The sequence below is a fragment of the Myotis myotis genome, unplaced genomic scaffold, assembly GCF_014108235.1.
Source record: "Myotis myotis isolate mMyoMyo1 unplaced genomic scaffold, mMyoMyo1.p scaffold_m19_p_32, whole genome shotgun sequence".
Lineage (NCBI taxonomy): Eukaryota > Metazoa > Chordata > Mammalia > Chiroptera > Vespertilionidae > Myotis > Myotis myotis.
Window position 1 is genome coordinate 1,180,101 of NW_023416338.1, and position 65,862 is coordinate 1,245,962.

Here is a 65,862-nt window from a genome sequence, read left to right on the forward strand (position 1 = left end):
TTTTCTTGTAAATCTAAAATTATTCTAAGGAATTGTGTCTGTTGATTAAAACAATCATGTACAGTACAAGGAATACAGTCAATAATGTAATAACTTTGCATGGTGATATGATATGGTGGTCAATCACATCATAAGGTTTATAAATGTTGAATCACTATGTTGTGCACCTGAAACTAATATAACATTATATGCCAACTAGACTTTAATTAAAAAATGTTCATAAAATAATAAGATCCTGGAGGACTCCAAAGAATATGCATCCATCTGAGTTATACCAATTAATCATTACTGTATTAGAAATTAAAGCAGAGGGTTTAAACTATGTATTTATTCATTTTCACATAAAAAGCATATTTTATGAAAAATAATATTTTCCAAAACAAGAAAAAATTAGTGAGAAGAGAGGCAATGTTTCACACTTTTGCAGATGGCTTTGATGTCCAGCTTAACAAAAAGACAGGGGGGTGTGCATACAGTTGCTCAGGATTATGTGCAGACTCCATAGTAGCAAATTCACCCACTCGCATAAACGTATCTGTGACCCAAAATCAATGCTGGTGGCACTTTTGTGGTCATTAGCGAGCTTGCCCAGAGCAGCCAACAGGCCAACAGGTGTGTTCCCAGCTGCGGTTGAACGAGGCGATGCGTGCTCTGCCTTCTTGGACCAGCTGTCGTACTATGAAAGATGATGGCCTTCCCGTGGTCTAGTTGGTGCCATGTTTTCCTCATTTTTGTAGATTTTAAAGTGGCTCCCAGGGATAGTGCCGAAGTGCTGTCTACTGTTGGTCAGCATAAGAAGGCTGTGATGTGCGCCACGGAGAAAATATGTGTTAGCTAAGCTTCATTCTGGCAAGAGTTACGATGTTGTTGGCTGTGAATTCAATGTCAGTGAATTACATATAGATACGTACATGTCATCATAGATGACATCCAACTGATGTCTTTAAACAGAAGCGCCCATAAAACAGTCAGGTATTGATTGGTTGATGACTGATTGACAAAAATGTGAGCAGAGGCTCGCTGCAACCTCACCCAGTCTATCTCCCTGGGAGCAACGGTTTATCCGCTAATTCAGTGTTTGCACAACTTTCTAGAACAAAATTACCATGAATCACGAGAATTAAATGTATTTTGTGCATTGAATCTGCGGGGATATGTTGTTTTGCTTGAAGTATTTGAAGAAAATTCAATCTTACATGAACAAGTAATTTTAAAAGGAAAGAGTATTTTGCTCGGTTTTTCAGGTCATTGTGACTATTCTGCACCAAAACGCAACACATTTTAGTTCCTTAAAGGATAGTTGCAAAGTGGGATCTGAATTGTCAGTGAAGTTTTGTACTTTTTAAATTAACATTAAAGTCCATGGAGTGCATCTTTATCCATGCATGAGTTTGAAACATGCAAGAGTCATTTGAAAAATATTAGTTCACTGAATTACAAAGATCTCCCAAATATTAACACATTTCATTATTCAATATCCAAAATGAATGCGAAATATCCACAATTAACAAAATGTCAACATTTCCCCAAAAGGACAGGATCAGAATTCCTGATTTTTCTTTTGCTTCGGTCTGCCATATGGCTTGGCTCAACACTCACTGATTCTGTCTTTAAATTTTTACATTTACCTCACCACTGATTTTTTTTTTTTCAAGGATGTACGTAATACCTTTATCCACTATATTAAAAAACTGGAGCCGAACCGGTTTGGCTCAGTGGATAGAGCGTCGGCCTGCGGACTCAAGGGTCCCGGGTTCGATTCCGGTCAAGGGCATGTACCGTGGTTGCGGGCACGTCCCCACTGGGGGGCGTGCAGGAGGCAGCTGATCGATCTCTCTCATCGATGTTTCTGACTTTCTGTCCCTCTCCCTTCTTCTCTGTAAAAAATCAATAAAATATATTAAAAAAAAAAAAAAAAAAAAAACTGGAAACAACCCCAAACCCAAGGACAAACAACAGGACTAAGCAGAGCCTGCTCTGTCAATGCACTGAATAGTCTGTACCTACTTGACTATTTTTTTAAAGTAGTTTTTGAAGATCATCATTGATTTTTGCATTAGTTTTATGGGAGGCGGGGAGGGTTCAACTGACATTGAAATATGATTTATCTTTTTTTAAGAGAATATCTTTATTACCTCCAAGTGGAGAAAAGATAGTGTAACTAATCTCCAAAAAATGCCTCATAAAGAAAAAAGAATCTGAACTATAATTGAAAATAGTTTTTCAAAAGAGAAAAATAAATAAATAAGTAAATGAACAAATAAATAAATGCTAGAAAGAATCTGACATATTTCACTCTTTGGAAATTACAGATACACCCAAAGGGAGTGCCCACCCCACCCCCCTCACCCTGGCTCTGGGAGTGTCTCGTTCTCTCAATAAGGGAAAGGATGCTGACTCCGTTTACAGGTGTAAAAGGGGCTCACAGCCCACATTGTTGAGCCGGAGCTGGCGCCCGCCTCAGGTCCACTCTGACCAGTGGCTCCAGCTCTGGCCCAGCATTAGGATGGAGCATCCCCAGGCTGTCCCAGATGACTGCCCTGTCCGAGGGGTGGGGCCTGAACAGGGGCTGAGCCACGAGGAGCCTGAGACAGGAGGAATCGAGGCTAATCCTCTGTGGGAAGTGCTCCCTATTAATTAATTAGGGCAGAGTTGGCCTGAGGCATCCCCGCAGCCCCCGGAGTCATTAAGGGAGAGGGAGTCTCATTATCAGCTGTCAGGTTCCCCATCATTCCCAGGGCCCCAAAGGGAGCAGAGGAGCAGGGAGAGAAAGGCCAGGTTCCCCCTCCTCTGAGCCCGCCCCCCCCCCACCCTCCTTATTACCAGAGTGGCCCCATATGCAAGTGAAGTGACTGAAACCACAGGCAGGATTTCAGGGGAAAAAAGGAGATTCAAAGATGAGGGGCTAAGTTCATTTTCCCCAAATTCAGCCTGGGTTTATACTGATATAAGATATTCAGGATAAATAAATCCATAGCAACAGAACACAGCTGAGTGGTTGTCAGGGGCTGAAGGGGGAAAGGAAAGGAGAGTGACTGCTAATGGATGTGGGGTTTCCTTTTGGGGCGATGAAAGAGTTCTGGAACTCGATGTTGATTGCACAACATCATGAATGTACTTAATACCACTGACCTGTGACTTCGAAGTGGTTATCATGGCTATGGTGGGACTCATTTGCCATACATCAATGTAGCAAATCATCACATACTTAAACTTACACAGTGCTCTGTGTCAGCTGTATCTCAATAAAGCTGGGGAAATGGTTACAATGGTAAGTTTCGTTATGTGTACTTTACAATGAAAAAATCAGTCTCCTTCTAGTCCCTGATTGTTTCTTTAACATTTCTGAGCCTCTGCTTTGTGCCCAGCAGTGCTCTGAGCAGGGAAGCACAGCGCTGTCTCAATGAGACATAGCCCTGGAGACCTTCCCATGGCCTCCCAGGACACCCTTCTTCCTCCCTTGCTTCTGTGTCCTAGGACTTTGACCCTCGTGGGTTGTCCCATCAGGCTCCCTCACTGTCCGGGTCTGGCTGGGTTCAGGTAAAGGAAGACACTTGCGGGAGGTCCGCAGGATGGAGGAGAGTGAGGCCAGGGCATGTTGCCCTCAGGCCCCTCCTTCCAGTCTCACTGCGGATGGCTGTGGCCCTGGACTGTAGACCACAGGTCCTAGCAGATTCTGGCAGTAACTGCTCCCTCCTCCTCCTGCTCCTGCTCAGAGACGGTAACAGCTCCCAGGTGCTGCTAGCTCCAGGTGACTGTACCATCCTATACTGTTTCCTTATGCCACCACCATATCTTCACCAACTCTCCTTTTTGAGTCTGTTTGTTGCTGAGACTTCCCTCTAGACAGGCACTCAGAAGCGGCAGTAGAAAAACGAACAGACATGGGTAAGACGTCCTGGAGGCCTAATGCACAGCATGGTGATCACAGACAACAATACACTGTATTATAAACTTCAACGTTGCTAAAAGACCAGATCTTAATGGATCCCATCACACACACACACAAAAAAAGACAATTATGTGATATGATAGAGGTGTGAACGAACATTACCATTTAATCATATTGCAATGGATAAATGTAACAAATTGACACACTGTACACTTGAAACTTACACCGTGTTGTATGTCGATTATATTTCAATACAAATAAATTTGAAAAATAAACACAGGAGTCACGCCCTTACCCGTGGAGGTTACATTCCCAGATTGCTAGTGATGTCCTTTGTTTATTATTTTCCTATACATACACACCTGTGATAAAGTTTAACTTACAAATTAGACCCAATAAGAGATTAACAATAATACTAAAATACAACAGTTATGGCAATGTACTGTAATAAAAGCTATGGGAATGGTTTGGGAGCCATTGTTCAGTAAAATGAGCGTACTTGAACACAAGCAGTGTGACACCATGACCGTCAACCTGATAACCCGGACAGCTGCTAAGGGACTCATGGGCAGGGAGTACATACAGCACACATGGCGGACAGAGGGATGAGTCACACTGGGGCACAGCGGGATGGCTCGGTTTCATCATGCTACTCAGAATGGTGCACAGTGTAAAACGTATGAATTATTTGTTTCTGGAATTTTCCATTTACTATTTTCAGACCACAGTTGGCCATGGGTAACTGAAACTGCAGAAAACAAAACCATGGACAAAGGGGGACTACTGTAAAGAAAATTTGCCATCACAACTTAAAAAGAAACAAAATTCCAATAAACAGGCAATGAGAAACACCCTGGGGGATCTCCGTGTGTCCCTGGTGGCAGCTGCAGGAGCTGGGGAGCCTGAGCGAGAAACACTAGAAAGCAACATCATGGCAGGGAAGAGAGGGAAAAGGAACGGAGGACAGACATTTTAAAGATTTTTTTATGACCAAGGTAATGCCTGTTTATTGTAGAAAATTTGGAAAATGCATGAAGCGTAGAAGGAAACAAAAGTCACACAAATCCATTTTTATACAGCAATAATGAACTATCAGAAAGTGAAAGTAAGAAAACAAGCCCATTTATAACTTCATCAAATATAAAATAAAATATCTAGGAATAAATTTAACCAAAGAGGTAAAACACCTCTACTCAGAAAATTGTAAGACATTGAAGATGACACTAATAAATGAAAACATATACAATGCTCATAGATAAGAAGAATTAACATCATTAAAATGTCCATACAACCCAAAGCAATCCATAAATTCAACACAATTCCTATCAAAATACCAATGGTGTTTTTCACAGAACTGGAACAAATGATCCAAAAATGTGTATGGAAACATAAAAGACACGGAACAGCAACAGCAATCTTGAGAAAGAAGAACAAATGGAAGGTATCACGCTACATGATAGCAATCTATATTACAAGGGTATGGTAATCAAAACAGCATGGTACTGGCATAAAAACACACATAGATCAATGGAATGGAATAGAGAGCCCAGAAATAAACCCACATGTAGATGGTCAATTAATCTATGACAAAGGAGGCAAGAATATACAATGGGGTAAAGACAGTCTATTCAATAAAATGGTGTTGGGTTAATTGGACAGATACATGCAAAAAAAGAAAAAAAGAAACTAGGCCAGCTTCTTACACCATATACAAGAATAAATTCAAAATGGATTAAAAACTTGTACAACACCCTAACCGATTTGGCTCAGTGGATAGAGCGTCAGCCTGCGGACTCAAAGGTCCCAGGTTCGATTCTGGTCAAGGGCATGTACCTGTGTTGCAGGCACATCCCCAGTAGGGGGTGCGCAGGAGGCAGCTGATCAATGTTTCTCTCTCATCGATGTTTCTAACTCTCTATCCCTCTCCCTTCCTCTCTGTGAAAAATCAATAAAATATATTAAAAAAAAAAAACTTGTATGACTCGAAACCATAAAAATCCTAGAAGAAAACATAGGTAGTAAAATCTCGGACATTTCTCATAGCAATATTTTTTCTGATGGATCTCCTCGGGCAAGGGGAACAAAAGAAAAAATAAACAAATGGGACTGCATCAAACTATAAAGTTTTTGCACAGCAAAGGAAACCATCAAGAAAATAAAAAGACAACCTACTGAATGGGAGAACATATTAGCCAGTGATATATCTAATAAAGGGTTAACATCCAAAATGTATAAAGAACTCATACAACTAAATACCAGAAAAGAAACAACCCAGTAAGAGACATCTGTAATACTTTAAACAATAAAGAATCTTTAAAAGAAAAAGAAACAGCACAGTTAAAAAGTGGACAGAAGAGCCCTGGCTGGTGTGGCTCAGTTGGTTGGACACCAGCCTGTGCACCAAAGGTTGCTGGCTCGATTCTAGGTCAGGGTACATGCCTGGGTTTCCAGCTTGATTCCCAGTGGGAGGGCCTACAGGAGGCAGCCAATTGATCTTCTCAAATGGATGTTTTCTCTTTCTCTTTCTTCCTCTTCCTCTCCTTCTCTCTCTCCCTCTCCCTTTCTCTCTCTAAAAAACAAAAAAACAAAAATTTTTTTAAACGTGGGCAGAAGACCTGAATAGATAGTTCTCCAAAGAGGACATACAGATGGCCAATAGACATATGGAAAGTTGCTCAACATCACTAATCATCAGAGAAATGCAAATTAAAACCACAATGAGATATTCCTCACACCTGTCAGAATGGCTATCATCAATAAATCAACAAACAACAAGTGTTGGTAAGAATGTGGAGAAAAGGGAACCCTTATGCACTGTTGGTGACAATGCAGATTGGTGTAACCACTATGGAAAACAGTGCAGAGGTGTCTCAAAAATTTTTAAATGGAACTGCCTTATGACCCAGCGATTCCACTTCTGGGTATATACTAGTATAAAGAAACCTAAAACACTAATTCAAAAGAATATGTGCACCCCTATGTTCATTGAAGCATTATTTACAATAACCAAGATATGGGAGCAATCCAAGTGTCCATCAATAGACAAGTGGATAAAAAAGTTGTGATACATATACACAATGGAATAGTACCTGGCCATAAAAAAGAATGAAATCTTACCTTTTGTGACAGCATGGGTAGACTAGAGGATATTATGCTAAATGAAATGTCAGAGAAAGATAAATGTCATATGATTTCACTTACGTATGGAACCTAAAGAACAAAATAAATAAGCAAGTAATAGAAACAGATTCATAATTACAGAGAACAGATTGCCAGAGGGGAGGGGAGCTGGGGGCTAGGTGAAAAAGGTGAAGGGATTAAGTGGAAATTGGTATTTACAGAATAGCTACAGAGATGTAAATTACAGCATAGGAAATCTAGTCAATAATAGTGTAATAACTATATATGGGGCCAGGTGGGTACTTGAAATATTGGGGGGTTAGGGGACCACTCCATAAAGTACATGATTGTCATCTAATCACTATACTGTACATCTGAAATGAATACAGAATAATATTGAATGTAAACTGAAATTGAAAAATAAAGAAAAATTCAAACAAATCCCATTCATAACCTTCACTAACAAGTTGGATTACTTTTAGGTAAGGATAGTTTTCCTATCGAAATTAGAATCATGCCTATACGCTACAGCATGGATAAACCATGAGGCCATTATGCTGAGTGAATGAAATAAGCCAGAAACAAAGGGACAAATACTGAGTGATTCCACTTATATGAGGCACTTAGAACAATCAGATTCAGAGAGAGAAAGTGGAATGGCCAGGGTCCGGGGGAGGGATATGGGGAGTTAGTGTTTAATGGGGCAGAGTTTCAGTCTGGGAAGATGAAAAAGTTCTGGAGATGGATGGTGGTGAGGGCTATACAACAATGTGAATGTACTTAATGCCACTGAACTGTACATTTAACATGGTTAAGATGGTAAGTTTGATGCTATGTATATTTTACCATGTTTTTTAAAAATAGAATCATGTCATTTTGGCAGTTTGTTGTCCTGCTTATGATGGTATTTATTTGATGATGATAATGAGGAGGAGGAGGATGATGAGGAGGAGGAGGAGGAGGAGGAGGAGGATTTATTGCACCTTAAGCAATTACTTCTATCAGACATGATCTCAGTGGTTTATTTTATTTTATTTTTTAACAGGAAACAAAGGTCACGGTAATGTTAGTATTATACATTGGAACATAAATCACAGTCAAGCACAAATATCAAAACAGTAGACTCATTTTTCATCTTTAACTTGTTTGTTTTCACTGATTTCTTCCATATAAAAGTGAATGGTTTGTCATAGCCCATTAGATGGTCATAGTCTTCAGGGTTTGGAAAGAGACCTGGATTAACTAACAGTGGTTTTGCTTTAGCATAAAATGTAGTGAACACATATTAGTGTGTGCTGTTTGGAATCTTCATGTCATTCTGGTGAAACACTGTACTCATTTCTGAAAGCACAACAATATAAGAAATGGCTTTATAAGTGTCTGTTGTGGCCTCGTGGCACAACCAATGGCCTACCCTTTTAATAACAAAGAGAAGCAGTGCTGGGGTGGCCACTATAAAGCGTCCTATGATGCCATAAAATAAGATTTGCAAAGGCAGGCTTCCAAATCTGATATTATTCTGTGCCAGCATGTATGACAGAAAGGCAAGGCTGATCACACTTGTAGAATAAGAGAAACATTTCACACCAGATGTTGTCTGGGCCAGAATCCCAGTATAAATCAGCCTGTCTGATTTTTCACCCTCTGTAGGTAAGCATCAAATGCATCTTTCCCAACAGATAGGTTGGCACAGGATGCCAGAAAAGTGGTATGGCTCCTTGCAGCCCTGTATTCCCACCAACGTCCACCCTAAGGAGCTGCTGTGGAGTGGGGTGGCCTTCACAGGGCTGCCCTCTTCCCGCCCAGCCATGATTGGGCTACCGATGGGCCAGCCAACACCGGAAACAGCATTCTGCACCTGAGAAGTGGCCACGGACAGGCTGCAGTGGCCTGCTCTTCACCCAATTACTTGGTGGCTTATTTTAGTTTCTCATTTTCCATCTCCCCCACTGGATGAGAAGCTCCATAAGGGAAGGGACTTTGTCTCTCATCACTCTTGGCTCCTGGTTCTAAGTCCAGTGATGACACAGAGCAGGAGCTCAGTAATGTTTGTCAAATAACTCAATCAATCAACCATTAGAAAAGAGATTTTATGGTGGATCCCCAAGGCCACCCTCCACCCATCTCCAACCTGCTCTGCACCCCAGGTAATGGATGGATCTGTGTGGACCATATCAATGGGCTCCCTGTTTCCAGGAATCTGGCAGGTGGATTTGACTTAAAGGAGGGTCCAGCAGGAAATGACAGGAGCGTTAAGATTAAGGTGGGAAACTAACATATAGAAGATGAGGTCAGCCCGGTCATTGTGGCTCAGCGGTTGAACATTGACCTATGAACCAGGAGAACCCGGTTCGATTACCAGTCAGGGCACAGGCACGGGTTTCGGGCTCAATCCCCAGTGGAGGCTGGGAGTGGGGGACGTGCAGGGGGAAACCAATCAATGATTCTCTCTCATCATGAATGTTTCTATCTCTCTCTCCCTCTTCCTTTCTCTCTGAAATCAATAAAAATATTTTTTTTAAGAAGAAAATGATAATGAGCTCAGAACACCAGGAGAGAACACAGCTGCCTCTCTCTGGTTCTGCTCTTTGCGCACTGAAGAGGTGCTTTCAGTGTGCACAGGTGATGGTGAATGCCCCATAGAGAGACAGGCCAGGGAAGGCAAGGGACCTCCGACTAAAGAGACAGATGTCATTATATTAGTTTCCTAGGACTTCCATAACAAATTACCACAAACTGGGTGGCTTAAAACAATAGAAATTTATTCTCTCACAAACCTGGAGGCCAGAAGTCTGAAATGGAGGTGTTGGCAGACTCCTGCTCCCTCCAAAGGCTCTAAGGAGGGGGATCCTTTCTTTGCATCTCCCAGTTTCTAGTGGTTGCCGGCAATCCTTGGTGTTCCTCAGCTTATACATGCATCACTCTAGTCTCTGCCTCTTTCTTCATGTGGCCATCTTCCCTGTATGTCTCCGTGTCTTCATGTAGCCTTCTTATGAGAACAAGAATCATTGGATTAAGGTTCCACTCTGCTGCAATATAACCTGGTGTAATAACTAATTACATCTGCAAAGACCACAAATGTCCATGGCAGAAGCAGCAGAGTCTTGGTTAGTCCACTCATGGACTATGTCCAAGTATGGCAGAGCCACCATCACTCAGTCATTCAAAAAATAAGTATGAAGGGCCTGCTTTACGCCAGGAATTAGGCTAGGCAGCATAGATTCAGTGAGGACTAAGGGCGATAAGAGTCCCATTAATAAAAAAAAACTGTGATACATCTACACAATGGAATACTACACTGCTGTAAAAAGGAAGGAACTCCTACCATTTGCAATAGCCTGGATGGACCTGGAGAGCATTATGCTAAGCGAAATAAGTCAGTTGGAGAAAGATAAATATCACATGATCTCACTCATTTGTGGAATATAATGAACAACATAAACTGATGAAGAAAAAACAGATCCAGAGACAGAGAAGCATCGATCAGACCGTCAAACCTCCGAGGGAAGGTGGGGCGGGGGGGCGGTAAGGGGGAAAGATCAACCAAAGGACTTGTATGCATGCATATAAGCCTAACCAATGGACACAGACAACAGGGGGGCGGCAATGGGGGGGGGGGGCAATGGGGGTATATGGACACATATATAACACCTTAATCAACAAAGAAAAACACACACACCAAAAAAAACCCTAAAGGATGAAAGGGAGTAAGCCATATGAAAATTCAGAACATCTGACGGGGTGGGGGGAAGCAAGCACAAAGCCCATGAGATTAAATAAACTTGGTGCGTCTGAGCACCAGCATGGATGATACTTAATGATCTAAGGACACAGTGTTTGGATATGGGGGAGGAAAGGTGGGCAGGAGCCAGGTGGTAAGGAACTGATATTCTGCAGATTATGGTAGGAACTTGGATCCTATTCTAAACTGGGCACTTGCCTACCCACTGGTCTTAAAGCCACAGTTGCCCTAATCTAATAAGTCACATCTAAATCCACTAATATGGATGAGCTTTTCCAGGGAAAGGTGAGGAATGAGAAGTGACTAGAACATGGGAACCTAATACATTAGTTAGCTATTGGTGCATAACAATCACAAAACTTAACAGCGTAAAACAACAAATATTGATTTTATGGGTTCCTGTGAGTCAGGAATCTGGTCATGGCCTACTTGGGTCCTCTGGCTCAGGGTCTCTCACCAAGTTGCAGACAAGGCATCAGCTGGGGCTGTTATCTCATCTGAAGGCTGGACTGGGAAAAGGTATACTTCAACGCTCACTCACGTGGTTTTTGGCAGGCTCCAGTTTCTCACAGGATATTGGACGGAGGACCTCAGGTCCTTGCTGGCTGATGGCCAGAGGCTCCCTCAATTCTTTGCCACAAGGTCTTTCCATTTCTGAAAGAGCGAGGTAGAAACCATGATCTCTTAGAGCAGTGGTTCTCAACCTTCTGGCTCTTTAAATACAGTTCTTCATGTGGTGACCCAACCATAAAATTATTTTCGTTTGCTACTTCATCACTGTCATGCTGCTACTGTTATGAATCGTAATATAAATACCTGATATGCAGGATGGTCTTGGGCGACCCCTGGGAAAGGGTCGTTCGACCGCCAAAGGGGTCGCGACCCACAGGTTGAGAACCACTGTCTTATCGCCTAATCCTAGAAGGAGCATCCTTTAATGTTTGTCACACTCTATTGGTTAGAACTAGATCCAACCTACATGCCAAGGGAGGGAGGGGATTACACAGGGCATGAAGGCCGGAGGATGGGGGCCCTGGGAGCCATCTTTAAGACTGAAGAGCACTATACTTGAGGGGGTGGCTGGCAGACAACCAGCCAGTGAAGAAGCAAGATCAGAGGCAAAAGGGAAAAGTGTGAAAGAGTACAGGGGAGGAGATTCAAGTTTCAGCTAGTAAACAATTTCAAATTCTACCTACAGGTCAAGTTGAATGGGATAGAAAAGAAACTGTGGAATTTGTGAATTGCAGGAGGACATGACTAACTTTTGCCTGAACCATTTTAGGGGACAGATGGGGACAAGAGCCATACAGACCAGTCCTTATTCCTCACCAACTAGCAGGGTTACCATCTTTGCAAGAGGGACTGGTAAAAGCCAGGAAGAACCTCCCCTCCCAGCCTGGGGCTTCCCACTCTCTCCTGACACCTCCCCCAGGAAAGCGACCTCATTTCTCAAAGACAAAACGGATTCTAGGTCATATCCCCCTGGAATGAGAGACCAACTGGTGTGATTATCTCCAAGAGAAAGGGGGCACCTACTAAAAGTAGGACCTGGTGCCCCAGAAGGGAAGACATCAGGGAACCGGAAAAGGGGTCTCTGATAATTACCTGCCAAGATTTCAGAATGAAGGACATCAACGTGCAATAACAAAGGAAAAAAGGAAAGAAAAGCTAGAAGTTTTAGAAGGTTTTTTCTTCCTCATACATCCTGCAGTTTCATTCTATTTAATCCAAGGACAGAATTCTGCTCCCCGTTTTGTAATACTCATAACATAGAATAGGTGGTCCCAGCAAAGATGGCCTCACAAAGGAATTTCTGTAAAACGACCTTCATTATAAAAATCAGAGAGCTGCCCTAACCGGTTTGGCTCAGCGGATAGAGCGTCGGCCTGCGGTCTCAAGGGTCCCAGGTTCGACTCTGGTCCAGGGCATGTACCTTGGTTGCGGGCACATCCACAGTGGGGAGTGTGCAGAAGCCAGCTGATCGATGTTTCTCTCTCATCGATGTTTCTAACTCTCTATCCCTCTCCCTTCCTCTCTGTACAAAATCAATAAAATATATTTTTTAAAAAAAATCAGAGAGCTAATTTCACAAATATTATTCCCCATTGGTCTGAGTTAGACATATTTGAGCATTAGTATATTGGGAGGAGGGAGATGTGTATAAATACATACACACACACACACACACACACACACACACACAGGGGTGGGCAAAAATAGGTTTATGGTTGTGAGTATGTGAAACACAGAGTTTGTTCTTGTGTTATTACTTATTATTTGTTGTATTATTTTCTATACAAACAACTGTAAACCTACTTTTGCCCACCCCTGTATATGGGGAAAGAGTTTCAGGGAATAGCTAGAGTGAAATCAAAACATGTTCAGAATAGATATCTCTGGGTGATGAGATTGCAGATGATTTTTCTTTTCCTCACTATATTTTTCTGGGTTTATGCCAGAAACTAGGCTAGGCAGCATAGATTCAGTGCATACATTACTTTCACAGCATGAAAACAGGCGTATTTGTTAGCTTAAGAGAGGCATTTGAGTTTTTGTAATAGTAAAAAATTTTCCCAGGTTTGGCATATATATATATATTCCTGTAGCATTTTTTTTTTTTTTGAGTGTCATTTCTGTTCAGCCACATGCAGTTAAATGTCTTGGAGAGACTGAGAGCTAATCCCAGCCCGACTATGGTTCCGTCCAGGCACCTGCTGTTTTAGTCTGTTTGGGCTGCTATAAAGAATACCACAGACGGGTGGCTTGGAAACAACAGAAACTTAATTCTCAAAGATCTGGAAGCTGCGAAGTCCAAGATCAAGGTGCCAGCAGACTTAGTGTCTGGTGAGGGCCCACTCACTTCCTGGTTCACAGACAGCTGTCTTCTCACTGTCTTCACATGGCTGAAGGGGCAGGGGAGCTCTCTGAGGTCTCTTTTATAAGAGTGTTAATCCCATCCATGAGGTCTCCACTCTCATGACCTAATTGCCTCTCAAAGGCCCCACCTCCTAAAACCCTCACATTGGGCATTAGAACTTAACATATGAATTTGGGGGGCACACAAGCTTTCAGTCTATAGAATCTGCCAACCCAAGCTGTGATCAGCAGGCTTTGAAAGCAGAAGGTGGTTTGCCTTGTCCACAAACACAGGCTTAGAGTCAAACTAGAGAAAAATGTCCAAAACGGACCATCGAAACCAGGAACCAGAGGAGAGTTTTAGAAGTTGATACAAACTGGGGTTGGAAGATGGAAGTGAGAAGTTGGTGGACTGACAATGGGCAGGGCATATACTGATTTCAATGCTCGGACAATGGTGGTATACACTGGGGTTTGTTGGCATGAATACATTGAACCAATTAAAAGCCAGACTAGGACAGACTACACCTCCACCCATAGCCATAATGAAGTTCACCTCAGACCTATGTTGAAGCCAAAATCATCTTTGTGTAGATCTGACACAAGAGCACAAGGTAGTTTGGCACAACACTACCCAACAGAAATACTCCATACGCCAGGCAGCGAACCAAGACAGCGAAATGCTCCAGTTGGGAAAACGGAAGCACTAAATGAATAAAGCCAAGATGGACGGTTGAGTGCTGAATGTTGTCCCAAGTAAGCCATCTCCCTGGTTCTTTGTGAAACCCTCTGTGCATCTCCTGGTATTAGAAAAGCTCATTCATCTACTCATTCAGTGAATAAAAATGAAAAGTAAGCACTTAGCAGCAGTTCTCAACCTGTGGGTCACGACCCCTTTGGCGGTCGAATGACCCTTTCACAGGGGTCGCCTAAGACCATCCTGCATATCAGATATTTACATTACGATTCATAACAGTAGCAACATTACAGTTATGAGGTAGCAACGAAAATAATTTTATGGTTGGGTCACCACATGAGGAACTGTATTTAAAGGGCCAGAAGGATGAGAACCACTGACTTACAGGGTGCTTACTCTCCGTCAGCCGCTGTTTAAGCACTTCACTCTTATTAACTCATTTAACCCATGCCACAATCCCATTATCCTAGTTGACGGGTAAGGAGACAAGGGACACAGAGAAGTCAAGTGACTTTCCCAAGGTCACACAGATGGCAAATGTCAGAATTATAATTTGAACCCAAGTTGTCTGGCTCTAGGATCTTGACCATGGTTTGAGGCACCTACCAAATACCCAAGAAAGAAGCCACTGCTGAGAGGAAAGGAGGTGGAGAATTAGGGGGGCGGGACAGAGTGGGGAATAAGAGAGAGTAGTTGTCCCTTTTTTCTTCCCCAGACTCTAGCCTGCTCCCTATGGTGGAGGGATTCCCCATATGAGTCTCAGTGGGAAACTGTTTTTCTTCCTCCATGGAAACAGGAAGTTCAGACAGGACTCTGTATTTCTTTGAATTTTTTACTGTGATTCTGATGGTGAGATCATCTTTTCTGTTTCTGGCGCTGGAAATCTTGAGTGATGGGAGAGAGCGAGGCTTAGATATACTGCTAAGGGAAGACCCCTTGAAGATGGCGATGTTTGCGCTGGGTTCTGAAGATTGAGCACGAGCCAGCCATGGGAGGAACAGGGAAAGGAGTATGCCAGGCAGAGGGAACAGCAAATCCAAAGCTTTGAAGGGAGGAAGAGCTTAGCGTGTCCTAAGAGCAGGACAAAGGCCCGTGTTGCTGCAGGGTACGAAATAAAGGGAAAAATTTAAAAAAAAAAAAAAAGTAACAGGGAGAGGCGGGTAAAATGAGGCCCTCTTTCTCCAGGAGCTAGGATTCCAAGCCACCTCTGCAGAGCTCCAAAGGCTCCATCTAGCGCCTCCCTGCCGCCTTCCCCCTCCTCCACCTCTGGAACTCCGACGCGCTCTCCTGTCACCGCGGTCATTGTGATGAGGACTCTGCTTCACTCACGCTTCAGGACTGGAAAGAAGTGCGTGTAGTTGAGTGTCCCTGCCTCTCCCCGTGTAGGACGCGGCCCAGGCAGGGCACCAAGCAGGGGGCCATGCCCGTGCTGATACCCCCGATTGAGCAAAGCCAGAGCTCGCGCGTCGGGGCCCGGGAATGGCGCGAGGAGGCCCAGGCCAAGATGTTGGAGGCGCAGCAGCTGACCGACCGCTGCGGGCAGGAGGCCGTGGCCATGTGGCAACCCAAGGACAGCGTGTGGGACCCGAACGTGGCGCGCCACCTCTGCAAGGCCGCCTACATCCAGCCCTGGCGCTTCCACGTGCAGTTGCTCCAAGATGGGGGCACCTTGGAGACGCCGCCGCCGGGCGAGGGCGTCACGCTGTGGAAGAGCAAGATGAAGCCGCCGGCCTGGCACGCGCGCCTGCCGCTGCCCCTGAACCGCGACGCGCGCGCCCTGCAGACCGTGGATCTGGTGCAGGCGCACGTGCGCGGGGCGCGCCTCACCGCCGCGCGCCTGGGCCGCGCGCAGCAGCAGATCAATGGGCAGCTGCAGCTGCTGCAGCGCCAGCGCCAGGCCACCGACCACAGGCTCAGCGAGGTGCGCAAGGGCCTGCTCATTAACCAGCAGAGCGTCAAGCTGCGGGGCTACCGGCCCGAGTCGGAGAAGGTGGGAGACCCCTCCCCCACCCGAGCCCAGTCGCCAAGACCGAAGCCTTGTTTAGCTCGCCCTGGGAAAAACCCGCCCCGCAGAGAGAGCACCCATCCCGGGCCCCAGTTCCAGTGAGCAAGGGCCCGAGAAGATGAGGACACCCCCAAGATGAGGTGCCTTGGTCCCCAGCCCAGGGAAGGAGATCACCCCCTCCTCCCCTGTGGGGGGATGAGAGCCTCAGTCCCCTTATCCCAGATGGGATGTCTCCCAGTCCGTGTCCCCCCCCCCCCCCCCCCCCCGTGAGGGAGAGAAGATGGAAGATGAGAAACTCACAACCCCCAACCCAGGCATGCAGTCACCCACCCAGCCCCCAGGCCCGGGTGAGACCTGCCTGTGGCCCTGAGACCCTCAATGCCACGCCCAGTGAAAGGTGCAGCTGAGAAGAGTGGGTGATGTCCTGGTCCCAACCCATGAAACTGTCCTCAAAATGTTTATAAAAACAAAAACAAAACAAACAAAAACTGTCCCCAGCCCCAGTGAGTGAGAAACCCTCCCCAGGCCTCATGGGAAAATAAAGGAGCAGGTCCTGCCTACAGGTTGAGACCCTCAGACTCCCAGCCCCCACACCCAAGAGCTAATCCCCGCCAGGGAGAGAGAGCTCCTACCTAGTCCCAGTCCTATGAAACCTCCCTCCCAGTGAACCCCTAGACTTGAACCCCAAAGCGGGAACATTATAGCCTCCCTGGGGAGGGACCCCACGCACAGGGTGGTCTTCCTAGTTCCAGCCCTGAAATTCAGAGAGTAAGACCCCAAAAAGGCAAGCTCTCATCATCCCTATAATGAAATTCCTCACTACTGGCCAGGGAGGTGCGTGGGGGGGGGGGGTACCGCAAGGAAGGGGCACCCCCAGCCCTAGCTCACTGACTCCTACCTGTAAAAGGGAGATACCCAGCCCCACTCTCTAGCCCCCCTGAAAGGATAAAGTCTTCTCAGAGAGACCCCTGACGCCATCCCCGAAACCCAGAGTTTATGAGGTTGGCAAACCTCTCCCACCCTGGAAGGAGAGCTCTCCTGTGGACCCTCCTGGGCGTGAGAGAGTCTCTCCTCGCTTTCCAGATCCCTGACAAAGCCGACAGTATGCTTACCCTGGAGAGAGAGAAGTTAAAGAGCATGAAGAGGAAAATGGAGGAAGACATGGAAAAATCAGAGGTCATGCTCAAGGTCGGGAATACCTGGGACCCAGGGAAGAGGGCTGGAGGGGTACCCCTGGCTGCCTAAGGAGCGAACCGCTCTGACCTTAGGGACCAACAACAACAAACCTCTCAGCCCACCCACCACTCACTCTGACTTGACACTCACTGGGTTTCCGCTTTGCTCTGCGGGATGGAGTTGGGCCTCAGAATAACAGTGGACACCCTCTCTGTGCCAAGCCCTGTGCAGTCCTTGAGTCAGCTCCTGTAAGCACTCCTGTGAAGCAGAAACTGCGGTCTCTTATTGGAGGTGGGGAAACTGAGGCTCAGAGAGAGATGCCCCCCACCACCACCACCACCACCCAGGCACAGGACTAGCCAGGGGCAGGATTGGGGTTTTAGGTCAAGTATCCTTTTCTCCCCAGCTTTAGTGAGGTATAATTAACAATTTTAAATTGTACATATAGCCTGGCTGGCATGGCTCAGTGGTTGAGCATCGACCTATGAACCAGCAGGTCACAATCACCACAATTAAGGTGTACAGCACCTTACATAGTTACTATGCTGTGTGGTGAGAACACTTACCATCCACCCTTTAAGCAAATGTCAATTATAAAATACAGTATTGTTAACTATAGGCACATTGCTATACACTAGCCCTTCAGAACTTACTCATCTTGCATAACTGAAACTTTGTACCACTTGACCAACCTCTCCCCATTTCCCCCTCCCCTCAGCCCCTGGCAACCACCCTTCTACTCTTGTCTTCTGTAAGTTTGATTATGTGCTGGGGTCCAACCCCAGCAGGTCCAGGGGTCCCCAAAGGTGTGGACGGAGTCGGCGAAGAAGGAACGACACAGAGGCAGCGTTCAGTTGATCAGCATAGTTGGGTTCTCCAGCCAGGTTCTGTTGATCAGCATAGAGAGGTTCTCCTGCCAGGTTCTATCCAGGATCTCCGGCCAAGTTCTGTCCAGGATCTCCAGCCAAGTTCTGGTTAGGATCTCTAGCCAGGTTCTGTGTCCACGTTCTCTTGCTAGGTTCTCCAGCCAGGTTCCCCAGCCAGGTTCGGTCACCAGATTCTGTAGCCAGGTTCTTCAGCCAGGTTCTGGCTAGGTTCTCCAACCAAGTTCTGTAGCCAGGTCCTGTCCAGGATCTTTTGCCAGGTTCAGTCACCAGGTTCTAGTCAGGTTCTCTTGCCATGTTCTATCCAGGTTCTATAGCCAGGTTCTGTCTCTAGGTTCTTCAGCCAGGTTCTCTTGCTAGGTTCTGTCTCTAGGTTCTGTGGCCAGTTTCTGTCCAGGATCTTTTGCCATGTTCTCTCCAGCGAAGTTCTTCTGTCTCTAGGTTCTGTGTAGGTTCTGTGTCTAGGTTCTGTGTCCTGTTGTCTTGTTACATCTGTATTTATACCAGTTGATTCCAATCCTATCAATCTCTATTCCAAAGGTTAGGGCGTTTCTTATCTCCATTCCAGGGAGTAAAGATTATGTAGCTTTAAGCATGATTGTTCATAGTTAAAGTGATTAATTACCCACCTGGCACTTAGTTAAGGGGTTTTATTCCCTCCCTAACTTCAGGGGAAAATCCCTACCTGGGGAAACAACCTTTCTCAAAGAGGTGACCTTGGTTAAAACACATAGTGCCAAGAAGGTGAGCAAACATATTAAGAACAGTATGCCATATATGCCAGGTCCCTTGAAACAGCAAGGATGGACCAGCTCCCGGCAATTATGTTAGATTCCATATATACCAGTAAGTGAGATCATGTAGCATCGGTCTTTAAGCATCTGACTTATTTCATCCATGTTGTCACAAATGGCAGGATTTTCTGCTTTTTAAAAGCTAAATGTATATATACTAGAGGCCTGTTGCACAAAAAGATTCATGCAATAGGCCTTCCCTTCCCCTGGCTGCCGGCACTGGTTTCCCTCTGGCACCCGGGACCCAGGCCTTTGCTCCAGCCAGAGCCGCCTTCATGTGCGCCTATGTATGCAAATTAACCGCCATCTTTGTTGGCGATTAATTTGCATATCTTGCTGATTAGCCAATGGGAGACGTAGTGAATGTATGGCCAATTACCATGTTTGTCTATTATTAGATAGGAGATATATACACACACACACACACACACACACTAGAAGCCCAATGCACAAAATTTGTGCAAGGGGCTCAGCCCTCACAGCCACAGCTTCACAAAGGTCGTCCAGAAGGATGTCTGGAAGGTCGTTCGGCTGCCCAGTCTACTTAGTATATTATGCTTTTATTATTATAGATATATGCTTTATTTTATAATGGTGGAAATAGGATTTGGATGAGGCGAAGGTCCAGATGCAGTAGATCAGAGAGAGGGACTCAGGACTGCAGAGGGCTCCTGAGTCTCATTAGAGAAGAGATAGTGTGACTGAGGCTAGGGATGAGGCGAATGCAAGTTGAGGAGGAAACGGATGGCACAGGAAGACGGAAATGGGGCTCCCTCTCCACTGTCCAGAGAGGGAAGTCGATGGGGGCGGGGCTTTCTCAGGGTGCCAGGGCAAAGCCAGACACAGAACCTAAGCAATGGACACCCAGGACAGGGAAGCGGCCACCAGGCCCTGCTGCTCCTACTCTCCCCACTCCCAGGGTCATGAAGGCTCCTGGACAGAGGGTGAGAGGGTGGGGTGACTGAACTTGGGCTTGAAAATCGCTTCTTTTCAGCCGCAATTAGAACCAAAGAGGGTCAGTTCAGAGGCAGAAAGGCTTTTCAGCCCCCAGCAGAAAAATCCATTCCAGCCACCCCCTCCCTCCCAGCACGCTTCCTGCCCTCAGCTCGGCCTCTCTCCCTCTCCTCACCCCCAGGCCCTGGCCTCCTGCCGAGACACCCTAGCCTTCTGCTGCAAGGAGAGGCTCCAAGCTGTGGACTTAATGAACAAGCCCCTGGACAAGGTTCTGGAGCTGGCCGGCCGCCACTCCTGGGTGGACCTCTCCCGCATCCCCACCCCCAGCACTCAGGGTCTGAAAACGCCTCCTTCAGACCCTGTGGGCGCATACACACCAGGTAGGCCCCTCAGAGAGGAGTCCACTGTAGTGGGTGCCCACCCTCTCCCCTCCACTTCTCAGCTGCCCCTTTTCCTGGAGCCTTGTCCCCAGCGGTTCTCAACCTCTGGGTCGCGGCCCCTTTAGTGGTCGAACGACCCTTTCACAGGGGTCGCCTAAGACCATCCTGCATATCAGATATTTACATTACGATTCATAACAGTAGCAACATTACAGTTATGAAGTAGCAACGAAAATAATTTTATGGTTGGGTCACCACATGAGGAACTGTATTTAAAGGGCCAGAAGGTTGAGAACCACTGCACCTAGAGCCAGTGATGGCGAACCTTTTGAGCTCGATGTGTCAGCATTTTGAAAAACCCTAACTTAACTCTGGTGCTGTGTCACATATAGAAATTTTTTGATATTTGCAACCATAGTAAAACAAAAACTTATATTTTTGATATTTATTTAATGCCATTTACCAAGGCCGCCATAAAGAAAGGGATGCAGCCCTAGCCCGTTTGGCTCAGTGGATAGAGCTTCGGCCTGCAGACCAAAGGGTCCCCGGTTCAATTCCTCTCAAGGGCATGTACCTCGGTTGCAGGCTCCTCCCCCAGCCCGGGACCTGATCAGGGCTCCTGCAGGAGGCAACCAATCCATGTGTTTCTCTCACATGATGCTTCTCTGTCTTTCCCTCTCTCTCTTCCACTCTCTCTAAAAAAAGTCAATGGAAAAATATCCTCGGGTGAGGATTAACAACAACAACAACAAAATAAACAAACAAAAGGGGGCGGGAGGGGGGGGCGAGGAGGGCTTGGCACCCACGCCGGTCCCACCCCCTGCAGAGTGCGCCGCGGCGCTGAACGACGCCAAGCGCCTGCTGATGGAGTCCAAGGACGCCTTACAGGAAATGGCCAAGAACGAGGAGGACATCCGGGAGCAACAGCTGGAGATAAGCGATGGCGTGTGCTCCTCGCTGGCCCAAAAGATGCGCGAGACCACGGAGCTGAAGGTGCAGCTCGGAGGTGGTGGCTGGGGCCAGGGTGGGAGAGGACCAAGGCCGAGGAGGGGGGCGGGGGGCGCACGGGAAGAGAGCGGACGGGGAGCCGGCGTGACCCCCCGCCCCCCCGCGCTCCCACCCACCCAGGAAAGAATGAACATGACCGTAGGACTGATGAGGGGGACTATCCACCGGTGCACGAAATTCAACCAGGAGATGTACATCACCCGCGGCCTCATCAAGGTGCGGTTTGGGGGCGCAGGGTCTGCGGGGAGGAGGCCGGGCAGGGATGCGCGCACACAGAGGGCCTCACCGCTCCGCGCCCCGCCCTTCGCCAGGGTCCTCTGTCCAAAACTCACCTGGAGACTCGGGAGAAACTGGACCGACCCCTGGTCCGCGTGTACCAGAGACACGTGGGCACCCAGCTCCCGGAGGCCGCGCGCCTCACCCAGGTACGCCCCTCTCGTTCCCCTGGGTAAGACTTCTGCCCCAGGGACACGCAGCCCAGGGAAGAGCCTGTCACCCGAGTTGTCAGTCCTTCCACGACCTCCCAAATGAGTCCCCTCGACCCCTGTCCCCCGCACCCGCCCCACTCACTCGTGATCCGGCTCCTCTCTCAGCCCCGCCCTGTCGCTGGTTATTTTTCTTCTGGCCCAGGTGTGCCCCCTCACCCACCCACCCCCCATCCGAGGCCCACCGTTTCTTCCGCTTGCTCCTTTCACACGCACATCTGGCCCAGATGTGCCTGCCCTCCTCCTCCTCCTCCCTCCTCCCCACCTCCCCCCACCCTTTTTCTGGCTCCTCTTGGGCGGTCCCCCAACCCGGCCGCCCGCTCCCCAGGGCACTGACAAGCTGCAGCGCCACATCTCGCACGTGGAGAAGAACCTGGAGGATCTGCACACCACGCACAGGAACCTCACCCGCAGCCTCAACTGCAAGAGGATCGGGCACGAGGTGGACTACAACGTGGTGCGCCTGCGCCTCCGCCAGAGGCACCCGCACGTCAACTACCAGCAGGCGCAGTGCCTGGTCAACGACTGGGACCCGCGCACGCCGCCAAAGACCGGGACCCGCCCACAAACTCAGCAGCCAAAAGGGGACAGCAAGGCAGCCAAGTAGCAGGCGCACCCCCTCCCCCCTCCCGCCACACACACACACACACACACACACACACACACACACACACACCCCACCCCATGGCAGGTTCCCTGGGAAACTCTCAGCCTGGTGACCCTCCCTCTCCCCTGGCTCACCCTCCGTCCGAGCGCCCTCTAGCGGAATTATAATTAAAAAGAACAATCATTACATTTATTCGACATCTCCTGTTTGTCTATCATTTACCCTACGGCACGTTGGGAGCGGTGTATCCTGCAAGTCAACTGGATGGATTTGAGTACCAGGTTTCTGGGGGTTCAAAGCCTGCCTTTCCAAGCTATGTGGCCTCAGGTGACTCTGCCGGTAACCAGGAAGAATGGCAGCACCCGCCTCAAAGGCTTGTAAGGACAGAGGAGTTCCCATGTGGGAGGCCTGTGGAATGGTGACTGCGTATTCAATACCCTCAGTGCACTGCGTCATTATCACCCTCATTTTCCAGTTGCGGGAACAGGCACAGTGAGGTCAAGCAGCTTCCCCTGAAGCCCCCTCTCTAGTGGAGACTTATGCTCCCAGACCCCAAGCAGCTCAAATGCAAAGTTGGGGCTGAGTTCCACTGCCCTTTGCTCCATTTAGCAAGAGGGGTTGGGGGTGGGGGGCGAGGGTGGAGACAGCTCCTTCAAAATCCATAGCTTCCTTCCTTCCTTCCTTCCTTCCTTCCTTCCTTCTTCTTTTTTTTTTTTTTTTTTTTTTTTTCCCTCCTACGAAGTTTCAGGCTCTGAGCCAGGCACTGAGAGTGCAACAGTGAGCAAGATTGCCGTGGCCCCTGATCTCAGGGAGCTCACAAGTAGACCAAGTGCAGCCAACATCATCCTTTTGGATGCAGCTGCAGCTTGGCCTCTTACAGGAAGCCCACCAGCTGCAACCACCCACCCAGCTTCTCCTCTCCGTTCTCCTAGCCTGTGGACACCCTCCCATCACACCAAGCTGTCATAATCTGCTCTCCATGGGGAGGTCTCAGGGTGTGGCCTACGTCGGATAGACCGTGTTCAATCGAGCCACGGATATTTCCTAAGCAACTGTGCTCTAGAGGCTGTGTTCAGTGCGGAGGATACACTGAGGACCAACAGAGGCATGGCCCCTCCCTCATGGAACTGACCACGTATATGCGGAGAATGGCCCTCACAAATATTACCCTTTTGGCAGAGCCAACCAGTCACATGGACACAGCATAGCCCTGCCAACATTTTACAGAGACCGCAATGAAGTCCAGGAAGGTGAACTCATTTGCCCAGGGTCACAGAGCCAGAGAGGAAGTGGGACCAGATCTGGGTCTGCACTCTCCCTTGCTCCACACTGCAAGCATCGGCCATGGGCTCACCAGGATTTCACTGGTCTCCTTAACAACCGTGAAGGTGGCGTTAATTCTGCCCATTGGACAGGAAATACACAGAAAATAAGTAGCTTCCTACCCAGGATCACAGAGATGAGAAGGAGTAGGGCTGAGGGGTTCAAATGAACCATCTCTGACTCCAAACCATTAGGCATCACAGCCATTTTCCTTATCTCAAGAGGGACTTCACAGCCTGAGGGTCGCCAGGGGCTCCTGAGGGTCAAGAACGTTCTTCCTGCCCTGGCTGGTTTGGCTCAGTGAGTAGAGCTTCCGCCTGCAGACTGATGAAAGGTCCCAGGTTTGCTTCTGGTTAAGGGCACATGCCCAGGTTGCAGGCTGATCCCCAGTAGGGGGATGCAGGAGGCAGCCAATCAGTGATTCTCTCTCATCATTGATGTGTCTACCTCTCCCTCTCCTTTCCTCTCTGAAATCAATAATATATATATTTTTTTTTAAATGTTCTTCCTCTCTGTACCAATCAGGATACCTACCAACAGGAAGCAGATATATGTCAACTATAATTTTTTTACAACCAAGCCTCATTTTTGAGGTCTACCTAGTGCCATGTTTTTTCATATGTTTGTTGTTTTCGTTGGTAATTTTGCTGTTTAAAATGTTTCCTAAGCATGTTTCTGAAGTGCTCTATAGTATTCCTCAGGCAAAAAGGCTGCGATGTGCCTCACAGAGAAAATGATGTGCTAGACAAGCTTCCTTTGGCCATGAGTTATAATTCTGTTGGCCTTAAGTTTAATATTAGTGACTCACAATAATAATACATTTTTGAACAGTGTGTATTAACTAAGGCATCTTTAAACAGAAACACACAAAACAAGGTTATGGCCCTAGCCGGTTTGGCTCAGTGGGTAGAGCATCAGCCTGTTGGCTGAAGGGTCCCAGGTTCAATTCCGGTCAAGGGCATATGCCTGGATTGCAGGCTCGGTCCTCAGTGGGGGGGGCGTGCAGGAGGCAGCTGATCAATGATTCTCTCTCATCATTGATGTTTCTATCCCTCCCTCTCCCTTCCTCTCTGAAATCAATTTAAAAAGAAAGAAGGAAAGAAAATATATATCTTTAAAAAAACAAACAAAAAAACAAGGTTATATGTTGAGCAGTTGACAAAAATGTTATGACAAAGGAACCTATCCCTTACAGTATTTCCTCTGGGAGCAATGGTTGCTTATTTGGGCAACTTTATAGACTGTAACAACAGTGAATAATGAGAATTGCCTATATTTGCGAAGGCATAGGCAGGATGTAGGGACAGTTCCAAGCTACTAATAATTGTGGGGAGCTGCCTTTCCTTTGGTAAGTCCAAAGGGACAAAGTAGTCAGAAGCAGGCAGCCTGGCAATATCCCCTCTCTCTCCGTTGGTCAGTGTTCCCTACTGTTCAAAGCCAGAGAGAAAGGAGCCCATTGGTGCAGGCCACATCTCCTCCCAGGACACAGAGCTGCCGCCTCCACCTACTGACTTTTGAGCCTCTTGCAGGTCATTTCTGGGGCTGGGAGTTGTCACTTTGCCTGAATCTTTGTCCATCCATTCTTCCCAGGAACCTCTCATGGGGATGCAAATGCTCCCCTCTGGACAATGTCTTGCCTCTGATTGAACCGGCCCATTTGTCACCACAGTCACCCAGTGTTCCCCAACAGCATTTGCACAACCCGCTTCATTGCCTCAGAGCTGAGGTTTCAGCTGCTGCCCCAGGCTGAGTTGTGGGCACCCAGGGAGCCTCTCAATGATACCATAAGGTGGGTGTCATCATCCCTACACAGAAGATGAAGAAATAGACTCCACAAGTGGAAAAATTTCAAAAGCCACCCATCAAATGAGGGGGTCAAGTCAGGACTTTAAAAAGTGTGGGGTGCCCCCACCTGTGGATATGCCACTGCCCCCAAGGAATGGTCCAGGTACCATCTTCCTGAGAACACCTCCTGGGCCACCTTCCAGGCCTACAGAATCTGAATCCCAGTGGGCAGAGCTGAGGGCTGTGCATTTCTAATGAGCTTCCCAGGGAAGTCTGATGCATGCCAATGTTTGAAATGCGTTTCCTGGGAGGAATATGGGGACATCTGTAATCGTGTCAACAATAAAAAGAAAGAAAAAAGAAATGCCTTTCCGCCCTGCTGCCAACTTCCCAGGGCCGATTTCTGCACTAGCCACAGTAGACACTAATGGGGGGGGGCTGGCACAAATGCCTTCATTTTAATATTTTTTTTAGATTCTTTTTTCTTAATATGTTTTTATTGATTTTAGAGAGAGAAAGGGAGAGGGAGAGAGAGATAGAAACATCAGTGATGAGAGAGAAACATCATCGATCAGCTGCTTCCTGCACGCCCCCTGCTGGGATTAAGCCCTCAACCTGGGCATGTGCCCTGACTGGGAATCCAGCTAGTGATCTCTTAGTTCATGGGTCGATGCTCAACCACTGAGCCACACCGACCAGGCATTTTAATTTCTTTTAAAGTCAGAAAAAACATGAATATATAACATGGAACTATAATTTATTTTTATAATATATCATAGTTTATCATGCAATATAATTGTATAATTATATACATTAATAATTGTATAAGAATCTGAATATTAAAATTATATTTATCTTTATACCAATGCAGTTTTTATCAATATATTCAATTGTGGTAAAATACACATAACATAAAATTTACCATCTTAAGCATTTTTAAAAATATTTTTTTTTATTGATTTTAGAGAGATGAAGGGAGAGGGAGAGAAACATAGATTAACTGTGTTCTGCACGCTCCCTACTGGGGATTAAATCTGCAACCTGGGCATGTGCCCTGACCCGGAATTGAACCAGCGACCTCTTGGCCCATGGGGCGATGCTCAACCAACTGAGCCACACCAGCTAGGGCTTAAGCATTTTTAAGTGCCCAGTTCAGTGGCATTAAGTACATTTATATTGTTGTGCAGCCATCACCACAGTCCATCTCCATAACTCTTTATCTTGCAAAACTGAAACTCTGTTCTATTAAAAACTAGCTCCCCATCCTCCTGCCCAACCCCTGGCAACTACCATTCTACTTCCTTTCCCTATGATTTGACTACTCTAGGGACCACATATAAGTTATACTGATGCAGTTTTAAAATAATTTTTAAATATTTGTATGAAGGGGCTCACAAAGTCATTCAATTAGTCATTCAGTAACATCAACTGAATCCAGCCACTATGCTAAGCTGTAGGAGCAGGCATATAACAAACACTGGGTAAACATTTGTTACATGAATTAATAAACAAATAAACAGTTAACTTTAAATTTGCAGAGTGTTTCTGTGTGCATTGCCTTATTTTTTTTCACACCAACAAAAACAATAATCCTATATAATAAAAGTCTAATATGCTAAGTGTCCAGTTGGCCGTTCAATCAATCAAAGCGTTAATATGCTAATGATATGCTAAGGCTGCTCAACCACTCCCTATGATGTGCACTGACCACCAGGGGGCAGACAGTCAACCAGTTGACCAGTCACTATGACATGCACAGACCACCAGGAGGCAGAGCTCCGACCGGTAGGTTAGCTTGCTGCTGGGGTCCAGTCAGTTGGGACTGAGTGAGATGGGCCGGACACACCCTGGAGCCCTCCCTTGGTCCCTCCTTGGCTGGCCAACCTCCCATGTCCCTCCCCAGCCCTGAACATGCACTAATGGGGTCCCTCAGCCTGGCCTGCACCCTCTTGCAATCTGGGACTCCTCAGGAGATTTCAGAGAGCCGGTTTCAGCCTGATCCCGCAGGCCAGGCCAAGGGACCCCGTGGGTGTACAAATTCGTGCACCGGGCCTCTAGTTTTTTAATAACATCAAATATCATAGTTCAATTAAGTAATTAAAAAAAACATATTCTTCTAAGCACAATTCCAAATAAGGTCCATTCAGGTGTGCATTGCCTTATTTAATTTTCCATTTTAGAAATGCAAAGAAACAAAATTGAAACTCACTCATAGAGAACAGACTGGTGGTTGCCAGAGGGGCGGGGTTTAGGGTCTGGGTGGAAAAGGTAAAGGGATTAAGAACTACAAATTGGTAGTTACAAAATAGTCCCAGGGATGTAAAGTACAATCATTAATATTGCAATAGCCCAGCCTGTGTGGCTCAGTAGTTGATCGTCCACCAGGTCAGGGCATGAGCTGGGTTGTGGGCTTAATCCCCAGGAGGGGGCATGCAGGAAGCAACAAATCAATGATTATCTCTCATCACTGATGTTTCTCTCTCTCTCTCCCTCTCCTTTCCTCTCTCTAAAATCAATAAAAACATTTTAAAATAATAATATTCTGATAACTATGTATGGTGCCAGCTGGGTACTGGAAATATCAGGGGGACACTTTGCTAAGCACTACGCCGTATATCTTAAACCAATAGAAAACAATATTAAAACTGTAATTGAAATTTCAAAAAAAGAAATACAAAGGTTCCTTAGTAATCATCTATTTCACTGTGACTTAGCTGGCTTCCTTATTATCTTTCCAGTTTTCCTGAAAAATGAGAGACTAGCAGAGGAGGCAGTACAGCATCATCGGGGAGAGAAGTAGACCTGGGCTTGCTTGACCCTTCAACCCTTCCTAGCTGTGTTACCTTAAGCAACTTGCTTAACCTCTTTGAGCATCTGTTTTCTCACCGATACAACTGTGGGTAATAGAAGTATCTCTCTCACCAGGTTGCTGTCAGGATTCATTGAGACAATGCTGTATGTCATTTACCTCAGTGCCTGATATAGAAGGACATCTCCATAAGCAGTAAAACACATGCTCAATGTTCTTTGTTGAGGTGAAATTCAGGTGACATAAAATTAAATACAGCAACATGATAGGAGTGGTTACTTCAGAGCAAATAGTTTTTCTATTTAGGGTGACTCTCACAGTCCCATCATAAATACTTCTACCTCAAACTCTAGGACCTCTGGGTGATGAGAAGTTCCCTCCAACAAGTCCAATGGCAGTCTTTCGTCAGTAAATCAAGCAATAAGTTATCTGCCCCATACACATCAAATAAAGTGTTGGGAATCAAACAGGAGAGTCATGATTTAAAACCCCTATGATGAAATTGCCCTAGCTAGTTTGACTCAGTGGATAGAGTGTTGGCCTAAGGCAGTGGTTCTCAACCTTCTGGCCCTTTAAATACAGTTCCTCATGTTGTGACCCAACCATAAAATCATTTCCGTTGCTACTTCATAACTGTAATGTTGCTACTGTTATGAAGCGTAATGTAAATATCTGATATGCAGGATGGTCTTAGGCGACCCCTGTGAAAGGGTCATTCGACCGCCAAAGGGGTCGCGACCCACAGGTTGAGAACTGCTGGCTAAGGACTGAAGGGTCCCAGATTTGATTCCAATCAAGGGCACATACCTCGGTTGCAGGCTCAACCCCTGGCCCTGGTTGGGGCCTGTGTGAAAGGCAACCAATCGATGTGTCTTTCTCACATTGATGATTCTCTCTCTCTTTCTCTCTCTCCTCCTCCTCCTCCTCCTCCTCCCTTCCACTCTCTAGAAATCAATGGAAAAAATACCCTCTGGAGAGGATTGACCAAGCAAATAAAAATAAATAAAATCCCTATGATAAAACGAGAAGAGTTAACACTGAGCAGTCCCTGGTCATTAGCAAATGACAAATCTTTCCAGGCAGGCTATTAAGGAATTTCTTCTCTGGGAATAGAGTGTGCTTCTCTTTAAAAAAAAAAAAAAAAAAAAAAATATATATATATATATATATATATATATATATATATATTATTGATTTCAGAGAGGACGGGAGAGGAAGAGAGAGATAGAAACATCAATGATGACAGAGAATCATTGATTGGCTGTCTCCTGCTTACCCCTTACTGGGAAGCAAGCCAGCAACCCGGCCACATGCCCTCACCAAGAATTGAACCATTACCTCCTGGTTCATAGGTTGATGCTCAATCACTGAGCCAAATAGGCCAGGCGAGTGAGCTTCTTTTGCTCAAGAAAAACTCAGGATGTTATTAGAAGGTACTTACTTGCAACTAGTAGATAAATAAGTCTTAAAAATCTAACACACATACAGTAATTATAGAGAACAAAACTGTATTATAAGCATTAAACTTGCTAAGATACTAGATCTTAATTGTTCCCACCACTGAAAGAAATGATTCATCATGTAACATGACAGAGGGGTTAGCTAGTGCAACAATGGCAATTTTATTGCAACATTAAATTATCAAATCACTAGGTTCTACCAGCACACCTTGGAGATATTGTCAGTTTGGTTCCAAACCATGGCAATAAAGTGAATATCACAATCACATAAATTTTTTGGTTTCTAAGTCCATGGGAAAGTTATATTTACACAATACTGTAGTCTACTAAGTGTGCACTCGCATTATGTCTTATGTACATACCTTAATTAAAAATACTTTATTGCTAAAAAAAAAAATGCTCTCATCTGAAATATGGTACCAATAAAACTAAGAAAATAATGCCGTGTGCAATTGTATTTTTTTAAAATGAAGAATAAATTTAACCAAGATGGTAAAAGACCTGTACTCAGAAATTTATAAGATACTGAAGAAGATACAAATACACAGAGACCCAAGATAGTGGCCTAGATAAACAGAGGTACTTCCATCCTCCCACAACCACATCAAAATTACAACTAAAATACAGAACAACCATCATTCAGAACTGCCTGAAATCTGGCTGATGGAAGTCCTACACCTAGAGAAGTAAAGAAGAAAGCACCCCGAGACGTAGGAGAGTGGATGCCTGGAACAGGCTGGTCTGACACCCATGCGTGGCTTTTTTCAATTGGGAGGTATGTCTCTGCTGCAGAGGACTCCCTTGAGGAGTAAGGGGTCCCAGCCCCACACCAGACCTCCAGCCCACGGTTTCAGAGATGGAAAGAGAAGTCCTCGTAACTTCAGGCTGGGAAAGTGGCTGAGTGACACAGAGGCAGTTGGAGCCCCAGGCAGTTCCTCTTAAAGAGCCAGCACACGAACTTCCATGGACTCACTCCCTCTGAGCTCCAGAGCTGGGACAACAGCTTGAGGGGATCCAGGGGCATACGGAGAGGAACTGGATAGTCTACCATTGGAACAAGAACTAAAGGGTGGCTTTCTCCCAGACAGGGGTGCTTGCAGGGGTCATTGTTCCCATACCAAGACCTCACCTATTGCAGAGCTGACACAGCCATATCTGAGTTTCCATCAGTCTAGCTCACAATGTTTGCCCCACCCTGGTGATTCCCTGAGACCCTGCCCCATTCCATTTGCAGCCGCACCCAAGCTGTTTGCAGCAGCTTTTCTGTATGAATGGCTTCTCCCGGTTCAGGCTTCATACTCTCCTAAAATTTCTCAAATAAGCAGCACTTATCTATCAGTAAGTTACCCAAGACATCTTGGCCTTGCCTGGGCACTTCTAAGCCCAACACAAGTAACAACCATCTGCAAATATCTCTGTAGTTCCTGTGGGTGGCCCCAAACAGTGGCTGACTTTTCACATCCTGGGAGGCCCCAGAGTCTGTGCTCCCAGTGGACAGCTTCAGACCACAGCAGATTACAGCTCTACACATCCACAAGCAACACACTCAAGGGGAAGACTCAGTGAGCACCGAAGCCCCACTGAAGCAAGTCCTGATCTAAAGGGGTGTCTCCTGCACAGTAGCTCTCCCACTGTAGTCGCAGCTGGTCCTCACAGCCAATTAGCCTGGAGGCCAATTCCTCCTAGTGACTCCAATAGTAATCAAGGCTCAACTACAACAAGACTGTGCACACAGCCCACACAGGGGTGCACCTAGAGTGACCAGCTCAGGTGACTGGGGTGTCTGAGCCACTGGCCCCTACAAGACACCTACTACACAAGGCCAATTCCAGGAGACATAGCAGCTCTACCTAATGTGTAGAAACAAACATAGGGAAGCAGCCAAAATGCAGAGACAAAGAAACATGAAATGAAAGAACAGAAAAAATCTCCAGAAAAAGAACTAAATGAAATGGAAACAAGCAAACTACCAGATCAGCGGTCACCAACCTTTCGAACCTCACTGACCACCAGTGGTCATTGGACCACCAGTTGGAGACACTGTACTAAATATAGAGTTCAAAACAATGGTTAATTAGGTTGCTCAAGGATCTTAATGAGAGCTTCAAGGGACTTGGTGAGACTTTCAAGGATCTTAGTGAGAATTTCAAAGATGTGAAAAAGGACCAGTCAGAAATGAAGGATGAACTGACTGAAATAAAGAAGAATTTATAGGGCTCCCATAAGAGAGTAGAGGATTTTGATAATCAAATAAATGATTTGGAATATGAGAAAGCAAAAACACCCAATCAGAAGAGCAAAAAGAAAAAAAAAAGAATCCCAAATATGAAGATAGTGTAAGGAGCCTCTGGGACAACTTCAAGTGTAACAACATTCACATTATGGGGGTGCCAGAAGGAGAACAGAGAGAGCAAGATATTGAAAATGTATTTGAAGAATTAATGACAGAAAACTTCCCATACCTGGTGAAAGAAATAGACTTACAACTTCAGGAAGTTCAGAGTCCCAAAAAAGAGGAACCCAAAGAGGACCACTCCAAGACACATAATTAAAATGTCAAAGGTTAAAGACTAAGAGAGAATTTTAAAAAGAGTAATAGAAAAGCAGTTAGTAAGAAGAAGAAGAAGAAAAAAGGTCAAGTATATGAACAATAAAATGGCAATAAGTACATATCTATCAACAATTGAATCTAAAAATCAAAACAAATGAACAAGGAATCTAATGAGCAACATAAAATGCTGAATAAAAGAGAACCAGAGGCATAGAAACATGGAACAGGCTGATAGTCTCAGAGGGAAGGGGGGAGGGGAGGCAAGAAGAGATTAACCAAAGAAATTACATGCATATTTACCTATGGAAACAGACAATAGGGTGGGTGGTGAAGGCCTGGGGTAGAATGGGAACTGGATGGAGGGGGGCAATGGGAGTAAAAAGAGGGGCATTTTAATACTCTCAACAATAAAGATTTTAAGAAAAGAAAATACAAATAAATGAAAGCACGTAGAATGCTCATAAATAGAAAGAATTAACATCATTAAAATGTCCATACTACCCGAAGAAGTGTATCAATTCAACGCAATCCCTATCAATGTACCATTGGCGTTTTTCATAGAACTGGAACAAATATTCCAAAAATGTATGTGGAGCCACAAAAGATCCTGAATAGCCAAAGCAATATTGAGAAAGAAGAACAAAGTTGGAGGTATCATTCTACATAATATAAAACTATGCTACACAGTCATAGTAATCAAAACAGCATAGTATTGGCATAAAAAACAGACATATAGATCAATGGAAAAAAAGAGAGCCCAGAAATAAACCCATGCCTATATGGTCAATTAATATGTGACAGAAGATGCAAAAAAGATACAGTGGGTTAAAGAAAATCTATTCAATAATGGTGTAGGGAAAACTGGACAGATACATGCAAAAAAAAAATGAAAGTAGACTACTTTCTTGCACCATATACAAGAATAAACTTGAAATGGATTTAAGATTTAAATGTAAGACACAAAACCATAAAACTCCTTATAAATAGGCTGTAAACTCTTTGATATTAATTGTAGCAATATTTTTCTGATATATCTCCTCAGGCAAGGGAAACAAAGGAAAAAAGCAAACAAATGGGACTACATCAAACTAAAAAGGTTTTTCAGTGCTCACTTCGGCAGCACATATACTAAAACTGGAACAATACGGAGATTAGCATGGCCCCTGTGCAAGGATGACGCACAAATTTGTGAAACGTCCCATGTTAAAAATTTAAAAAGGTTTTTCACAGTAAAGAAAACCATGAACACAATGAAAAGACAACCCACCAAATGAGAGAACATATTCACCAATGATACATCTGATAAGGGGTTAATATCCAAAATTTCTATAAAAAAAATAAATAAATAAAACTCAACCCTAGAAAAATAAATAAATAAATAAATAAATAAATAAATAAATAAATAAATAAATAAATATTTTTTAAAAAGATCCAATTTAAAAATGAACAGAGGATCTGAATAGATACTTCTCCAAAGAGGTCATACACCAACACTACTCTCTGTGCTTCTTGGACTTGTAAATCTATTTCTTTCACCAGGTATAGGAAATACTCTCTCACTATTTCTTCAAGTAGGTTTTCAGTATCTTGCTCGCTCTCTCTCTTTCTCCATCTGGCATCCCCCATAGTCTGAATGTTGGTACACTTGAAGTTGTCCCAGAGGCTCCTTACACTATCTTCATATTTGGGATTCTTTTTTTTTTTCTTTTTGCTCTTCTGATTGGGTGGTTTTTTCTTCCTCATATTTGAAATCATTGATTTGATTCTCAGAATCTTCTAATCTACTGTGGAATCCCTGTAAATTCTTCTTTATTTCAGTTAGTGTGTGCTTAATTTCTGATTGGCCCTTTTTCATGTCTTTGAAATTCTCACTAAGATCCTTGAAAGTCTTACTTGTCCCTTGAAGCTCTTATGAATTCCCTTGAAGCTCTCATTAAGTCCCTGAAGCTCTCATTAAGATCCTTGAGCAACCTAATTAACCATTGTTTTGAACCCTGTAACCAGTAATTTGCCTGCTTCCATTTCTTTCATTTGAGACATGTTTCTTTGTTTCTGCATTTTGGCTGCTTCCCTATGTTTGTTTCTACACATTAGGTAGAGCTGCTATGTCTCCTGGAATTGGCCTTGTGTAGTAGGTGTCTTGTAGGGGCCAGTGGCTCAGACACCCCAGTCACCTGAGCTGGACATTCTAGGTGCACCCCTGTGTGGGCTGTGTGCAGTCTTGTTGTAGTTGAGCCTTGATTACTATTGGAGTCACTGGGAGGAATTGGCCTCCAGGCCAATTGGCTGTGAGGACCAGCTGCGACTACAGTGGGAGAGCTACTGTGCAGGAGACACCCCTTTAGATCAGGACTTGCTTCAGTGGGGCTTCGGTGCTCACTGAGTCTTCCCCTTGAGTGTGTTGCTTGTGGATATGTAGAGCTGTAATCTGCTGTGGTCTGAAGCTGTCCACTGGGAGCACTGACTCTGGGGCCTCCCAGGATGTGAAAAGTCAGCCACTGTCTGGGGCCACCCAGCAGAAGTTACAGAATGATCTTCAGATGTCTGCTGCTTGTATTGGGCTTGGAAGCCCCCAGGTGAGGCCCAACTGTGAAGTAAGGTAGACTGGTGCTAGTGCCCGGTCTTGGACCTCTTATTGATACATATGGGGTATGCTGATGTCAGCTGCTGCTTGTTTAAGGGATTTTAGGAAATCTGAAGCCTGAACCGGGACAAGACTTTCATATGGAAAAGCCACTGCAAACAGCTTTGATGCAGCTGCAAATTGGATGGGATGGGGTCTCAGGGAATCACCAGGCAAACGGTGTAAGCCAGGCTGATAGAAACTCAGATATGGCTGCCAGTCAGCTCTGTGGCAGAGGAGGTTTCAGCACAGGAATAATGACCCCTGCAAGCACCCCCATCTGGGAGAAAGCTGCCCTGAGTTTCTGTCCCCATGCCAGACAATCCAGTTCCTCTCTGAATGTCCTAAGTTCCTTTCAAGCCTCTGCCCCAGCATTGGAGCCCAGAAGTATCGAGTCCAAGTAATTCATGTGCCAGCCCTTTAAGAGGAACTCCCTGGGTCTCCAGTAGCCTCTGTGTCACTCAGCCACAATCCCTGCTGGTTTTTACAGCCCAAAGTTACCAGGACTTCTCTTCCCAGCACTGAAACCCCTGTGTTATGGGATCTGGTGTGAGTCTGGGACTCCTTGCTCCTCACAAAAGCATCTGCAGTCACAATATCTCTCCCAGTTTAAAAAAACACCAACGCGATGTCGGGCTAGACATTCTTCACCTCTGCCCCTCCTACAGTCTCTCTGTGCTTTCTTCTTTACTTTTCTAGTTGTAGAACTTCCATTCTGCTAGATTTCAGGTGTTTCTGAATGATGGTTGTTCTGTATTTTACTTGTAATTTTGATGTGGTTGTGGGAGGCAGCGAGGACTGGTGTTTACTTACGCTGCCATCTTGGTTCCTTCTAGTCATTTTTCTATTCAAAACCTATATAATTTTATTAACCAATGTCGCTCCAATAAATTCAGCAAAAAATTTAAATAAATAAGTAAATAAGATGAGGTATTCCTGTATCCCTGAAACTGACACAATGTTATATGTCAATTGTAGCTCGATTTTTGTAATGGTTTAAAAAAAAAAAAAACAGGAGTAAATTTGAAAGCTTAAAACGTATTTTGTTTTGTTAACTTGCAAAAGAGTCTCACCTTCAGAGAACTGCTCTCAAAAATAAGATTTGATGCATATGAGCATGACCAATGGACACAGACAATAACAAGGTGGGGACACGTGCTGGGGGGCAGGAGCGGGCAGGGAGAGGTCAATGGGGGGTCAGTGGGGGGGGAAAGGAGACATATATAATATTTTCAACAATAAAGAATTTAAATAATAATAATAATAATAATAATAATAATATTTGACATATATTTAAAAGCTAAACCCACAAAAGTTTGGTTATTATGTTCAACATTCTAATTGGTGGAGGAAAAATAGTAGTTCCTCACTGTGGTCCTGTGTAGGTGCCAGTACTGCAAAATATCAGCAAAACAGGTACATTGTTTTCTTTTAAGAAGTCAGCAACTTATGGGCCTGTATTCATTATCCATTGCTATGAAAAAAATTATCCAAAAAGTCAGTGGCTTGAAACAACATTTATTATCTCTCAGTCCTCTTACAAAGCTGAAGTCAAGATAGTAAGTGGGGCTGTGGTCTCATTGGCAAGCTTGACTGGAGGAGGCTGCTCTTCCAGCCTCACTCACAAGTTTGTGGCAGGATTCAGCTCCTCACAGGCTATTGGCCAGAGACTGCCCTCCATTCCTTTCACATGGGCCTCCCCAACATGCAGCTCATGTCCTCAACATGTGAAAACCAAGGCAAGTTAGGAGATGATCTTTGAGACGAGAGTCTACTATTCTCCCAGGTTGTCACCTGAATAAACCTCTTTCCTTTTGCACCAGGAAAAAAAAAAAGGCAAGTGAGATAAACCAGGGAGAGATCACAGCAAAAGTCATAGGCTTTTTGTAATCTAATCTCAGAAGAGACCTCCTATCACTGTTGTCATATTCTATTCATTAGAAGTGAGTCACTTCATTCACCAGATAAATAGAAGGGACACTTTTAATGAAAGACTCAGTGAAATATAACCTGAAACAATGAAACAGACATCAATACATCAGTGGAGTGAGAAAAACAAGTAACAGAAGGCTTAGTGAGGATAAATACAAGATGGAGAGGCTCAGCTTGAACAAAGGGGTCACATTAATTGAAAGAGTGGTCCTTATATGGTGAGAGCCAGATTCTGTATGGAGCAGCTGCTCTCAGAAGGAAAGAGTGATGAGCCCTAGCCAGTTTTATTCACTGGTTAGAGCTTCAGCCTGTGGACTGAAAGGTCATGGGTTCGATTTCAGTCAAGGGAACTTACCTTGGTTGCAGGCTCGATCCCCCACCCCGATCAGGATGCATGTGGGAGACAACCAGTCAGTGTGTCCCTCTCGCATCAATGTTTCTCTTTCTTTCTGTCTCTTCCCCTCCCTTCCATTTTCTCTAAAAAAAAAAAAATCAATGGTAAACATTATCCTCTGGTGAGGATTAACAAAACAAAAAAATAAAGAATGAAAGACTAATTAATTCCTGTCAAGGTATTAGCCTTTCAGCCTCCAGGGACTTACTCCGTTAGCAGTTCTATTTTCAGAAGCAGAGGATAAACCCATGATTTAATCTCACCATTTAAAATCTAGTAAGTGGATGAAAGAAGGTGAAGGGATCAGCCAAAGAACCTATATTCATAACTTATAGACACAGACAAGAGTGTGGTGATGACCAGAGGGAAGGGGGTGAGGGCTAGGTGGAGGTGGGCAAAGGGTGGGGAGGGGGAGAAATGGGGACATTTATAGACATCAATAACAAAAATAAAGTTAAAAACAAAATCTAGTAAATATATGTATCAAACAAAAAAAGAAGAAGTAAATCACTAGGTCCAGTCCACATTCAAGGTGAGCAGGTCACACAAAGGGAGTGAGAAACCCAGGAGATGGGACCAGAGAGAGCAGTGTTAGAAGCTGCTTATCACGGGGCCCAATATTTAATCTATTTAGAGTTTAGTGTTAAGCAAAACTATTGAGCAGTTTAAGAAAAGACCAGATACACTTTTTTTGTGTAGTTTTCTCAGGACGCAAGAGGTTTTCTAAGTGTCATGTGTGATATTCATGTTTAGGCATGATGAGAAATTGGATAAGCTAAGGGTGGATTTAAAGTTTTACTTTTCCACTTCATTGCTTCTCTTTTAGAGAAATGTCCTTGACACTATCCTCCATGACTTCTGGCTTTGCTTCTGGAGGGTCTTCCTTGTTCCCCCCTCTCCAAAAATACATCTTGAGTGGGCATAAGAGATGAAACCTTGGGGAAGGAGGGTGCAGAGTTCCAAGTTCACTTCCTCCTAGGATAGATTTAGAGCCAGAGATGTTTCAGGGTTTGAACAATCATAGGCAATTCTATTGTAATCCATTTCCAGTGGCAATTTTCCACCCAGGCACCTTTTCATGCACTGGCTGGGATTCCATCTCACTCATTTGTTCCCATCTCTTTGCTCACCCATTTCTGAACATGAAAACTTGTTTTTGACTTCTTTTGAAGAGTAAGCACAATTGCCATTTCTGCTAGTTCATGTCATTAATACATGATCATTAGTCTTTTATCTTCATCTCATGCCTCATTAACAGCACAACAGCCATCATTAATTGCTATTAAATCATGGCATCCCTCAGCATTTTGAACCAGGTCCCTCCCAGGAGACTTGGCTCAGTCCATTGATAGTATCAGTTCATGGCCACCTCCATCCTCTCTTTCCTTCACCCTCATCATGAAGAAGACATGCAGTGCACTCACCACACAGCTTCCAAAACATCAGCCGGCTGACTAGAGCCAATCTTCCTGTGTGGAGTGAAGAGGCAGGTGTCCTGAGTGTGGTAGGGCCTTGTCCTGGTCACCAACCAGCTGGTGAAGATTAATTTAGAGTCTGCAGCTGCTATCCAGGTCATGGATGTTGGCCATCTCAACTAGGAAGTGATGTTGAAGAGAAAAGAATTAATCCAAGAGGCATTTAGGAAGTGATTTAGAGTTCTTTCTAAATAACAGACACTTTTCTAAGTATTTTGGACTCCTGACAACAATCAAATAAGGTGAGAATTGCTATCTCTTCTTTACAGAACAAGAACACTGAGCCACTAAGGTTTTATAATTCAAGTCACTGAGGTAAAGCCTCCAAACCAAATATTCTGATTCTGAAGCCTATGTCTTTGACCATTATGCTGTCATGCCTTCTGCTCAATTATCTGCTTGCCATACAGTGAAGGTTGCCCACTTATTTGCATCCCTTCCACCTGTACCCACTTACACACATACATACAATCATATACAAATACACTCACATCTACAGCAAATTGGTAGATGGAAGCAACTGAGACATAGATGCCCCAGAGTGGGCCAGACCAGAAAATGCCAGAAGAAAGGAAGAAAGAAAGAAAGAAAGAAAGAAAGAAAGAAAGAAAGAAAGAAAGAAAGAAAGAAAGAAAGAAAGAAAGAAAGAAAGAAAGAAAGAAAGAAAAGAGGGAGGGAGGGAGGGAGGGAGGGAGGGAGGGAGGAAGAAAGAAAAGAAAGAAAGAAAGAAAGAAAGAAAGAAAGAAAGAAAGAAAGAAAGAAAGAGAGAGAGAGAGGGAGGGAGGAGGGAGGGAGGGAGGAAGGAAGGAAGGGAAGGAAGGAGAGAGAGAGAGAGAGAGAGAGAGAGAGAGAGAGAGAGAGGAGAGAGAAGAAGAAGAAAGAAAGAAAGAAAGAAAGAAAGGAAAGAAGGAAGGAAGGAAGGAAGGAAGGAAGGAAGGAAGGAAGAAAGAAAGAAAAGAAGAAGAAAGAAAGAAAGAAAGAAAGAAAGAAGAAAGAAAGAAAGAAAGAAAGAAAGAGGCTGGGCTACTCTCTCTGGCCCAAATGGAAACCCCATACCCATTAAACAGTCCATTCTTTCCTACCAGTCCTTGCAACCATGACTCTGGATTCATTCTGTCTCTATAGATCGGTCTATTCTTATTCACAATAACCAAAAGGTGGAAGCAGCACAAATGCCTATCAATGGATGAGTGCATAAACAAAACGTGTCTAGCTGTACAATGGGATATTTTTTAAAAATATATTTTATTGATTTTTTACAGAGAGGAAGGAAGAGGGATAGAGAGTTAGAAACATCGATGAGAGAGAAACATCAACCAGCTGCCTTCTGCACACCCCCAACTGGGGATGTGCCTGCAACCAAGGTACATGCCCTTGACCGGAATCGAACCTGGAACCCTTCAGTCCCCAGGCCGACGCTCTATCCACTGAGCCAAACTGGTTAGGGCTACAATGGGATATTATTTAAGACTGAAGCCCTGACATATGCTGCACTATGGATGGTTCTGGAAAGCATGCTCAGCTAAAGGAGCCAGACACAAAAAGCCACATAGTATGTGTTGTCACAGGATTTTTTAAAGCCTCAGATGACTGCGATGTCATATAAGCAAAGCTTTCGGACCACTGCCTTACACTCTACAATAAAAGATTTATGCCCAGGCCTTGTAGAGAAGGTCAGAGAGAGAACTCTTCAGTTGCCAAACCTGCTTCAGGTCACCCTGAGCAACTTGGGCGGCTCACTTATTCTGCTAACCCATGGTCGGCAAACTGCGGCTCGCGAGCTACATGCGGCACTTTGGCCCCTTGAGTGTGGCTCTTCCTAAGCCTTAGGCGTACCCTAATTAAGTTAATAACAATGTACTTACCTATATAGTTTAAGTTTAAAAAATTTGGCTCTCAAAAGAAATTTTAATCGTTGTACTGTTGATATGTGCTTCTGTTGACTAATGAGTTTGCCGACCACTGAGCCGCTAAGCTCATGTGACATTCTCAGGCTGGAGTTGAGAGAATAGCTAAGCCCTTTTTTTTTCTTTCTTTGATCTGAGTCTTTGGTCAGAGGAAGGAAAATAAGAGGACTCGGGAGTCTGAGAGAGCTGCCACTTTTGAGCCAACTTACTTAACTTTTCTAACCCTGTTTTCTCTGCGCAATCTCACAGTCATCAGGACAAAAGTTCCCATCCTTCAAATGCTCAGAGTGGGTGCCTGAGAAACGAACGCTGCTTGCCTATGCTCCCCGTTCTATTGCAAGCTCAGTGGTTTGCAAAATGTTAATATGTTCCAAAAGGGAAGGAACTCTTGGCAAACACGGGCGTCTTCCCTGCCTGTGGCTGATAAAACCCTGTCGAACAAGATACCAACTAAGTCTTGTCTTGTCAGGTGCCCTGAGTTATTTACCCTTCGAGGGAGCCTGGAATGACAAGAAGTTTCTACATCTTTAAGCAACACCACCTCCTTTCATCACAATGAGTTCTCACTGCTGCAGCTCCACAGGCAAAGGGTGCCTCAGAGGTGAGGACATGAGGTTCAAAGGAAACCCTGGGCTGGTGACAAATGAAAATAGAGGCATTGAGCAAGGAAAGGGATCGATTGCTGCAAAGATGAGTTCATGCATGTGTCCAGGGGGTGAGCATGAACTCTTGGGTACATGCCATTCTCTGGCAGTGTGTGAGAGCAGGACATGCCAACCATACCTGTAAACGCACAGAAAAGTGGTGCCCAGGAAGCAAGTTCATGTTCAATGAAACATCCCCCCTCACTTTTCTGCAGAACAGTCAGAGAAGCTGAGCAGCTTGGGGACAGGGCACCCTCACCCACATCTGCCTGAGAAATAAGTTTGTCTCAGGTTTGGGATGTCATTGCTGAATGTAATGTTGAACAGTGTCACCCATACCTGGGCATCAATCTCTTACTGATTGAAACCCAATATAGTATAAGGCAGTGCTTCGAACGCTTTGGTGAACATCACAGTCATCTGAAGCTTCTAAAAATCCTATGACAACACATACTATGTGGCCTTTTGTGTCTGGCTTCTTTAGCTGAGCATAATGCTTTCAAGATCCATCAATAATGTAGCATAGGGCCTACCCAGTTTGGCTCAGTAGATAGGGCCTCAGCCTGCAGAACAAAGAGTCCCAGGTTTGATTACTGTCAAGAGCACATACCTCGGTTGCAGGCTTCTCCTCGGCCCAGACCCTGGTCAGGGCCCATGCAGGAGGCAACCAATCGATGTGTTTCTCTCACATCGATGTTTCTCTTTGTCTTTCCCTTTCTCTTCCACTCTCTAAAATTAGTGGGAAAATATCCTTGGGTGAGGATTTTTTTAAAAAATAGTGTAGCATATATCAGAGCTTCATACTTTTTTATATTTTGAACTAGGGACCCAGTGCACAAATTCGTGCACCTTGTAAAGAACTGTGGGCTGTGAGGCTGCGGTAGGCACAGGGGCGGGTCTCGGCCCATCCTCCGCACCCCTGCCCAGCCCCTCCCACCTCGGCCCCCAGCCCCCTGTCTGCCAGCAACCCTGCTCCCACCGCTGCCCCCATGTGCTGATGGCGCTGGCCCCACTCGCACCCGCTGAAGGTGCAGAGCCTTGGTCTGGCACCCTTGCTCACCTGCTCCACCATCCCCCCCACGGCCAACACCCGCCATGTTCCACACACGCCCCTGGTGGTCAGCTGATGTCATAGCGGCCTGTTGTTTGGATGTTCTGCCATTCGGTCTATTGCATATTAGCTTTTTATTATATAGGATAATATCCCATTATATGGATAGACCACATTTTGTTTATGCACTTACCCATTGGTGCACATCTGGGTGCTTCCACATTTGGTTATTGTAAATAAGAATAGGCCAATCTATAGACAGAATGAATCCAGAGTAATGGCTTCAAGGGTAAATATATGTTATGCATGGCCTCAGCCCCAACTAAATCAGATTTCTAGGAGCCAGGCATTAATATTTTAAAACTCTCTCAGTGATTCCAATGTGCAGCCAAGTTGGAGAGCCAGTAGTATAAGGGAAAGAAGAAGCAGCCCTGTAAAGTAAACACCTACACTTCCCAAGACTTAGTTTGAGTGCAATCTCCCCCAAGGCCCACCCCAACCATCCTAGTCATTCTCCATCACCTCATCTTGTCTATTTCCATTGTAAACATGTGTCACCATATGAATTATCTTATTTATTCAGTTTCTCTCTGTCCCTTCTCACAAAACCAATGGTATTCTACCTTGCAACACATTCAATTCACCTGGGTTCCTTTTTTAAAATACCACTGTCAGGACCCCACCTTGATAACTTAAATCAGAATCTTCTGGAGGAGGAACCAGGCATCTGTATTTTTAAGAACCACCCCCGCCAAGCAATTGCATCATGCAACCATGGAAGAGAAACACTGCCCTGATACCTGTTTTCATGAAGACCATGTGTCCACAGCTCCAAAAACATGGTCTCACCCAGAGCCTATCCAATGGTCAGATGATACGAGATCACCTCACAGTAATCATTTTGTTTTATCCTCAGAACAGTTCTCAAAATAGGTTTTAACAGGTAAGGCAATTTTGGCTTAGAACAGTTCATGATCAGCCTGCAGCCAAGCCACAATGGGAACATAGTCCATTCTGCTTTCTGTGCTGAGCCAGTTCAAGGGTATCCCCTAGGCTCCCAGAGCCCCCTGTACCTTTACCTCAGCACTGGTCACCTTAACCTCTAAGGGCTATCTGGATCCCCCATGAGAGCTCCATGAAGATAGTTCACTCTTATAAGAAAATAAAACACTCAAATTTCATCAAGTAATAAAAGTAAGCATCTATTAAATTAGTAATAATTGATATAATTTATCAATTTAATTAGTTGATTAATTAACTTACAGTTGTTTCCATCCATGCTGAATCATTCTTTTCTCCTTACCATTCTGGTTCATGCCCCACTAAGATTTCTTGAGCATCTATTCTTGAGCCCCCTTCCACACCCAAAACTTATGTTAGATGTTTCCATACTATAGTTGTAATGGCGGAGGTAGTATTATTCCCAGTTTATACCCATAGGGTTAGGGAACACAAGTGTCAATTCTGACAACACCAGGCATTTATGAGCCATACCAGGTGCCAAGTAACCAACAGCTATACATGTGTAAGTCGATGCAGAGATGCAGAGTTGGGGAGAAACTGCCCCGTCTGGTGTCTGAGTTATCTTGAAACAAAAGGAAGACTTGGGAGGATGACAATGTCCCAGATTTTTCTGTTTGTTTGTTATTGTGGTAAAATAGACATAATATAAAAGTTACCATTTTTAAGTTTACAGTTCAGTAGCATGAAGTACGTTCACATTATTGTATAACCATCACCACTGTCCACTTACAGAACTTTTTTATCTTGCAAAACTGAAACTCTGTCCCCATGGAACAGTAACTCCCCATCTCCCTCCCCCAATCCCTAGCACTCACCATTCTACCTTCTCTCTCTATGAATTTGACTTGTCTAGAGACCTCATATAAGTGGAATCAGGCAATATATGTCCTTATGTGTCTGGCTTCTTTCACTTAGCATAATGTCCTCAAGGTTCATCTGTTTTGTATTAAGTGTCAGAATATCCTTTCTTTCTAAAGCTGAGTAATATTCATGGATGGACTATGTTTTTCTGTCCACTCATCTGTCAGTGGACACTTGGGTTGTTTCTACCTTTTGACCATTGTGAATAATGAGCTGCCATGAATATGAGTGCACAAAAATATTTTCAATATTTGCTTTCAATGTTGGGGGGTATAATATAAGCCCAGAAATGGAATTGTTTTATCAAATAGTAATTCTGTGTTTAATTTTTTGAGGAATCATCTTAACTGTTTTTCACAGTAGCTGCAGCATTTTATGGGAATGTTCCAGTTTTGCTGAATATTTCACTTCTACATAGAAGCCCAAGAAAAATGAAAAGACACATCCACACAAAGACTTATATGCTAATGTTTATAACAACATCATTCATGATAGTCAAAAGTTGGAAACAATCCAAATATCTATCTATATAAGGATAGTTAAATAAGCAAAATGAGGTATATCTATACAGAATATTATTTACCCATAAAAGGATGGCATACTGATACAGGCTACAACATGGATGAACCTTAAAAATATTATGCTGAAAGAAGCCAAACACTTAAGACCATGATTATATGATTCTATTCATGTGAAATGTCGATAACAGGGAAATCTATAGAGACAGAATATAGATTAGCGGTTGCCAGGGGCTGAGAGATTTGGATGGCGATTGGGGGACATTTTTAAAGGGCACAGGGTTTCTTTTTGTAGTAATGAAAAGGTTCTAAAATTGACCGTGGTGGTAGTTGCACAACTGTGATTATAGTAAACACACACACACACGCGCACACACATTGAATTGTACACTTCAAATGAGTGAGTTGTAAGATACGTGAATTTTTTAAAGCTATTAAAGTAAAATGAAGTGAAATAAAATAAAGGCTGAAAAAGAATAGAGGAGGAAGGTCATGAGAAAGAGAAGAGAGAAGCTGAATCAGCTGTGAAGTATCAGTTGAGGCCATTGGACCTTCCTGGGTTTGAATGCCAACTGTGCTAGTTACTGGTCTAGTGACCTTAGGCAGCCATCTTACCTCTATGAGTCTCAGTTATCTTTTCTGAAAAATGGGAGCAAACAATGCTGGTCTCTTCGGGTTGTTGAATACTGGATGAGAGAATAAACAAGTGAAGTTGGTATTATCTGCACTGTTGAATGTGGAAGAGATGAAAGTGGGCATGATGATGGAAATGATGGGTTGATAATAGCCAGATGAGCTGGACCAGGGTGGGGGTGGGGGAGGGAGCCGTTCTTGAGAGGGACGGGACTGATGTAAAAGCCCTAGCTGGTGTGGATGCTCTACTTCAGCCTCCTTAGCCAGGGGGTGTTGGCTGAGCTTTGCTATCACTCAATCTGTGGGAATTTGTGACCATTTCTTCATCAAGGGTGTGTCCCTTGTGTCATGATGTTTCTTGAGTGACAGAAAACTTAGGAGCAATAAAGACCCAGACAGCTGTGCTGCTCAATTTACAGACAGGCCCTTCCAGAGAAACCTGGGAAGATTCTGCACTATCAGCTCCCTCTCTGAGGTCAGCAGACCCCTCTTTGGTGCCCAGTCTTGTTGGCAACTAAGAGAGTGGTGAGACAACCTGGCTTAAAGGAGCAGCTACTTATAAAGTCAGTAAGTAATTTGGCAGATATTGCGCTCTCTCTCTCTCTCTCTCTCTCTCTCTCTCTCTCTCTCTCTCTTCCCCTCTCACTGAATGAATGCATATTCTGGCCAGTTCTTCACCTATTCATCCATCCATCCTTTCTTTCATTTGTTTATTTGTTTATTATTTGTTTGCTCAACAAATTCTCCCCAGCACCTCCTCTGTGCCTGTTCCTGCACCAGTGACTCTGATGGAGATGGAGATAAAGAAGTCAGGCTTTCAAGTGCTAAAAGCTGAGCTGTCAGCTCAGCCACGAAAATCAAAATCAAAAGCACTGCTGTAATGCAAGTCTAAACAGGCAGAGCTGTGGAGTCCGGAAAAGGCAGAGCAACTTTCAGTGGCTTAACAGGGACCATTAAACCTACCTTGCTTGCTCTGACTGTAAAGCATCTAGTGCTCTTTCAAGGTTCTTTCCGATGGGAAAACTGAGTCTCAGAGAGGAGAGTGAGATGCTCAAGGTCACACAGCTGGGCAGGCGCCAGGGCAGAGCTTGACTTTGGTTTATCTGGCTCCAGAATCCATGCTCCTTCTGTTCTTCTACTTTCTCTCCCTTGTAGTATTTGGCTTATCTTTCCTTACAGCACTGGTTCCATTGTGTGTGTGTGTGTGTGTGTGTGTGTGTGTGTGTGTGTGTGTGTGTAAAAGAGAAAGAGTGAGAAAGATTTAATGTTCATTTATGTCATAGACTAGAGCTACATGTGGGCAGGGGGCATGTCTGTCTTATATAATGTGTTCTGTGTAGTTCATAATGGATACCCAGGAAACATTTGCTGGATAGATGGATATATGGGTGAGTGGGTGGATAAGTGAGTGGATGGACGAGTCAATCAACTGATCAAATAATAGATAAATGGGTGGATAAGCAGATAGATGAGTAGGTGGTGGGGAAAGACACGACAGATATGATGCCTAGCCAAATTGGCAGAGAAGGGCCTTGACTAGTAATGACGCATTCCAGGCTGAGGAAGAAGTGTAAGAAAAGGCGAGGAGATGGGGGAACACCAAGAATATGGCAAAAGTCATTCTATTCGGCCAGAAAACAGAACTGGGATCAGATGAGAATGAAGATCTTAAGGTTCAGGCTCAAGGCAGAGGGAGGGAGTGTTTCAAAGTAGTATTCCCCACATTGATGATTTTCTCATTTTAAACCCAACCCATCTCCTTGTTGATGCCTCTTCAACCAGTCGGCTCCTGGTTGGCAAAAGGGAATACATAGGCCACTTGTCCTGCTCATCAGTCCAGTAATGAGTGCAGTCTGTCACAGGCTTGTGAGTGTCCTGGGGGAGAGATAGGAAAATTTCCAGATAAGTGGCATTATGGGTGGGCCTAGCAAGAGTTCTGAAACATCCAGGGGTGGAAAACACCACTGGAGTGTCCCAGTAGAGAGGACATACTTCATGGACTGTCGTCTCCTGATCAGATTTGACCATGAAACAAGTCCTCACCACTGGGGTCCTATTCAGTCTCAAAAATCCAGATGTCCAAACTAGCCTGTGCCCTGATTCCATCTGCCTTCCTTTGAAGACCTTCAAACTCTCTTCTCTTGAACCCCCAGGATCAGTCAAGGTTGCTGAGAACCGGACTCAGAATCAGAGGAGACATGAGCAATCCTCGGCCTTTGGATGAGGTGTGATGGGTGCAGGTTTGGGGAGAAGGGGAGGTGAAGGGATTAATGTTTCAGAGACACTGGAGAGGATGAGAATTCATGACCTGAATTCAGAGCTAGAAGGTGCTTTGTAATCATTCAAATGGAGAAAAAGACTCAGAGATGGAACCCAAGTCGGAGATGGGGGGGCGGGGGGGGGGGGGCAGCCCTACTACATCTCTCTCAAAGTATCATGCTTCTCTTCTGCAACGAAATGTTGACCCAAACATCCTTCTTCCTAAGATGGGATAAGATAGGATCTCAGGATTAGCTTCAGAAATGTGGAGACCTCTGCAAGTGAGAAAGTAATACTCAGAGCACACATGAAAAGGATGAAGGGACAAAGCCACCAAGTGTGACAACTGGGAGGAGCCTTCAAAATCCTTCACGCACACACACTCATTGTATTTGGAAACTGAGGCTCAGATAGGAGGAGTGACTTTCCCAAGTTCATACAGGACTAAAACAGAGCTGGATGACTAGAAACAAACTAGATTTTTGGTAGTGAGCACACAATATAGTACACAGATGTGGAATTATAATGCTGTATACCTGAAATTGATATAACGTTATTAACAAACTAGAGGCGTGATGCACAAAATTCATGCAATGGGCTCAGCCCTTGCAGCCCTGGCTATGTCCAGAAGGTCGTTTGGCTGTCTGGTCTAATTAGCATATTACTCTTTTATTATTATAGATGTTACTTAATAAATTTAATTTTTTTAAAAAAAAAAAGAATGCCCAGTCAAATTAGAATCTCACATCAATAACAAATAATCTTATAAGTATATCCCATGCAATATTTGGGACACACAGTCACACTTCGGTTCTCAAACATCTCCCATCTTGAACAATTTGTTTCTTAAACAAGTTGTTCACAGGAAAAATGTGTCTCGGTTGTCAAACAAAACTTCAGTTCCTGACCAGACAACCCTTTCATGCTGATACCTGTATGATCAGTCATGCATAGCTCAGGCGACAAACAAAGGAGAGATTTCGGGATTTTTAGTCAGTTTACCACTGAACCTCGCGTTGTTAACTCCACAGGAAATTGTGCTATGAATATTTTCTAATGGTAAAAGATGATTCAGCTTTCAAACAAATTGCTCCTCAGCCTTCTGAAACGAATTAAGTTTGAGAACCAAGTTTCCACTTACTTACACTAAAAAATCTCATTTTTTTATTAATCTGAAATGTGAGTGTAACTGGGCACCCGGTATTTTACCCTAACCCCTCTTTGGACCACCTCTCCTGCTTCTCCTTGACCTCTCTACCCCTTTGATGATTTCTGTCATCTCTTGACTCAGGAGGCCTATGACATGTCAGGTGCCCGCGTAGCCCTGACGCTGTGTGTCACCAAAGCCCGGGAAGGTTCAGAGGCGGACCTGGTCGCCCTGGAACGCATGTTCCAGCAGCTGGGATTTGAGAGTACCATAAAGAGAGACCCCACTGCTCAGGTATTGTGAAGCCGGTCCTAGCCAACGGAGGATGGGCTGGACCAGAAGGCGGGCTCCAGGGATACACCTGAGTCTGGCCATTCCTCTTGCTCTAGCAATTCCAGGAAGAACTGGAAAAATTCCAGCAGGCCATTGATGCCCGGAAAGACTTCGTCAGCTGCGCTTTCGTGGTGCTCATGGCACATGGGCTAGAAGGTCAGCTCGAAGGAGAAGACAAGCAGATGGTCGAGCTGGAGAACCTCTTCGAGGTTCTAAATAATAAGAATTGCCCGGCCCTGAGAGCCAAGCCGAAGGTGTACATCGTGCAGGCCTGTCGAGGAGGTGGGGACAGAGCCAAGAACACAGAGTTTGTGTTCCTGATCCAGTCCTATCCCAGATCTAGAGCCCCAGCTGTCCTGTGTTGCTAATTTATCTTATGACCTTCTCCTTTCCCCCATCTTTCTCTCTGACTTTGACTTTTCCTCTTCTTGGTGTTTCAGAACAAGAGGACCCTGGTGAAACAGTAGGTGGAGGCAACATTGAGATGATCACAAAAGACAGTCCCCAAACCATCCCAACGTATACGGACACCCTCCACATATACTCCACAGTGGAGGGTATGAGCTCCCAACTGACTCAAGTGGCCTCTGCTGCCCCACTCTGCCCACTGCTCCTGGCCCCTGAGACACTCCTCCAGGATCCACCCTCTTCCGGGCCCTCTTGCACCACACAAACCCCCACCGTCCCACCTCCATTGGAGTTTTCCTGAGCCCACTTCTCTGCAATCCCCAGGGTACCTTTCCTACAGACATGACCAAGAAGGCTCCTGCTTCATCCAGACCCTGGTTGATGTGTTCACAGAGAGGAAAGGGCCCATCCTGGAGCTTCTGAGTGAGGTGAGTTGGGACAAGGTACCTGGAATCCTTACCCAGCCTGAGCAGGGAAAAAGCAGAGTGGGCTGAGACTCTTCCAAACCTTTCTGCATTTTCCCTCCCCCTATTCCCAGCCCCAAATCCAACCCAGGTCCCAGCACAGAAACTAGGATGCCCATCTCCTAGCAATGACTTTCCTTAATGCAGGAAACTTCAAAGTCCACAATATGTGAGATAATTTAGATAATATACAGATAAATTTCTGTAAATAAAATTTTCTGTTAAAAGTTTGGGCCAACTTTTTTTTTCTAATGGTTGTATGATTTTGTGGTGGATTAGAAAGTAACACATGACAAGAATGTCCAGCCAATGATTCCAGAGAGCTGATGACACAGAAGAGACAATAAAGGTCACCCATCTGAAGACAGGAATGCCCCTTTGCTTTCTTCTTTAATCTTCTCCCCGTAAGCCTGTTACACCAACTCCCCCAAGGCCCAGCCCCAAGATGACCACACTTCTTGTTGCAGGTGACCCGGAGGATGGCAGAAGCAGAGGTGGTTCACGAAGGGGAAGCGAGGAAAATGAACCCTGAAGTACAAAGCACCCTTCGGAAACAGCTCTATCTGCAATAGATGTAGAAAGGACAGGGAGGGGCATGTTTTCGGGTGCTCTGTCTCCCCCTCAGATGCTTAAAAGGCAGCTCTCACTACTCCCCCAAAATCTTCTTTCCCCTCACACCCCCGCCCCCCCCCCAAGGTAAATGTCACTCAGTCCTTTCATCACACCCCTTGTGCAGGTTCAACCTGTCCCTGTCCTTTTTAAAGCAATCCAACTAAAACCAAGCACAGGCATGGTTGTAACAAGAGCATCACCTCCCTCAGGCTGGGCTATGTACCTCTATTAACGCAACCAAGAGAGTACTCACTTATCACACTTTCTGCTCCTATGCTTATCTGAAACTCATTCTAGCTTTTATGAATTATGCCCATACAAATGTCACTGGATGAAGCTCAAGATTTTACATTAATAAACCAATGCTCACTCACCTCCTCCCTTCTCAATCAAACTTTTGCTGGCTTCTAAATCTCACCTGGAGTTGTAGCCTCTTCCTGAGCCCGTATCCATTCCAGAGATTCCCTCCCACTTCCAGAAATTCAGTAAGGCAAGAATCGTTCTCTCTCTTGGCTAGCAAGCTGGTGCCTTGACACTGTTCTCCTAGTTTATGGGCTCTCTCTGGCTAATAGAGATGCCTCCTCCTTTTCTGGATCTCTCCCTCCTAATTAACACTGCCCCCCCACACACACACACCTCCCCACCTCCACCACTAGGCCCTGGGCTCTGCCCTTCTCCAGAGACTCCATCCATTCATTCATTCTTATGATTACAACTTTCACCACTCTGAATCAGAACAAATTGAAACTATGGCAAATTCCCTAGCATCACCCTATTATTTTGTAGACAGTATGATAGAGGCTCAGAGAGGTTACATGGCTAGTCAAATGCCACACAGTAAGTCTGGCTTCCATCCTCGCCCCCTTTCCACTGCCTGCTAAGTCTTGATCTATCAGAAAACTTGTCTACTTAGAGGAACCACCTAATAAAAGTTCTCCCTACCTTGGAGATTGGAGCTCCCTGGAAGACTTCTAGAAATCCTTGATAACCAGCATTTAAGGTTACATCCATGGAATTCCAGCACTGGGCTGGAAGCTGGATCAGATGTACTGCCTTCCAATTCTGAGATGCATGTCTCTATGTCTCTAGCCTTGACCTTTCCCATGATATAACCTGTGGTCATACCCACCACCATTGAAAACCCATGGTTAAAGATGTCTTTTCTTCCTGGTCCATCCTCGTTCCCTGTCACCCTCAACCTCAGACCCCAGGTTCAGAAATCTGCCATTATCTATAACACTCTTCCTCTTGCAACCTTCCTATGCCACCAGCCACCATGCCCAGCCTAGCCTGACTCTGAAACACTTCTCAGATCTGTCTTCTCTTCCCTAACATGTAATTCTCCAGGCTCAAGTCCCACCCTCACGTGTTTACATCTTTGCATGTTTCCACCAGGTTCTTTTCTTGCCTTTCCACCTGACCATCTCACCCCTCCTTTGTGCTCCATACCATCTATAATTCTTTATCTTCCTAGAACACCCAGGAAAACACAATGGCACCCCATCATTTGGAGACCAAGACCAAACTCCACATCCTGATATCTCACACCCGTATAATTCCACTTCCAACTAGCAATCAGCTAAAGTCATCTCTCACTTCCCCCATCATGAATTCACCCTTCCAACAAGACTAATGTCCTTTTATTCATACCTCCCCAAGCTGGAGTGCCCTCTCTTTCCCTTCACCTACTTTCCACAACCTCCCACCCCTACGTATTCCAGAAAGTCATTCCTGATAGTCTTTCTAGTTAATTCTGCTCTTTTACTAGGACGAGACTATTACAATTTCTTGAGGGCAGGGAACAAATCTTTGATTGTTATAATGGATGCTCAATAAACAGTTGTCAAACTAAAACTATATGTTGGAATCTTTGCTATGAACTTAAACCATGAGGCTGATGTGAAAAGCATTATGGATTTGGCTTCTTTATTCTGCTGGCCAGCTGTCTCCCTGGTGTGTCTATCGTGAACGGAGAATCAGGATCTCATCCTGTCTCTTTCATAAAAGCCGAAGTGTTAGGCATTTGTAAAGTTCCAGGCCACACTTCCATGCCAGTGACTATATTTTATAAGATGGTTCCATCTCCAGGATATTCCCAAAGAAGTATCTAGACACATAACTGTAGCTTTTCAAAAGGGACCTTGGAGCCGAAACCGGTTTGGCTCAGTGGATAGCGCGTCGGCTTGCGGACTGAAAGGTCCCAGGTTCGATTCCGGTCAAGGGCATGTACCTTGGTTGCGGGCACATCCCCAGTAGGAGATGTGCAGGAGGCAGCTGATCGATGTTTCTCTCTCATCGATGTTTCTAACTCTCTATCTCTCTCCCTTCCTCTCTGTAAAAAATCAATAAAATATATAAAAAAAATAAAATAAAATAATAAAAAATAAAAAAACAAAAGGGACCTTGGAGATCAGCTAGTTACAGGATCACAACATTCAGCAAGTGTGCCACCTCTCTCTATCCAGGTGCTCATTGCAGACATAACTAATCAATCACACTTTCTTTTCTACTCAATTAGGGTCTAGCCTCAAAGTCTTTCTCCTCTCAGCACCCCAGGAAGCATAGGCACATTATTCCTGATCCAATTCAAGCTGTTCCTGAGGAAACAATTTGTCTAGAGTCACCAAGTTCTTAAGCAATAAACCCAAGTTCCTCACCTATGGTGCCGTAATAGCCATGGCAGCAATTGGAGCTTTACCCATAGGAATAGCAGGGCAAGTGGCTGAGGCAGGGATGAGTACACAGGACTGGGTAGATCTGGGGTGATGCATATACTGAGTCCTGTAGACTCACCCATATGCAAACCTGTGCTCCAAACACTCAACCTTCTTGGAGTCTCCAAATACAGGAGTCAGCAAATTATGACCCACTCACTCAACCCAGACTGCAGCCTATTTTTATAAATAAAGCTTTATTGTCGCACAGTCATGCTCAGTCATGTAATGAGTCAATGGCTCATTACACTGTAGAAGAAACAACATATGGTCTGCAAAGCTGACCCTTTACAGAAAAATGTGCTAACCTTGCCCTAATATCTTTCCAACAAATTCTCATTTTGCTTAAGTCGGCCAGAGTGGCTCACCACCAAGAACCATAACTGATTCAACAGGTGACACAGTGGCTTAATTTTTCCCTGAGTGAGGGTTTCCCTCAATTACTTAGTAAGGATTTATAAATTTATCCTGAAAGTTTACTTTTAAGGATAAATGAGGGGCAGATCCAGAACCTGTACAATTGGTGCAGGAGTCCCTCCTTAAGAAAAATACAAAATACCAACACAGAGTCAGTACAGCACCACGAGCACATTGTCAGGCCTCTCGCAGGCCGGGGAGGGGCCAGGAATGTGAGGCCCTATATTCACTTCACGGCATCTGTTCTCCAAGTCATTCTCCAGCTACAGCAGGAGTCATTCTAAAATGAAAATCTGACCTGCTGTGCACCTTAAAGTCTTGCACTGCTTTTTAGATAAGGGGGGCACGTCTTAACTTGACCTCTAGGTTCTCATCTCTACCTCTTCATCCTTATAAATGAAAATGTCTTAGAAATAGAAAGTGTTGTTGGTTGCACGTCACAAGTGTCACTCATTTTATTGAATTGTACACTTAAAAATCACCAATATTCATGGTGTGGCTCCGTGGTTGAGCGTCAAACTATGAACCAGGGGGTCACGGTTCGATTCCCAATCCCAGGTTGAGGGCTGTGGGGCGTACAAGAGGCAGCCAATCAATGCTTCTCTTTCATCATTGATGTTTTTATCTCTCTCACCCTCTCCCTTCCTCTCTGAAATCAATAAAAAATATATTTTAAAAAATTGTTAACATGGAAAATTTTATGTTAAAAAACTTTTAAAAATTTTTTTTAATTTTAAAGTTAAAAAACTTTATCACAGTTTTTAAAAATTAATAATATCATACAAAAAAACCCCAATGAATTATTAACCAGGTGGAGGAAGTTAACATCATGTGGATTTCGTGGATTCTCTGATATGATGTGATTAAATAATATGATGTAATGTGATTCATCTTTGGGGTGTTCTTTCCAAACAGGTATTTTTAAAGCTTATTGAGATGCCATACAATGTACCCATTTATGGTGGACAATTCATTTTTTTTTTGACACGTGAGAATGTTGTGGCAAATGGCCCAGAGATCGACAGCCGGCCCCCAGAGGAATCGGGAAAGTAAAACCTTTATTAGGCAGCGCTGCTAGTCCGGGGGACTTTGATCCAAAGCCTGAACTGCCAGTGAGGGAGGGGGAGGGGGTTGATACATACAATCTTCTTGTGGCGGCCCCTCGGGGTGGGCTGTGCAGCTCCACCCAAGTCCGTTAGAACGGGGAAGTAAGGTTACTGTTTACCTCGCTGCTGAACTAGGCTGCAAGCCCCCAATGTTGCCCCCTATTTTCCTTCTCAACGTTATCACTTTTTTTTAATCCATGATCTCAGTCTAATCATGAGAAAAACATCAGACAACCAGATTGGTTGACATCTAATAGTACCTGGCCAGCCCTCCACAAGACTGTCAAGGTCATGAAAAATAAGGAAAGCTTATGAGAAGTTAACCCAAAGTGAAGGAGGCAGGGAGATGTGACAATCCAACCCAATGCGGCACCCGAGATTGGAGCGTGGAACAGAAAGAGGGCAATGATATTAAAACTGGTAAAGGCTAAAAAATTAGTTTTTAAAAAATAACTACCTGGGATGTTTTTGTTTAGTTTTAAATATATTTTATTGATTTTTTACAGAGAGGAAGGGAGAGGGATAGAGAGTTAGAAACATCGATCAGCTGCCTCCTGCACACTCCCTACTGGGGATGTGCCCACAACCAAGGTACATGCCCTTGACCGGAATCGAACCTGGGACCTTTGAGTCCGCAGGCCGACGCTCTATCCACTGAGCCAAACCGGTTAGGGCAACCTGGGATGTTTTCTTCCCAAGATTCCATAGCCCCATTCTAACAATGAGGAAACATCAAACTAACCTAATAGGGGACACTGTAATAGGGGACCAGTACTCTTTAAAACTGTCAAGGTCATGAGAAACAAAGACAAAACAAAGAAATTGTCATTGATTAGAGGAGACAAAAAAAAAAAAAAAAAAAAAATTACTGCCCTAGCCAGTTGGCTCAGTGTATAGAAAGCATCAGCCTGCGGACTGAAAGGTCCCGGGTTCGATTCCCGCCAAGGGCACATGCTCAGGTTGCAAGCTCGGTCCCCAGTAGGGGGCATGCGGGAGGCAGCCGATCAATGATTTCCTCTCATCATTGATATTTCTATCTCTCTCTTCCTCTCCCTTGCTCTCTGAAATCAATAAAAATATATTTTTAAATGTAACATGGTATCCTGCGCTGGATCCTGGAACAGAAAAGAGACATTTGTGGGTAAATTGATGAACTCTGAATTCGAGAGTTTACCTAAGTACTTCTGTGTCAATGTGAGTTTTAATATACTAATATGTACCTGGGTAAGTAAGATGTGTTAACACTAAAGGAATAGAGCAGGAACTTTCTGTATTATTGTTACAACTTTTCTGTAAATCGAAAGGTATTACAAAATAAAGAGTTTATTTAAAACAAAGAAATATAGTAAGTGGGTAGTCTTTGTTTCCCTGACTTAACCCTGAGCGCTACAGGTGTAATCACCATTGGCTTTAAAATAAAGGAAGTAGACCTATACAGTAGTATCTAACCTATGTAAATGAGTGTCAGGTTTAATCCGTTGCTATTAGAATGCAATGTAATTTCTCAGGCATGATAAAAGATTGGCAAATCTATGCTAATTCATTTTAGCATTTCAACATTTTTCCAATTTTATTGAAATATACTTGACACGCAGCATTGTGGAAGTTTAAGGTGTACAGCATAATAATTTGACTTACTTATATTGTGAAATAATTACCACAATAAGTTTAGCTAACATCTATAATCTCATATACATACCAAAAAAAAAGAGGTATTTTTCTTGTATGAGAATTCTTAGGATCCACTCTCTTAGCAACTTTCAAATATCCCATACAGCACTGTTTACTGTATCACTATGCTATACATTACATCCTAGAACTCATTTATCGTATAACTGAAAGTGTGTACCTTTCCACCACCTCCTTCCAATTCTCCCACACCCAACTCCACCCTTGGTCACCACAAAGCTGATCTCATTGAGTTTGGGGCAGGGTGTTGTTTTGCTTTTATTTTGTTTTGTGTGCTCTGTTTTAGATTCCACATATAAGTGAGATCATGTTAAATTTTGATATTAGACTTAACTTTAGAAGGGAGAGTCTTTCCCTGGTGCTAACCCTACTGTGTCCAGACGAAGTATCTCTCAGCCACTCTACACCATCCTGGGTGGGTTTCACACTTTAAGGCGACACACCTATTCCTTTGGGCAGGTTGAGGAGAGGGGAGGGTTGGGAGAGACTAGGGAACAGATATTGAACATTTCCTGACCACACCCAACATTTTCCTCTTCTGGAGAAGTGGGTGAAACCAGCATTGGTGGGAAGACGGAATGAATGGGCCACCCACTTAAACCACAGAATTAAAAGAATGTTTGCCCACTCAGAAGACACACCCCTGATTGTTCACGTTGACTGTACATGAATCCAAACGGGGTTTCTATATTACAGTTTCCCAAACTTTGGCCTTCTGCATGCTGCCTTCATCCATATCTACATATTGCTGTATTATTATTTCATTGATATTTTTCTTTAAACCAATTTTATTTTTTATTGAAAAGGACACTAGGAACATGGCAATTACCCATACAATGCAATAGTATTTGCAATTAAGAAGGAATGAAAGCTAATATGAGCTGCAGCATGGATGAACTTTGAAAACATTATGCTAAGTGGTGGGGCGGGGACACGTTTTATATGAAATTGTTGTAGGATAATGAAAATCTAGGAAAATTCTGGGACAACTGGAATAGGGAAACTGAAAGAGGAAAGTTAAACAAAGCCCAAGGGCTTTGCAGGCCACTTGTAGCAGGGCCTTGTCTTGAGAACAAAGGGTTAAAACCTCTCCTCACAAAAGAATGCAGGAGAGGAGCGGGAGGGAAGAGGGAGATAAGGAGTAACCTTAATGCAACTAGGTACATAATTTAAATCACCCTGAAACCAACTAAAAGATAGCAGAGAGGAGGGAGAAGGGAGGAGAGGGGAGGAAGAGCGCAATCTTAGCTGGTCCCACTGTTTACCAGCGGTTCTCAACCTTCTGGCCCTTTAAATACAGTTCCTCATGTGGTGACCCAACCATAAAATTATTTTCGTTGCTACTTCATAACTGTCATGTTGCTACTGTTATGAATTGTAATGTAAATATCTGATATGCAGGATGGTCTTAGGCGACCCCTGTGAAAGGGTCGTTCGACCGCCAAAGGGGTCGCGACCCACGGGTTGAGAACCGCTGGACAGGGAAGCCCACAGTCTCAGGATTTCATTGCCAGGTGCTTCTCGTAAATTCCTGGAAACCATTACAGATAAAAGGAGAGAGACCTTCAGAGTTAATCTATACCAGAATATGTAGGAGAGGAATATTTTTAGACAGGAGGTTTTATAACGCCAAAAACCCCCACCCAACTCACTCTTCAGATTAGCGGAGAGCCCACCTGCGCGTCATTAGCCAGATGATGGATGTGCTTGCCTTGGTCTTTGAATAAATGTGCACAATTGAACACGTTCACTTTAACACAATGCAATGATCTGGAGTCACTTGTTTGCATTCATTCCTACAAGCATGACAGGAAGCGAGGTGGGGACAGCCCTCTCCCTCTGACTCAGGGGGCTGTCTAATAGCACCTCTGTGTTGTCCGCCAGAGATGCCTGGGGTCAGTGTTCAGCAGAGGTCAACCCAGAGGTCAATCCTCGAGACCGGAAGCATATTAGTGGTTGGAGGGGCGAGCGGGAGGGAGAAATGGAGAGTGACTGCTTAATGGGTATGGGTTTCCTTTTGGGGTGATGAACAAGTTCTAAAATTGAATATTGGTGACAGTTGCACAGCTCTTTGAATATACCAAAGACCATTGAGTTGTATACTTTCAAAGGGTGAATTTTATGTTGCGTGAATTATATATCAGTAAAACGGTTACCTATTATAATAGTATCACTTGCCATAAATAGGAAATAAGCATATAAATAAAAATATGCAATAAAAATGTTAAATGTCCACATATGAACCACCAAAGTTATCTCAATGTATCACCAATATGAGTTCCACATACTGCCTCTCAACACCATGACCCGGGTCCTGCTGTATGCCTCTATGTGCACACATATAAACAGTTCTCTGACAGCAGAATTGCTAAGTCAAAGATACAAGCATTTTTATTTTGATAGGTGTGTTCATTCATTCATTACACTGAAATAATGTATCAAACCTTGTCAAATGCCAAATCCTGTCCTAGGTACTGGGAATGAAGCATAGTAATCCCTCCTTTGGAAAACTGCTGTTTGAAACTGCCGTTTGAACTGCTCTGTTATTCTTAGACAGTCTCTTATTCTCTAGGTCAACTCTGTTATTTTTAGATTCTGTAAAATAACTGTTTTAGTTTGAATAATAGAAAAGATAAACTTAATTGTCTGACCTTGCAAGCTAGCCATCTAGCTGATATCGATGCCAGGTGTTTGTATAGATATGACATGTACTCAAGGTTACAAGTTATCTGTATAGATATGGCAGGTGTTTGCTAGATATGATATGTACTCAAGATTACAAGCTGTCTGCAAAAAATAACTTACACAAAGAACTAAAAGGATATAAAAAGGAAATACTCCTTCCTGTGTTTGTTCAGAATTTGACAGAGGTAATCTGCTCTGAACCTGTGCGTAATAAAGATGACTCCTAACTAATTGGATCATTAAGGTGTCTTGTCTAGCTCACTGATTTGCGATACAACAAGAATAGTGTGATTGACAAAGCCCCTCATCTCATGGAACCTACATTCTGGTGGGAAGACTGTCAATAAACTAATAAGTGACAAAATAATATGATTTTTATCATATAACATTATTTTTAGTAGTGCTAAATACAGTGGAGAAAAATTCGGCAGTGTAGCAGGATACAAAATTAACCTCCAGAAACCAATGGCATTTCTATACACCATTGCAATGAAAAGAATAAGATACCCCCCTAACTGGTTTGGCTCAGAGGATAGAGTATCAGCCTGCCAACTGAAGGGTCCCAGGTTCGATTCCGGTCAAGGGCATGTACCTTGGTTGTGGGCATATCCCCAGTAGGGGGTATGCAGGAGGCAGCTGATTGATGTTTCTAACTCTCTATCCCTCTCCCTTCCTCTCTGTAAAAAATCAATAAAATATTTTTTTTAAATGTAAGTGGTTAATTCAGCCTTATCTACAATTTTCAAAGCAACCAAGAGGTTAGGTAGCCCTGGTCAGTGTGCTCAGTGGTTAGAGTGTTACCAGATTGATTCCAGGTCAAGGGCATGTACCTGGGTTGTAGGTTCAATCCCCAGCCCTGGTTGGGGAGTGTGCAGGAGGCAACCAATTGATGTGTCTCTCTCACATCAATGTGTGTGTGTGTGTGTGTGTGTGTGTGTGTGTGTGTGTGTGTTCCCCTCCCTCCCTTCCACTTTCTCTAACATGGAAAAAAAATATCCTTGGGTGAGGAATAACAAAACAAAAAAGGTTAAGTAAATCATGATTTCTGCATTCCATGGAATATTAAGCAGCCATTGAAGTGGCATTTATGAAGAATGTGTGGCAATAGAGGGGAGAGTGATCATAGAATACTGGGTAGAGGAAAGCTCAGAGGAAAATGATATCTTCCATACATTTCCAACTAAGCACAAATAAATATGCATATGGGCCAAGAGTAAAAGAAAACTATACTGTGCAAGACTCTTCAAATGCAACATTATTTTTCACACATTTTGTTTTCTCTGCCTAGAATGTTCTGACACATACAGACATAAACAGCTGTACACATTTGCATACAGGCATATACTCTTATATATATATACCATTATACATATGTCCACACAATACACATATGCACACATAAGTACACACTTGTACACATTTATATGCATGCATACATATACATGCACACATAAATACACATTCACATTTATATACTCCTGAGCACACTGCTTTGGAGGGCATTGTGTCCTCCCAAAATTCATATGTTAAAGTCCTAACCCCGAGGGTCTCAGAATGTGACTGGATTTGGAGACGAGATATTTAAAAAGGTAATTACGGTAAAGTGAGGCCCTAGGGTGGGCCCTAATCCAGTATAACTGTCAATCTTATAAGAAGAAGAGATTAGAACACACAGAGAGAGGCCTGGTGAGGACACAGGAGAAGGCAGTATCTACAAGCCAAGGAGAGACATCGCCAAAGAAACCAACATGTCCACACCACCGTCTCACACTTTCAGACCCCAGAACTTGAGAAAATAGATTTCTGTTGTTTAAGCCACCCAGTCTGTTGTCACTTGTTTTGGCAGCCCTAGGACAGTAATATACATGTCCCTATGCCCACAGAATACACACACACAAACACATGTACACTCATATACACACACGCACATGTGCCCACACAATACACACACACAAACGCACTCACAAACACTCCCTTCTCCCTCAAGTGCTGGCTCTCACCACCCCTCCTGTGACGCGCCCCTGGCCCTTTCAGGTCATACAGGTTTTTCCTTCCTCCATTATCGAACTCTGTTCACTCATTCTTTTTCATCCCACAAATATCAGTTGAGCACTGACATTCCTCCAGGAGCTGCGAATACAGCAGCGACCAGACCCAATGACTTCTCCTCGTCACTCTTACTCAGTTTTACCACTTATTTTACTGTAATGGAGTGTTTTGGCTTCTATGCCTGTCTTCTCCCTTGAGCAGATCCACCACAGGGCTGGGCTGTCCTGAGTGGGATGTGCTAAGAGTGTACTGGATACTCAGTCAGGACAAAGGATCAAGACTTGAGAGGTTGAAGGGTGCACAGAAACAGTCCTGAGAGAAGACAGCCATAATTGTCAGTCCTTTTCACAGATAAGGAAAGAGACTCGAGAGGCGACATCATGTGCGACATTCCTGCACCGTGTAGGTAACAAGGATTATCTAATGTGGTCTGTTTGCAAAGCCAGAGCTCTCCCTGCTGGGCCCACTGCAGTCGATGAGGAAGCCTAGAGATGCCCAATTACAGCAACAAATCCTTAACTGTCTGTGTCCGGGTGCTGCAATGGCCTAGCATCTCCTCTGTGGGAATCATCCACCTCTAGAAGCCCAGAGCTGCAAACGTACCGAGTTGGAGGCACAGGGCGATTGGCCAGCTCTGCACGGTGAGGTGCGCCTGCCACCTGCAGGAGAGCCCCAGGACAGTCTTGCCCAGTGCTCCTCAATGTGGATGAGTCACAACAACCCGCATTGAGGTGTGGCACCACCTGAAACTTTCTGCTTTGCCTCAAGTGAATCAATTCCTTGCTGACTATAGACCTGGCCCCAGTTCATCAGACTGGTCAGAATCGCCTTTCCCCCCAGCTGGACTTCAGTCCCTCTTGGCTCCATCTGACTAAGGGCTGTGACTCTGAGAAAGCAACACTGTCAGCTTCGCTCTGGGGGAACATCCCAGGGGCTGGAAACACATGCAAGCCCACTGAGCTCTAGAAGCCAGCATTCAAAGGAGCTGCCGTGACATAACCACAGGCACTTTTACCGAGTGTTTGCTCTGTGCAGCAGCTGCCCTATGAACCATACACACACTGTGCCATTTAAGCCTCACAACCTGCCTGTGAGGCAAGTAATGGTGCCACCCTCCTGTCTCGGGTGAGGAAAGGAAGGCTCCGTTGTATTTACTCACTTCCAAAGTCTGTCACAGCTACAAAGTGGGAGAGCTAAGGCTTGTCTGAATTTAACCACTATACTCTTACCTCCCAACGTTCCCAGAGATCACAGCCATATACAGAGGGAAATGTGCATTACCATAGAAAGAGGTCCAATGAAATGGGCAAAATTCAGACTCTATCACCTTCCAGCCAACTGACTCTGAGCCACCCTCTCTTGGAGAATGTTTATTGAGCACCTATGATGTAGGCTTTTAGATCTTTGGAGTATTTTATTTATGAAGCTCACTTAAATACTGGATATCAATTTTCAGGATTCTTTATTCCAAGAAAAAAAAAACTCAACTCAAAATATCTTAACCAAATTGTACTGTAAAGCAGTAAAAAGAGATAAAATACTGCTAAATACAACAACTGGAATGAATCTCACAAATATAAAGCTAGGTCAAAGGCATCAGAAAAAAGAACATATACTATATGACTGGGCTTAAATAAAGTCCAAGAAAAAGCACAACTCATACATGCTGTTAGAAACCAGAGAAGTGGTTATCAGGGGGGAGAAGAGATAGAGTAAGGATGTGGGAGCCATAAATGGGCTTTGGGGTGCTGGAGAGAGAGAGAGAGAGAGAGAGAGAGAGAGAGAGAGAGAGGGGAGAATAAATATAGTTTTATATATAGTTTCTTATAAACATATAAGAATTTTTGTATATTCTATTATATAAATAGTTTCTTATGAAGTTAAACATACCCTTTACATATAACCCAGAATTCATACTCCTAAAGGTATGAAAATGTATGTCCATGCAAAAAAACTACACACGAATGTCCATAGCAGCTTTATTTTCAACTAGAGGCCCGGTGCATGAAATTCATACATGGGTAGGGTCCCTAGGCCTGGCCAGCGATCAGGGATGATCTGTAGGGCGACCGGTGGGGCGATCGGAGGGGGGGGATCCCCTCTGGCACCCACCTTGGCTGGCCTGGGGCCTGTGGGCTGGGGGAGCAGCTCCTGGTCAGTGTGAATCATAGTGACCAGTCATTCTACCATTTGGTCAATTTGCATGTTAGGCTTGTATTATATAAGATAGCCAAAACTGAAAACAACCTTCAATGAATGGCTGGATAAACACATTATGGTTCATTCATACCATGGATACTACTCAGCCATAAAAATGAATGAACTATTGATATATGCAACACTACTCAGATGGGTCTCGAGAATATGATGCTGAGTGAAAAAAGACAAGTATTGTCAAAAACCTACATACTGTATGATTCCATTAATATAACATTTGGAAGTGACAAAACTATAGTGTGAAATAATATGTGTACAAAGTATTCATTTTAGCAAAGACTGGAAACATTCATCAATAGAAAATTGGTTGCACAAATTATGGCACCATCAATAGAAAATTAATTACGTGGATTATGGTACCATTTGTTCAATGAAAAATAAGGAGCTTTAAAAAGATTAAGGATAACCCTAACCAGTTTGGCTCAGTGAATAGAGCGTCAGCCTGCGGATGCAAAGGTCTCAGGTTCGATTCCGGTCAAGGGCATGTACCTTGGTTGTGGGCACATACCCAGTGGGGCATGTGCAGGAGGCATCTGATCGATGTCTCTCTCTCATTGATGTTTCTAACTCTCTATCCCTCTTCCTTTCTCTCTGTAAAAAATCAATAAAAATATATTTTAAAAAATATTAAGGATATTAAAATATCAGCAAGCTAAATTAAGGTGTAGAACAGTATTATGGTATGCTACTTTTATGTACAAAAGGGAGTGAAGAATAAATGTGTGTGTGTGTGTGTGTGTGTGTGTGTGTGTGTGTGTGTAGAAATTCTGGAAGGTTACATAAGAAACCATTAACAGGGATTAACCATTGAGGCTAATTCACCTCGTATACAAAGAGCTCTTAGAAATTAGTAAGAAAAAGATCAACAAATGGAAAGGGAAATGGGCAAAGATTGCTAAGAACTAGAGCGTTAGGGGTGCCTAAGTTGGGGGATGGCATTTCATTATTTCATGGCATGAATCCTTTCTTAACCAACGTCAATATTACACATTTTTAAAAGTGAAATTTTCAAGACATCAAAAAGTAAAAATGAAGGAACTTTTACCTTCTGTGATAGCATGAATGGGCCTGGATTTATTATGCTAAGTGATATAAGCCAGTGAGGGGAAGACAAATACCATATGATCTCACTTATATGTGGAATCTAATGAACAAAATAAACCAACAAAACAGAAACAGAGACATGGACACATGGGACAGGCGGACAGCCGTCAGAGGGGAGGTAGGAGGGTAGACAGTATAAAAGAAGGTGAAGGGATGATACAAAAGACATATATACAAAACACATAGACACAGGCACAGTGTGGTAACAGCCAGAGGGAAAGGGAATGGGAGTAGGTGGGGGTGGGGGAATGGGGACAGAGCGAGACTTCGCTTGGGGTGATGGGCACATGATGCAGTGTGCAGGTGATGTTTCATTGAGTTGTACACTTGAAACATGTATGGTTTTGCAAACCAACATCACTCCAATAAATTCAATTAAAAAAAAAAAAGACTTGTGGGGGGAGCTAATGGAGGAGAAGGTAAAAAATAGAAGGATTCTAGCAGATACAGAGGCTTCCTGGGGAAACAGAAATGAGAGTCATGATGTGGGCACCCCAACGGCAAAGAAAAAGCCCATCAAAATTGGTGGGCAAAAGCTGAAGAGAGATTCCCTCATTCCCATGCAAAGTGGGTTTGGTAGGGACTACAATAGGTTAATAAAGACTGAGCCCTTTTGTGTCACTGACAGGGAGGCAATTTTAACAAGAACATGGTTCAAAACCTCAGAGCCAAGCACAGCACCTGACCTATGGCAGGTGAGCAAGAAACACTTGATAAATTCATCCACTCAACATACATTTATTGATTGTTTATCACTTTCCAGGAGATCTCATTGGTGAACCCAACAGTATAAATTCCCTTTCCTCGTGGATCTTCCATTGTGATGGAACGAATGAAAGAACATCTGGAATGCAGACATCTGAGTGCACTTGGACCTCCAGATCACCCTGTCTGGGACCTGCCATGGTCCCCATCTGAGCTGGGAGGGAACACTAGGAGGGTGTCTTCGTGAGTGTGAACCCCTAGTGACTTGAGTAGAAACAAAATAATTAGCATCTTCCTTCTTAACAAGGAGCCATGGGATTGGAGACCCCAAGAGACCCCAAACAGTAAATATCTTGCTGTGTCC

The 65,862-nt window shown here is 44.3% G+C and overlaps 2 protein-coding genes, 1 long non-coding RNA gene, 1 other non-coding gene and 1 pseudogene across 5 annotated transcripts; 3 read left to right on the forward strand and 2 right to left on the reverse strand.

Moving 5' to 3' along the window:
• Positions 1-8,136: 8,136 nt before the first annotated feature.
• LOC118652556 lies at positions 8,137-11,406 on the reverse strand (annotated as a pseudogene).
• Positions 11,407-15,727: 4,321 nt separating this feature from the next.
• CCDC105 (coiled-coil domain containing 105) lies at positions 15,728-22,600 on the forward strand. The gene is made up of 7 exons (XM_036302453.1): positions 15,728-16,297; positions 17,396-17,500; positions 20,302-20,500; positions 21,327-21,493; positions 21,629-21,724; positions 21,820-21,933; positions 22,322-22,600. Exons 1-7 carry the CDS (start codon positions 15,728-15,730, stop codon positions 22,598-22,600), a joined length of 1,530 nt encoding a protein of 509 aa, XP_036158346.1.
• An 11,032-nt stretch (positions 22,601-33,632) lies between these two features.
• On the forward strand, positions 33,633-33,736 carry LOC118652668. Its single transcript, XR_004966677.1, has one exon. It is a non-coding gene; the product is annotated as a U6 spliceosomal RNA (small nuclear RNA).
• Positions 33,737-37,550: 3,814 nt separating this feature from the next.
• Positions 37,551-47,195, reverse strand: LOC118652634. The gene is made up of 4 exons (XR_004966670.1): positions 46,553-47,195; positions 45,572-45,642; positions 38,902-39,071; positions 37,551-38,452 (listed from the first exon to the last, which is right to left on the reverse strand). It is a non-coding gene; the product is annotated as an uncharacterized LOC118652634 (long non-coding RNA).
• Positions 45,923-52,666, forward strand: CASP14 (caspase 14). Of its 2 annotated transcripts, none has more exons than XM_036302657.1 (7): positions 45,923-46,152; positions 47,743-47,814; positions 49,140-49,289; positions 49,385-49,610; positions 49,769-49,885; positions 50,061-50,164; positions 50,668-52,666. In XM_036302657.1, the coding sequence occupies exons 2-7, from the start codon at positions 47,788-47,790 to the stop codon at positions 50,770-50,772; spliced, it is 729 nt and encodes a 242-aa protein (XP_036158550.1). In that variant the 5' UTR covers positions 45,923-46,152; positions 47,743-47,787; the 3' UTR covers positions 50,773-52,666. The 2 variants fall into 2 exon arrangements, with proteins under 2 accessions (XP_036158550.1, XP_036158549.1); XM_036302656.1 differs by having other exon boundaries at positions 45,926-46,156.
• The last annotated feature ends 13,196 nt before the right edge of the window (positions 52,667-65,862 follow it).

Coding starts and splice junctions, on each gene's coding strand:
- CCDC105 (XM_036302453.1), top strand. CDS start 15,728: ATGCCCGTGCTGATACCCCCGATTGAGCAAAGCCAGAGCTCGCGCGTC. Junction 16,298..17,395: donor ACCGGCCCGAGTCGGAGAAG/GTGGGAGACCCC, acceptor CTCGCTTTCCAG/ATCCCTGACAAAGCCGACAG. Junction 21,934..22,321: donor AGGCCGCGCGCCTCACCCAG/GTACGCCCCTCT, acceptor CCCGCTCCCCAG/GGCACTGACAAGCTGCAGCG.
- CASP14 (XM_036302657.1), top strand. CDS start 47,788: ATGAGCAATCCTCGGCCTTTGGATGAG. Junction 49,611..49,768: donor CGTGCAGGCCTGTCGAGGAG/GTGGGGACAGAG, acceptor TTGGTGTTTCAG/AACAAGAGGACCCTGGTGAA. Junction 49,886..50,060: donor CATATACTCCACAGTGGAGG/GTATGAGCTCCC, acceptor TGCAATCCCCAG/GGTACCTTTCCTACAGACAT.